The 72,089-nt window shown below is 34.8% G+C and overlaps 5 protein-coding genes and 1 pseudogene across 6 annotated transcripts in view; 2 read left to right on the forward strand and 4 right to left on the reverse strand.

Annotated features, from left to right (window-relative positions):
- Window positions 1–6,376: 6,376 nt before the first annotated feature.
- Window positions 6,377–8,651, reverse strand: LOC116146467 (thioredoxin-like protein CXXS1). 2 transcript variants are annotated; one of them, XM_031431877.1, is made up of 3 exons: window positions 8,459–8,642; window positions 8,197–8,319; window positions 6,377–6,723 (listed from the first exon to the last, which is right to left on the reverse strand). In XM_031431877.1, exons 1-3 carry the CDS (start codon window positions 8,558–8,560, stop codon window positions 6,571–6,573), a joined length of 378 nt encoding a protein of 125 aa, XP_031287737.1. In that variant the 5' UTR covers window positions 8,561–8,642; the 3' UTR covers window positions 6,377–6,570. The 2 variants fall into 2 exon arrangements, with proteins under 2 accessions (XP_031287737.1, XP_031287738.1); XM_031431878.1 differs by lacking the exon at window positions 6,377–6,723 and adding an exon at window positions 7,789–8,010 and having other exon boundaries at window positions 8,459–8,651.
- A 513-nt stretch (window positions 8,652–9,164) lies between these two features.
- On the reverse strand, window positions 9,165–14,385 carry LOC116146468 (kinesin-like protein KIN-14C). Its single transcript, XM_031431879.1, has 17 exons — window positions 14,148–14,385; window positions 13,780–14,016; window positions 13,546–13,690; window positions 13,340–13,449; window positions 13,123–13,242; window positions 12,819–13,022; window positions 12,038–12,247; window positions 11,887–11,961; window positions 11,613–11,759; window positions 11,403–11,541; window positions 11,176–11,285; window positions 10,683–10,844; window positions 10,384–10,604; window positions 10,083–10,164; window positions 9,893–9,997; window positions 9,694–9,798; window positions 9,165–9,614 (listed from the first exon to the last, which is right to left on the reverse strand). The coding sequence occupies exons 1-17, from the start codon at window positions 14,190–14,192 to the stop codon at window positions 9,432–9,434; spliced, it is 2,400 nt and encodes a 799-aa protein (XP_031287739.1). The 5' UTR covers window positions 14,193–14,385; the 3' UTR covers window positions 9,165–9,431.
- A 5,470-nt stretch (window positions 14,386–19,855) lies between these two features.
- LOC116146476 (GLABROUS1 enhancer-binding protein-like) lies at window positions 19,856–21,211 on the forward strand. Its single transcript, XM_031431888.1, has one exon. The coding sequence runs from the start codon at window positions 19,989–19,991 to the stop codon at window positions 21,123–21,125; it is 1,137 nt and encodes a 378-aa protein (XP_031287748.1). The 5' UTR covers window positions 19,856–19,988; the 3' UTR covers window positions 21,126–21,211.
- Window positions 21,212–22,716: 1,505 nt separating this feature from the next.
- On the reverse strand, window positions 22,717–23,652 carry LOC116146513. Its single transcript, XM_031431929.1, has 3 exons — window positions 23,481–23,652; window positions 23,197–23,402; window positions 22,717–23,117 (listed from the first exon to the last, which is right to left on the reverse strand). The coding sequence occupies exons 1-3, from the start codon at window positions 23,586–23,588 to the stop codon at window positions 22,931–22,933; spliced, it is 501 nt and encodes a 166-aa protein (XP_031287789.1). The 5' UTR covers window positions 23,589–23,652; the 3' UTR covers window positions 22,717–22,930.
- Window positions 23,653–24,724: 1,072 nt separating this feature from the next.
- Window positions 24,725–31,023, forward strand: LOC116146416 (annotated as a pseudogene).
- A 32,749-nt stretch (window positions 31,024–63,772) lies between these two features.
- The window catches only part of LOC116146417 (ABC transporter B family member 25, mitochondrial-like), a 10,194-nt gene continuing 1,877 nt past the window's right edge, over window positions 63,773–72,089 (reverse strand). Inside the window, 9 exon segments of the mRNA XM_031431815.1 lie at window positions 63,773–64,192; window positions 64,629–64,764; window positions 66,057–66,121; window positions 67,766–67,858; window positions 67,964–68,029; window positions 68,107–68,187; window positions 68,864–68,919; window positions 70,537–70,632; window positions 71,191–71,218. Of these exon segments, the coding sequence (XP_031287675.1) occupies window positions 64,049–64,192; window positions 64,629–64,764; window positions 66,057–66,121; window positions 67,766–67,858; window positions 67,964–68,029; window positions 68,107–68,187; window positions 68,864–68,919; window positions 70,537–70,632; window positions 71,191–71,218 (765 nt within the window). The 3' untranslated portion in view covers window positions 63,773–64,048.

Below are 72,089 nucleotides of genomic sequence, written 5' to 3' on the forward strand. Positions count from 1 at the left end.
TTGTGAGGCGTGTGTCTTTTGAAGACAAATTCTTCTTCTCTTTATTTGTGATTCTACCTGAAAAGCTTGTTTGAGGACGTCAAGCAATGTATAGTCAAGTTGTAAATCAATTTGAGCTCGTATGTTTGCATTCAAGCCATCAAAGAATCTCAAAGCTACTATATATGGACATTCATTATAGTCAATGCAGAGTAACAATAGTTGATTTTCACCAATATATCTTCGGACATATGTCACATATCTATTACCTTGACAACAACTCAGGTATTGACATAACAACTAGGAGTGTTCAAAACCGGTTAACCGATTTTGTAAACCGAACCGGCTTCTCGGTTTAGGAATTTTCTTGAACCAAAACCAAACCGGTTAAAGGGAAAATCAGTTTTTCGGTTAACCAGTTTGTAAAAACTAGTTAACAAGTTTTGAACCGGTTTTAATTTTATATTTTATATTTTATATATTTATTAATTTAATATTTTTATAATAAACTGGATTTTTTATTTTTTATTTTAATTATATAGTTTTATAATAAATCAGTTAGTAAAACCTGCTTCAGTTAACCAATTTCCAAGTTCTCTCAAGCTAATAACCTAACCAAAATTCAGTTTTTTATTTTCTTTGAACCGAAACTAAACTGGTTCTTTGGATAACCAAAAATTCGGTTTGGTTTTTACATTTTTTTTAACACCCCTAATAACAACTCCTAAACATGCTCACGAGAAAGAAGTTGTTCCCTCAAGCACGTTTTATCCCATACCATGATATTTGATGTTGCTTATCAAACCTAAATTTTGCACACTTCCAATTATTTCACCATTCTAGAGCATACTATTTTAATAGTTAACCAACAACCTTGATATGTTTCTATGCCGGAATATCCAGATCAATTAAGAAATCTTCAATAGCTTCAATCCAATCAGAAAAAGCTTTAGCATGAGAATCCTTGTCGTAAATTGGAAGATGGCAACATTGTTGGCGTAGTTCTTCTATTTACATATTGAAGGGTTCTTGAATTCATTTTTTTTTTTTTTTTCAAAAGCACAAACTGAAAGGAACTGAAACTAAGTAAGATTTAATGGAAATAGAAAACTGGCAAAGGACTGAATTTTAAAAAGACAGAATGCGAGGGGCAATCTATAATTTTTTTTAATGTGTTCTTCAGTTATCTGCGTGAAGCGTGAGGATTACAGGATTTTTTTTTTTTTTTTTTCTTTTTTTGTAGGGGTGGATAATTTGGTGTAGGTTGTTTGAGGTATGTGATGCCAAAACAACCAAGAGAGATATGACTGAACGTAAGAAAACAGGGATACGATAAACCACCACTGAATTATATCAAGATTCGGATACTTAATTCAATAAATCAACCAACGTAAGATAACCACAAAAGGTTCTTAATAATTCATCCAAATAATATAATCAACTCCCTTTTTCAAGGTAATAAAGACTCTTATTTATACTAAGAATTACCATTAACTAACTAAGAAAGGAATAAACTATTAACTGAAATAAATCTTATTCTAATATAGAAAATACCTAAAAAAAGAAATTTAATTTAATTAGGACTACTATAATAAAATAAGAAAACTTAAATATAAGGAAATAATCAAAATTCTTTCCTAAAGAATTTTAATAATATATTCTCTGCATCAGTATGTGTATGAATTAACTGTATAGGATGATTTTGTGCAAGGCTTTGATACCAATCGATGCAACGGAAATTGAATAGGCACTAGATACGTTCTACCGTAGCGGCTCGAATCCACGAACAACGAATCTCAAATCCATGACGAAACAATTCATGAAGAAACCCTTTGAGAAATTTTATGATAAATCTATTCATTATTGTTTGTAGGATAACAAGTTTATTTATACTAAACTAATCTTAATGTTACTAGAACAAGAAATAAGAAAATCCTAACACTATTAGAAGAAAGAATTATAAAATAAGAATGTGAAGTTTAACAAAATTAACCTTCCTAATTTAACTAGAATTCTGACATAACTATACTTCCAAATATAAAGTCTTAATCAAAATAAAAACTAATAACAAAAAGGAAAATAAAAAACTAATCCTAATTTATGAAAATCTGTCCTACATCATAATGGACGAACAAGTTCAGCAATTAAAGTGCAGTACAAACTCTCTTTCTAAATGGCAATAACAAATTTTGGAAAGAATCAGATAATTACTTCAATGCATTGTTATAAGAAGTCCTAATACAACTCATGAAATTGGAGCAGCTTCCAATGCGCCAAATCGAGCTAGAGAAAATCATGGCAGCAATAGAAACCACCATTTTCAGAATTCTTATACCCCCAAAACTAGTTAAAATTGAATTTTTCACTTTTTAACGGAGAGCATCCTACGAGTTGGATATGCGAAGCAGAGCAATTCTTTCAATTCCATGGCAGTCTAGAGTAGGAAAATGTGGTGTTGGCTTCATTTCACTTGGAAGGTGGAGCTCAAGTATGTTACCAAGTGCTACGACAAGTGGCAAGAGAAGTAACATAGGAAGAATTCAAAGAGAGTCATTATGGTCCAAGGTGGTTTATTGATCCATTCAGTGAACTCACGAAGTTGTAGCAAACTAGAAATGCACAAGATTGTCAAACCCAATTCAAAAAAGTTCTCACGAAAGGCGGATCTTTTTCACCAAATAGACAAGTTAATTATTTTATTAGCAAGTTAATTGAAAAGATCAAGGAAGAAGATCTTGATAGACAACCAACAATGTTTCTATAACTAGTTGACTGGCAGGATTATACGAAGCTAGAAATGCATCATTATGTGAAGCGGCGGCTTCACCCTTAAAACCAAAACAGGGGGTTGTAGCCAACAAGGGAAACCAGGTGCAATGACTGATAAGTTCCATAATTTTAGTATTTTTAGGTTTATTTTGATATCAGTTTAGTTAATTTCTCATTTGTTTTATTTGTTTTGGTGTTCGTTTTTATTAAGCTTGAGATGTGAATGGTCAGCTATTGATTTGAATAGTTTTTGTGTGTTTTCAGACTTTGATTGAGTAGATTTGAGCATTCGAATGAAATTGAAACTTAAACTTAAAGAAATTGAGATTACTTGACATTTTTTAAGGTCACGACCATGTCTTGGTAGTTTACCATGGTCATGGTGGTGGAATTGAGATAAAACAAAAACACCAGAAAACACCATGACCTAGGCTGTGGTGACTTAAATTTGGCCACGATCAGGGTCGTGGTGGAAACCATTAGGCCGTTTTTCACTTAGGACTCTTTTTGGTATTTAAATATAATTGAGATTAGTTGTCAAGTAACGAATTTTGCATATTTTGGAGAGGAGAAGACGCATTCTTGGGGCTTGAAGACTGAATATCAGATTTAAGAGTTTGACTACTGTTTATTTTCAAGTCTGAATATGTTTTCTTTCTTCATTGTTTATTTATTTGTTCTTATGATAGAGTAAATCTCTTTTGTTAGGGGAGGATAAAACCTTAATTATTTTTTGAACAATTTTTATTCTTAATACCAAATTTATGTTTATGAATTTGTACAAGAGTTTAGGTTTAATGCTTTATGAGTGTTAGATTGATTCAATTACCTTGATGATGTTTCGGTTTATCGCTTAATTCATATTCATAATTGTTTTACTGGAATAGCATTGTTACAGCATATTAAAACTAGAAATAATCAAATAGAGATTCTAGGATTAATTTGTGATTCACCTAATTCATAACCGAATAGGGTGAATTAGTCGTAAGGGACTGGTAATTTTATGCTTGTTAATTTTAGAGTAAACGAATAGGAATCTGTATTAAGTTGAATATTATGTCTAAATAAAAATAATTGGCCTTAGAAGAATCCTACTAATTCATAGCACAAACGAGTCTTGAGAGAGTTGTCAAGCATAATTAGCAAGAAATATGTACCCTAACTTCATTAATATTGCAAAGTTCTTCACATTATTTATTTGTTTAATTTAGTTATTTTTAGTCCGTTAGTTTTAAACTCTAAAATTTTGTTTTCTCAAATAACGTGTAAGCAGTTTTAGATAATTACGAATAATTGCTTTGATCTCTATGGGATGATACTCAAACTCATCACTTTATTACTTGAACACAACTAGTGCAGTTGCTATGGTTGATTTAGTCACACCAAAGGCCTCCACTGTTAGTAAAACCTTAGATTCGAGAAGAGCTCAAAAAAAATAAAAATAAAAATAAAAATAATAAAAAGACAAGTGAAATGGTTTCTCTTATGCTATTACGAGTATTAGCGTAACATCTTGGCCCACCGTCAAGATATTATGAATTTATCTCTTACCTACCCATCAAATAGTGGGGCTTAGAGCATATCGCTTTTGATTCAAACCCAAGATTTCATCTTTGGAAACAAATCAAGAACTATTGAGTGAAGTATTTGATAGGTGAGTGAGATATACTTTTGATTTGTTTCCAATAATGAAGTATTTGATAGGTGAGTGAGATATCAATTTACAATATCTTGATAATGGATCGAGATATTGCAATTAAAGCTCCTGAAACTATTAAGTGAGCATGGTAAAATGGTCATATTGCACCAATAGATTCAGGTAACACCCAGATTCTTGAGTGAGAAATCAGCAAAAAATGCAGCAAATTTGAGGTGATGGTTAGTAAGATTAGGACAAGTTGAATTAATGTTGCATGGAGTTCCAATTCATGCTGCCTTTGAAAGGATATGGGATTATTTTAGGCACGCAATGGCTATGAACTTTAGGACCTATCATATAGGATTTTTCTAAGCTAAAAATCAAACTCCAAATGAATTATATATTAAAAAAGATATTAGATTTCTTTTTCCTTTTTTCATAACACCTAATATTATATTATATTTCACATTTTGTTACAGATTAAAACCTAATATTATACCACTTACACTTTTCAACCATAAAAATAACTATATAAGAGTATATTAGAATCTGTTAAATTATGTAACAATTGTTTGTTCATATCTTTCTATGATATAATAATTAAACATATAAATGTAAATACTAATATATAACTCTATAATTTATACAAGACTTATATAATAAGTTTCTTAATTTCATAAGTTCCTCTGCTATTGACCTAAATTTAATCAGAAAAATGCGTCTATTGAAAAAAAAAAAAAAAAAAATTTAATAATAATAATAATATGTAACTGCTCAATCATATTTTTTATATTGTTAAAATATGTTAAGATTATGTTAATGTATAATAGTGGGTGTAAAAGTGCTTTGAAAATAATATTAACCATATAAGATATCGAAATTGTCATTATTTTAAGATATTATATCAAATGTGTTTTTTAAAAATTTTAAACTCAAAAACAAAATTTAAATATTATGTCAAACATATTTAAAAATACATAATATTAAGAATAAAATTCAAATTCTTAGTTATATCCTTATTTTTAAAAATATTTTTTTAATTATTAAGAGTAACCAAGGGGTGGTCCGCTTTTGAATTCCTCTTGTATTTATTAAGAATGTACTTCAGTATTTAGAAATGGGTAAATAATTAATTTTAAAATGGGTTAGAATTGTCCACTTTTCTTTCTTGTCCGTCACAAATAAGAGTGTATACAAGCCGAGTATCTTGACACTTGAGCTCGGTTTGTAATAAACAGTATCGAATTCGAGTTCAAGCCGAACTCATTCGAGCTTGAATACTTGGGCTCGAGCTTGAGCTTGCAAGTATGGGTGGGTACTTGAACTCGAGCTTCAAGTTTATTACGAGAAGGGGATTGTTTGTCATTTTAAAAACTTTAAAATAAAATAAAAAGTTACAAATCTTGCAATTTAACCCTCCAAGCTCGATGAAGCTCACGAACCTATCGAGCCGAGCTTATGCGGGTTTGTTTTGTCCCATTTAATGCGCTCTTTCATGCTGCTTTAATTCAGTCCCATCAGCCAATGAGTCGAACATGACACAAATGAAAATTGTTCCCTGGTGAAATAGCACAATTCAGTACCGGGAAACAAACACACCCTTTAATATTTTACATACAAGTATTTTCTTTCTTGAGTAAAACTATTTATACAAACTCCCATATAAAGAGGTCGAGTTTGTACAAACTTATGTAACACGTTACATAGCATGTCACGTGGCATTAAAAACTACATAATTTAATATCACATCAATATCATTTGAGCCCTCATGTCACATGACACTCACATGATATGTTACGTCAATTTATACAAACTCTCTTTATATAAGAGTTTGTACAAATAGTTTTACCCTTTCTTTCCCTCCTCCCTCTCTTCGACTACTTTCTCTTTCACTTAAAAACCATAACTTACCCTGCTTTTGGCGAACTATTACAAGTTTACAACCATTTCACATTCAATCAGTAACGAGAACAATCAGATATTCAGATATCAAACACAGCTACTTATAATCAACTTTTATACACAAAAGGTGTAAGCATCAAAATTCAAAAGTAAAAGAGCTGTTTATTACACAATTCACCACTGCAATAAAACAAACACTTGCAGGCAACCATCAAAGACACTTAATCACATAATCAAGATGTTGCGAAACTGTACACCAACACAAATGTTACCACCAACAACTAGGCTACATATACCCGAATGGACTGAACAAAACTATCAATCCTTTTCCTTATCTCTTCTGGATTTGCACCCACCAGCTTGTCAACTACAGCACCTCCCCTCATCAGCACAAATGTCGGCATCGCCTTTACCTCCATTTTAGATGCCACATCCTGAACACCACCAAAAAAATTACATAATAATATCTAACTTAGGAGGGAAGACAGCAAAAGATCAATTTATATGCTCTCTTTATCGTATATGATTATAATGACCCGATGAAACACGGATTCTCTATAAGTTAAAACATAAACTTAATACCCAGGAGAAGATGGTCAATAAGGAGGTTATAATCACCTTACTACTGAAACACTTATTATTGACAGACCTAGACTAATGGAAAAGAACATGTTTCGATTACCGTGCTTCAAGACCCCAAATTAGGAACTATAGTTGTTCCCTCCAGTAACTGGATATTAACTTAAAATGTGAATAAAGTCAAGTACTGAAAGTATCGTTTTCGTTTTTCATTTTCATGGTGCAATTGAAAAAGATAATAAATAACGTATCAGTTGCATATCCTCTGAAAACCATATTAGATTGGTAGCACCTGCACATTAAAAGACACAGTGATGCAAATATTGCTGTATTTACAGCCAATCAAAGTAATTGAAGAGATAAAAGAAATTTTAATGCCAATAGCATAATGTCTTGAGAATAATTTAGCAACATTTTCAGCAAAACCACAAAAGTAGCCAGAAATTATGCAACAAAACCAATATTCTGCAAGAGCATCTTGAGGCACCAAGAATTGTCAGAAAAGTACTTTGAGGAAGGAACGCTGAACTCCTAAGTCTATTTTGAACTAAGTCGTCACTTTGAAATGAAGCATACAGCATATAGACGCATGTAAAACATACAAACATAGTCAAAAAACTTCAGCCCCAATTCAATAATGGTTAGAAGATGTAACAACAGTGGATCACAAAGATGCATGCTTGCAACACATACAAACATCACAATTTTTTGCATCAACGTTCTGTACAAGTCAAGCACAAAAAACTTGAATTATACCAGTGATTTAATATACCATATGGATATACCAAGTTATAACAATCATAACACCAAAATTCCCCTCACTATTATGAGAAACAACTATAATTCTAACAAGGTCCGGAAATGGATCGCGATCCGTGTGATATCCTAGTTAGCTTATGTTATGCAATATTATCTTGGATATCAAAATATAAAATTAGTAACCGAATAATCAACATAATTCCTTAAATACCCTTAATTAATTGGTCAAATACCCAAACCGGTGACACTAAGCAACCCCCATCGAATCAGTGTAGTTGTTTGCAGAACCTAAATACCCCTCAGAAAAAGTTGGTGTCCTTATCTTCAACTATATATGTTGTTGTCATCAAGCTGGCAACCCACATCTCCATATAGAGAAAAGTCTGCTATAAGTAAACTTCAGAATTCAAATTTGCATCATGTCGAATAAAAAAGCTTATATTTACCAGTACACAACAATTATTCTGCATTTAATTTGTATTGAGTGTTAATATGTTAGATCTGCATCAACATTCAAAGGACAGTAATATCAAACACAGCAACTGAAATACAAAACAATTTGTTTATACCTTAACTTCATCAACATCAATACAGAGAAACAGAACATCAGGATTAGCTGCCGCGACTTCTTCAAAAAACGAATTCATAGCCACAGAAGGCATGCACCATGAAGCTGTAAAGTGCACAACAATCTACAACAACACCACCAAAATATCAAACAAAAGCTTCATATCAAAACCCCTTCAATTCTTAACAAAATTTCAGAAACAAAAATCATATTGAAAAAATTCCTTTCGAAAATTCTGAAAACAAAAACAGAATGAAACTTACAGGGCAGCCTTGATTGTTGGCTTGGGAAACAAACAAATCCCAAGACTCAGCTGAATCAACTTTCACAACTCTAGACTTGTTTTGTTCATCCTGTCCTTCCATATCTTTCTTCTTTTTCTTGTTGGATTCTTGGTGGGTTTGGCTGTTCTATATATATATATACAAACTTACAAAGTTTCTTTCAAGTTTACCTTGTAGAAGAAGACGTCTAGATTTAGATTAGACGAAAGACGAGTGGATATGTAATGGACCCACTACTTTTTATTTTTATTAATTTATACTTATCTGTCTGGGTATACATTTAGACATTATGTTTCAGTTTGTTAAGAATAAGAAAATAGATAATACATATACAATCTCGACTCTGCCTAATTTCTAATTATAAAATAATTCAGTTGTCCTTGTTGTTTTCACTTTAGAAATTCCTTAAAAAAATTGATAAATTAAATAAATACTAAGCACCTTTATCCTTCACGGAAATTAAAGAGTATAAAAATTCTAGATCATTCCAGCCTTCCATAAAACAGCTGGAAAATTATTCCAGCATAATTAACTGTGGGCACCCACTGAATCGTGGAAGGTCTCAGCTGCTTTCAAAAAAATATTCCTTTCAATGAAACCAAAATAGAAATACCCCTCACCAAAACAATCATATGACAAGATCACTACACACTACACAGTTTCATAAAGCAATTATCACTACCAGATTGGCTGTTATCTATATCAATTCAATAATGTCTCCAACATTTCTACTTTCAAATTGGGTTCATCACCAGATGAACTTTATCATACAACATTCAATTGTACATGTTAATAACTGCTACCAAATTTACTAAGTAACTCAAACCAGATCACATTGGTTCAAATTAATGACATCAACCCAATGCCTAACATACACTCATCACAACCGTCAACCTCCCTTGTAAATAACAGTTAATAAACTACAAATGTAGCAAACACAAATACGTTACATTCAACTGCAACTCAACCGAGAATCAGTAGCCGGTCGCAAAGCTGTTTGGCGCCGAGGAACCCCAATTTCACATGCATTCACTCTAGCAGCAAACCGCAGAGAACAAAGCGATTCACCCATTGACGAGGGATCGGGTGAAATATTAACAAACATTAAGGTTTTTGAGTCCCCACCTAGACAAGGCTGTTCATAATTCCATTATAAGTTAACAAATTTATTCTGTTTATTCAAATATCTAAGCCATTATTCAAAATGTAAATACCTGAAGAAGGTATGTCAACTTGGAGTTCCTAAATGGAACATGATCCTCCTTCCTCGCCAATGCAAATATAACATCGCTCAAAGACGATAAACTTTTATTTATAGCCTAAAGAACATTGAAAATCAAAACAAAATTAGATCAAATGCTTAGTTAGGCTTCTAAACAAATGATAAATTTAACAAGAGAAAACTTTAGATACCTGAGTCTCCTTTAACCGGTCTCCAGTAGCTCCACTTCTTGATAGTCGCTCACTTCCAGCAAGATCAATGAGGTTTAAGACACCCTGAACCTGTTGTTCAGTTGTCTAACGAAACAAGAAATATGTCAACACAAAAATATATTTAAGTGTAATAAAAACATAAATCATTATAGCATAACCAGAAATGTACCTCATTTATCCCAAATATCCTTAATGTAAATACAAAATGACTTCTGGATGAGTACTCATTCATTTGTGTCTTGCCCACAGACCTAAAATACAAACAATGAGGGATAAAGTAACTGTTTAAGAGAAGTTTCAACACTCTGCATCTCTTAGAATTTTAAATCTAACTTATTAACAAAAGTCACGCTATAACTTAACTTCTGCAACTTTATACCAGCAAAATTTAACAATTAAATCATGAAAATATAAAATGAAAAATGACATTACAGTTCAAAGACTAAATAAAAATTTGCAAGAGCATATACCTGCTCTGTGCAGCCTGCCGTAAAAGCGAGGAAATCTCTGAAATACTGCCAACATCAACAATGGTAAGGTCACTGACATGTGTGTTTCCGTTCGCATCATGTTTAATTGTGTATTGCTTTCCAGGAACACCATTGTCAACACGTGCCAAATCTAAACCATTAGTTTTGTTCACTGCCAATAGATCTCGGATAGTCTCATTGTAGATTTCCAACATTGAGGCCTATAATTTGTAAAAGATACGGTTAGCATTCAATTACTGCATGTAAACAAGATAATCTTTACTTAGGAGAGCGATTACCTGCATTTTATATTTCCAACCTTGCGCTGAAAGTGCCTGACTGGTCTGGAATATCTGTTCCAATGAACGCGGTATCAATCCTTTTTGTTCAGAAGCTTCCGGCCTACCCATCATGGTATATGTTTTACCTGAACCTGTCTGACCATAAGCAAATATGCAGACCTGCCAAAATTCAACACCAGTACTTTTAATAATTTATTTATTGACATCAAAACAAACAACAAAAAGGACCCTTCAATTTCCAAACTCATATTTAGTCTTTAAAACTAAGAAATGAAAACGAAGTTCTTGTTCATTAAAACACAACAAATGCACATGCTATATTTGTTGTTTAACCAAAGAAACTAATAACAAAACTGAACCTCCTCAGCAATGAATGAACATTTAATATTTAGAAAAATAAAGTTCTAAATTTATGTTAGATGCTTCAATCCAACCTAGGCCATGCTACTTATATTCCCAAAAAAAAAAAAGGTAAATATAACATAATTACCTTATAACCGTCGAGGGCACTCTGTACCAACTGTGATATTTCAACAAAAACATCTTGCTGAGAAGCATCATGACTAAATACTTTGTCAAATGTGAAAGGAATCTTCTGCCCTGTTGACAGTAAAATAAGCATTGATTAAGAGAAAAAATGAATACTTTAGAAGAACTCTCCTATTCAGGTTAAACTCAATTAAACTTAGAGGCAAAAGAGAAATAACACATCCATACCATTTTGTATCATGTCAATGCCCCGACCAAGACCTTCCACTGATGTAGGATAAGAAATGACTGAGGCATCTGTTCCAACACCATCTTCAGGCAGCAAAGGACGAACTCGACAGAACACCCGAATATTCCCTTTAAGTTCCTACAAGAATATATAATTCTGTATTATTTTAGCAACAAACAAATGAAATTAATGGTGGAAGAAAGTACTACCAGAATTGTGTTGTGCAATTTTTTTCTTAATTTCTCTGCTTCAATAAGTTGATATTCAGCATCTGCCAACCGGTCTTGTAGTTCATGTACAGTTCTCTTTTGTTCTTCAAATTGTGTTTGTGTTTCCGAAGCTGACATATCAGCCCTCTAATGAAAACATACAAGTTTTCTAAAGTTAACAACTTCATATATGTAATGAACTAATAATCAACTAGCAAAAAATAAATTTTGAGAGATTAGTGCACTTCCTATACACAAATATTACTAGTGTTACCTTCAGTTTTTCATTCGCAGCAGATAGCTGAAGCTCCAAAATTCGTATCTGTTCCCTCTGGGAAGAACATGTCTCCTGCAATCAAAAACCATTACATTATAAAAGTGACAACACAAAATTATGTTTTAGGTAAGAGAAAAATTTAACCAACCTCTAGGGATTTTGACTTTGTTGTCAAGCAGTCCAACTCTGTTAAAGATTTTCCAGTACTTTCTTGATACTTCACTATTTCAGCAGTTAAGGCCTGCACCTGCAGTACCTGGCGATCACGATCCTCTCTTACTTGTTGTAATTCTCCTCGAAGGCATTTGACTTCATTAATTAATGATTCTTTCTGATTTACAGCCTCATCTTGAGAAGTCTAGAACAGTGAAAACAATGAGATAAGTCCAAAAAGATTGCCAACAACCCAACCATTCAGACGAATTCCAAGACCACTTTATTTTCTCACGTATCACTTAACCAAACAATATCAATATTAATTATTTAAACTTCACTTCATATCATAAGCATCCTTGAACATATTGCATACTTCTAGAAAGTTCAGTATGCATGCTGATAAAAAATAAGTATACAGAAACTATAAAGACAGAAAAGTATCAAGGTGAACATTTCTCCTAGTTGAAACATGCAGGTAAAACTTTCAACAGGTACATTGATCCAAATCAGGCTACACTATGAGTGCACTAAAAGACTGTCAGGAACAAATTCCCTTCCTTTACACAGAAAAATTAATCATATTAGAACTTCCACAGAGTAAAACCATTAATTAATCTCTCCTATACCCCTCATTATTGCACAAATCTAGGCCCGCCATGAACAGTAAGAAATCCATATGACTCTAACATAAGAAATTCAATAAAACAATAAACCAGTTCAAGGAACTTCATAGGCTACAGAAATAAAGGAATATCACACCGTAAAATACTTACTCTGGACAAAGTCAGTTGATCTTGCAATGAATTATAGTGACCCCTCAAAGCACTTAGGTTTTCCACAATGGTCAACTTCTCCTTTTCTACTTTTTTGAGTGATTCATTGGCCGTTTCAAGATCTTTTTGCAGTTTAGCATTGTAAAGCTGTAGACTCTGGTTGTACTCCTGCAAGCGCTTGTACATATCATCAAGGGAGGAAGCCTGCAGAATTAGAATAAAGTATGCATCATATATATGTTCAGTAATAGCAGCAAAATTGAAAAGACTAAATATGAGATATGGAATACTAAATTTGTGTTACCCTCTGGTTGGCCGCTGCGATATCTTGCTGAGCTTTTTCAAGCTGCTCCGAGAGGGAAGCTTGCAACTTTTCAACAGCAACCCTAGCTTCATTTTCTCTTCTATGATTTTCAATTGCATCCTAATTATTAACCAAAATAGCAAAAATTAAATTAAAACCTTGTAAAGAATAGAAAAAGGAATACATAATAATTCAAATCTATGAATAAAGATCTTACTAGCTTTTCAGATTCTTCTTTTGCAACTCTCTCCTGTAGAGAGGCATTTTCTTTCCTCAACTCTAAAATGGTTGCATTGAACTCGGCCTCCCTATTTTTCATCTCCATTTCTGATAATCCAAAGAAAAACATACATTCAAAACTCTGTCTCAGTCTAGTAAAAAACAGCAATATGACGGTTAATACAAATTAAAAAACAAATATACCAGTATCAGAGCATTTTTTCTCCGCAGATTCAAGTTCTTTTCGAATATTTTCCTTCTCGAGGACATGATTTTCATCAACTTTCAAAAACCATCTGACACAAAGCCTGAGCCTTTTGTTGTGCTCTGTCATTTGCTCCATTTTGGCCTACCAATTCATCACAACAAAAATAAAAATAAATAAAAATAAAATCCAAAAACACAATTAAACCTACCAACAAATGGTTTTAAACAAACCTTAAGATCAAACTTTTTTGCTTTGGACTTCTCATTCAACAGGGCTTCAGCTTCTTCTTTTGTAAACTCTACATTTCCGCTCTCTGAACCCTCAGTGCTGCCCATATCACTTGCAGCTGAAACATCTTGTTTATTAACCACTGAAAACGCCTGTCGCGTGCGTCCAGTATTCGTGGGCGCCATTCTTCCGGTTCCTATTCTCCTTCTCTTATCCAACGGAATATCTCCCTCTTTTTTCTATCAAACAAATCCAAAAATAAAAAAACACTTTAAATGGAAATTTAATATAAACTGTCAATTTTGGACTCGAAATCAAATTAACCAAACAATCCATTAGAAAATTGAAATTATAATGGTAGAATTCTTACAACAGATGGACTCCGTGGAGGTCTGTTCTGGTTCCGAGACGCCATAACAGAACAAATCGATCAAAAACTCGGAATCTGAGGCTTATATGGGTTGTTGAAAATGGTGCTTCGATCAGCGCCGTTGATGTGGAGAACCCACTGTAGATAATGCAACAGAAGAAGTAAGAATATTCAAATCAGAGGAGCTTCGTTTTTTGAAAATGTTTAGAACGTTAGGGTTTGGGGTTGAAAGAGAGAATGTGGGGTTTGGTTTGGGACAAGAAGCGCGAGTAACAATTTTGAATTCATTTGAAATCAGATCTGGCGGCCCCTCTCAAAACTCAAGACGCTCCCACTCTTTTGAGCCTCATTGGATGGGGTTTCAAGCCCAAAATCTTTTAGCCCAACCAACTTGCCCAGCCCAAACATATTCATGAGCAGTTTTTTGTTTTTTTATTTTATTTAGTATGAAATTTGATTTCATAATTATCAAATATAACACTATGCCCTTAGCCTTAGGTCTTTGGTATTTAGAATAAATTCTTCTTGGACAATTTCTCTATGAGAAAACTACTTAAAAGACTCTACTTGTCAAAGACAAGTTAATATATGACATTTTTTTAATCGGTTTAGTAGATAAGAGACATTTCAATTAATTTTGTTCTATTTTTACCCATCCATAACCTTCATTCTAGCAACTTTAACATTAAAGTGATTAGTGTTAGAGTCCACATGAGTCTAGCACTAGAGTCATCAGAATTTTTTTTTTTTCTAATTATTTTCCAAATTAGAATTAGAAATTAAGTATCAAAATTTCTTTAAGCTAACAAATAAATTACCTAAATTATATTTTATTAAGAAATAAAATATAGGATTAAATCCATTAAGTACCCTGGACTTATTCAAATTTATTATCCAAATTACCCAACCACCTACCCTCCCCCTGCCATTTAATTTAATTGAGTGAAGGGCATAAAAGTCATTTCGTATAGAGCCAATGGTAGAATCGAAGAATTTGTGTTGGGAACTGAACGAAATTCGAGTCAAATTAGATTAGAAAGAAAATAAATTAATAATTTGAACCCAAACACAACATATTTTTAGCGGAAAAGAGCGAAGGGTTCCATTAGACATAAGAAATAAAGTAGAGCAACCCAAACGTCAGACCAAGCAAATGGCATCGTCTAAACAATATTTTAATAACCGGCCTGGTCAATGACCCGGTCAGGAGACCAGGTCCTAGGTTGACCAATTTAATTAGTCTAACAGATAGATCGAATCGATGACATCTTCACGTTGATATCAGCATAAATTTTTTTTCAAAATTACTGTTGTGATGCACGTTAGCATGGTTGCTGTTTCAGATGCACATTAGCACGTGTTACTACCAACCTTTTTTCCCTTTTTTTCGATTGTTTTCTCGCTTAAAATCATCCCTGTCACCACCATTGGAACCCTCATCCTCTCCTCTTCAAAACCATACCCTTTATCACATCTCATCACTTGCCAATCGTCAGCCACGACAACTACATCGAGCAACTGTCCTTTGTTGGTTTTCGACCATTTTAAGCAATGACGACCCCAACCACCACCACCCTTAGACTCATTGGCTACTCCCTTAAAAAACCTCCAAAGTTCCCAAGTCATTCCACCCACCGATCACAGGCAATCACAAGCTAGGATTTCGCCGAATCTTGGCCAAATTCTGACCATTGGAGCCCCCACNTAAATTATATTTTATTAAGAAATAAAATATAGGATTAAATCCATTAAGTACCCTGGACTTATTCAAATTTATTATCCAAATTACCCAACCACCTACCCTCCCCCTGCCATTTAATTTAATTGAGTGAAGGGCATAAAAGTCATTTCGTATAGAGCCAAAGATAGAATCGAAGAATTTGTGCTAGGAACTGAACAAAATTCGAGTCAAACTAGATTAGAAAGAAAATAAATTAATAATTTGAACCCAAACACAACATATTTTTAGCGGAAAAGAGCGAAGGGTTCCAATTAGACATAAGAAATAAAGTAGAGCAACCCAAACGTCAGACCAAGCAAATGGCATCTTCTAAACAATGTTCTAATAACCGGCCTAGTCAATGAACCGGTCCAATTTAATTAGTCTGACCAATAGATTGAACCATGACATCAGCATGTTGATATTAGCATAATTCTTTTTTCAAAATTACTGTTGTGGTGCACGTTAGCATGTTTAATGTTTCAGACGCACATTAGCACGTATTACTACCAACATTTTTTCCCCTTTTTTTGATTGTTTTCTCGCCCAAAATCACCCCTGTCACCACCATTGGAAACACCCCCCCCCCCCCCCCCCCCCCCCCCCCCCCCCCCCCCCCCCCCCCCCCCCCCCCCCCTCTTCAAAACCATACCATTCATCACATCTCATCACTTGCCAATCGTCGGCCATGATAACTGCATCGAGCAACTGTCATTTGCTAGTTTTCGACCATTTTGAGCAATGATAACCCCAACCACCACCACCCTTAGATTCACTGGCTACTCCCCTACAAAACCCCCAAAGTTCCCAAGTCATTGCACCCACTGATCACAGGCAATCAAGAGCTAGGATTTCGCCTAATCTTGGCCAAATTCTGATGATTCTGGCAACCAAAACTCAATCCAACACCACCTCTCGACTCATCGTGATCGACCCTTCAAAACCCCCTAAACCTGATTCCTGTTTGCCCAGCGAACGTTAGCCAAAAGCCACCTCTTGAGTTAACCTGGTTTTGGCAGAAAACTGATTGGACTGGTGGTTTGCTACAATAATACCGATCCAACTACAGGTCAAACCGAGTTAACTCTTATTTCCCCTTTTTTACCTTGACCGGCCCGACTTAGCCGTCGATTCCCTATTTAATCGGTTAAACCGACTAGGTCGGTTGGGTTTTAAAACACAGCTTCTAAAACTCTAAACACACAATGAAACCCATTGAAGAAGTCAAAGAATCCACTGTTGTTGTTGACACAAGCGGATAGCTCAAAAGTGGATTTCTTCAACCTTGTTGCGGTTGAGACTGTTTCAATGAAGGTACGTTGTGAAGTTAGTTTATTTACGCCATATGACTGGTTGTCATGCGCTATATATACAATTAATCTGCATAAGGGAAATTTTTATTATGCCTTAGTAATCAGTTTGTTGTGACTAGCTCCTCACATACCTTTATTAACGAGTTGCTTTAACTAATTAATATTTAGTTTCTGTTTTTAGACAATCAGTATTGAATTGAATATGTTACAAATGAAAGAAATGGTGTGAAAAGCAAGGTTTTAAAACCCGGCCTAGATCGGCTGGTTCAACCAGCTGAACCGGGAACGGGTGATCGAGTTAGGTCGGTTCGACTAAAAAACCAAAAATATTAAATGACCAAGTTTGAACCGCGATTGTACTGGATTTTTTGTTACGAATCGTCGATCCAATCAGTTCAACTAGGCGGTTGAACCGTATTTTTTATTATTTTTTATATTTCATACTGAAGTTAGAATGACGTTATCACGCTAACATCAGCATGATGACATCACGGTTCGACCGGCCAAACCCCGAGACCCGGTGACCTGACCGTGTCACTCCTTGGATCAGGTTTTAAAACCTTTGTGAAAGGTTAAAACTTGTTTATTTTTCTTTTTTTGTTTTAGGCCATATTTAATTAGTTTATGCTTAGGTTAATGGCTATCTTAATCCGATTACTTTTTGAAAATTTAAAAACAAAAAACATTTTGTTGTAACTGTGGGTTGAATGTTACTTGTTGAAGATATATTATGCAATTTTAGTTTATATCATCATTGGTTGAAAACTAAATAGTCCGTATAAAATGAAAATTTTCAAATTTTAAAGATATTGTAATATTATATATTATTGTTATGATATATGTCAATTAATGTACTATTAGCATACTAATTTCATTTTTTATTAGTAAGAGTTGGTTGGTTGAGATAAGAACACCTTAAACTTCTGGCTATAGAATATATATGAACATATAGTTATTTTGACTTATTAAATGGTTTTGGTACTTTTGTTTGTGTTTAATAACGTATTTGTAAACTTGTGGCTACTTTTTTACAGAAGGTAGAACATTGCAAACTTCCTTGGGGAGGAGAGAAATCTGGGGCTTGTTCAGGTCGACGAATTCAGCTTGATTTGTCTAATCAATGATATGTTTGTTCAGCATTCGTTCAAGAGCAATAAATACCTAAATGAGAATTTCTTTGGTCAGATGAAATGAGGCCAATTGAAACAAATCTAATTCTTTAGCTTGTGTTCAGAGAAGGATTGCTCAGATTTAACTTTCAATGTTGACTACCTTCCTTTGGATACCATGCCACTTCTAGACCAACGTCCACCACTAAAAAGAAACTTATTTAATGAAAATGAAACCTTTCCAAAATGGCAAACACCATCTTCCGAAATCCCAGTGTCACAAATTGACTAAGAAACACAAACAGAACAACAAATACCAGCCTAATACCTGTCATCTAATCATGATGAAAACCTATATTACAATTGTTGTGACTAAAAAAGTTATGTTGATATAAGCTCAACAAGTACTTAAAAGATAAAGTATACTAGCTGTCAAGCTTATACTGCCTCAGAGATATTTTATACCAACCCTATCTCATTTTAAGAGATGAACGGATGTGAGCTCTCCATGTGTCAAGGTAACTTGCAAAACACTTATTATATTGACCTCAAATGTGTATAAATAGACACCTCTCTTCATGAAAAAGAGAGGTTGGGCAGATGAGAGCTAGACAAACATTTGACCTTCATTATTTCTCTCTGTAAGCAAAGTATTTCTTCATCTTTATATGTCTTATGGACAATATCATAGAAATAGTTAGAGAATAATATAATAACAGTGGATATAGGATTTGCTATAAGTATCCGAACTACTATAAAAACATTTATTGTCTATCTATTATTTATGTTTTCTGCAAACATATATAATCTCAACTTCATATTCAAATCTCATGAATCCATCACATGTAATTTTTAAGACTCTCTTAGCACTTTACACGCATGAGTCGTTGGTGTCAAAATCAAATATCAACAACAATGAAACCCATTTGTCTCAAGTTTATAATGAATCCCAACCGCAATCATATGATAATAAAAAATAGGGGTAGGATTGACGATCCGGTCGGGCCGGAGATTTTTTAGAGGACCATCCCTAATCCCATCCTTGACATTTTTAAGGATTCCTTGCCTCATTCGGGTCGGATCCCTGTGGGGCTAGGGCAAATGCCCATCTCTAGTTTTGATTAAGAAAAGCAAATTATTTTCCCTCACTTTCTTAGTATTTTCTCTATATTTATTATTAAATTTATCTTTAATCTTGAATTAAACTAATTCATGGTTTAGATTTGGAGGTCTACCCAATAGCTAACACCTCAAATTCAAAATTAGATATTTTATCACACCTCATATGAGACTTTTTCTCTCAGAACCAGATGTACCCTATGTTTGGGTTGTTAACTTTTTTAAAATAAATAAATTATATAATATTTAGAAAAAAGAGAAAATATTTTTTTTAAATAAAAAAAAGTGCTTAACAGCTTAAAATTTAAAAATTGTAATATCTAATAATTGTAAAATTTTTATAATTTGATAAGAATGAAAAGACAAAGGAATTGATACATGGGCCAAGTTTGGCAAGTATGGGTCTAATAACGCGTGATATGGAGAGGCGAGAATCTAATCCAACTGTTGTAAAATTTTGCTGTACTTCGACTTCACCGCTTGGGCTTTTGTATTCCTTATAAACCACCGCACAAACCCTAGCCCTTCACCTTGTGTTCTCAATTCGAATCATCTCAAATCTCCTAATCTCCGTTTCATAATGGCACCTAAGAAGCCAAACCCCATGGAAGAACCACCAGCCGCTTCCTCCTCCGAAGATGAAGAGAGTTCTTCTGATGAAGTTACTTCCTCTGATGAAGAAGAAGCTGAAGAACCCACAAAACCTTCTTCCCCTCCTCAACAAACCCAGAAATCAACCCACTCTGTTGCTTCTACCCCTCAATCCAAATCCTATAGCTCTGAAGAAGATTCTGAATCTGAGTCCGACTCCGACCCGGAATCAACTCCTAAGCCTATTGCCACAAAACCCATGGAAGAAACCCCAAAAGCCGCCACCACAAAACCAAGGTCGAAAGCTCCGGCAAAACGCCCCAATGAGCCGGAGGAGTCTCTGAAGGACTCGAAACGGGCGAAGAAGAAGGAAACGCATGCGGATCCGGATCTGGATGATGAGGATCAGAAGAAGCCGGGAGAGGATATGAAGAAGCAGCTTTTTCAAAGGCTATGGAGCGAGGAGGATGAAATTGCTGTATTGAAGGGGTTGATTGACTTCACCACGAAAAAAGGGATGGACCCGTATCAGGATACGAATGCTTTTCATGATTTTATCAAGAAATTGCTTCATGTGGATGTTACAAAAACTCAAGTGATGGACAAGATTAGGAGATTGAAGAAGAAGTATGAGAACAATCTTGGCAGAGGGAAGAAAGGTGAAGATAGGACTTTTTCGAAACTCCATGAACGACAAGCTTATGATTTGTCTAAAAAGCTATGGGGCAATGAAAGCACTAGTGGTGTCCTTGAATCGGCTGCAAAGTCTAATGGAAAATCAAAAAAGAATCAAAACCAGAAAGGGAGTAGTAAGTCTCTGTTCAAAGCTGAGTTGAATGATGGAGCTAAGGAAGGGGAGAAGATGGATATTGATAATGATAAGAAAGGGAGCCTAAGCAGTGCAAAAGAGATGCTTTTGTTTGATAAGTGTGTTGGGATGGCTGGTTTGGAGGAGTTTGTAATCAACCAGGGTTTAGATATAATTGGAGGAGCCAAAAAAGCGGAATTGGAGGAAAGGTGGAAGAAGCTGCAGATTGCTCAGTTGCAGTTGTTTGTGGAGCGGAATGATTTGATTAAGGAGCAGACTAAGTTTTTTTTGGAGGCCATGAAATCATCCGGTCATTAGGTTGTTGGTTGTTTCGAGGTATAGTTTATGTTTTGTGTGGTCGTTGTTTTGAGAATAACTAATAAGCTATTAATGTTTTGTGCTTAGTGTTGGCTAATTGTGGAATCCTGTGGTATTTGTGATTATATCATTCTAGTTTAAACTTCTTATAGCCTCATAAATATGGTTAATGTTTATGATTTTTATTTGGGTTTAATCATCTGCAACTTACTCACGTTTAAGTAGTGATACCTTCTTAATGTTTTGTTGGTTCTTAGCTGATATAATTGCTTATTCCTTTATGTGTTGCTAGTGAATCTTCTTAGCAGGGCTAGCATATGCTTAATATCATCTTCTGATAGTTTTTAATCTATGTTGAGGCTATTTAATCCCCATTCGTGTAAAGTATACATATGTATTTATTGTTTTAGTTAAGTGCTCTGCAAATGCTCTAGTAAGTAATATTTGATAGATGTTTGATTTTTGTATTAGTTGTGTTGTGGAGGTACTTGCAAATTTTTGGAATTGCTTTGTTTGTCACTCTGTCATCCTTTTTCTTGTATCTCATGTCCAATTGTTCATACAGTGCTGCTGGTTCTTCTGCATGAGAAAATATGATTTCACGATTCTCATTTCACTGGTTTTTTAGTGCCTTTTTTATCATGTTAATTGAGAAATAACTTGTATACATGTTCAAGGTATTAATTAATAACCGAGAATCACAAAGGAAGAAGAACTTCAATTTACTTTTATTGTGCTTGTGTTTAGGTTAGTCATTTCTGTTCCCTGGGTGTATTAGTGGTGGTTTTCGTCCGTGCATTAGACCAAACTCATAACTTCTTAAAGCTTCTGATACCATGTTGGAAGAAGTTACATATCTTTTCCAATATCTTTATATTCATTCTAGATATTAAATAGGTCATCAACTTTGATGTTTGTTTTTGTGATTCATGCTTGTATTGTTCTTTGTATACCTAATGTTTGAAATCAATGTGGGTTGGTCAATAGGAAGGTTGGTCTAGCATGTTTGAGAGAGCCTCTAGTTGGACGAGAAGGTAAACATTTTTAGCATATTCTAGATAGAGATGCCTTGCAGTTAGACCAATATGAAATATGCAAATTAGCTTGATATAATATTCTCAGAGAAAGCAACAATTTTCTACTGTTATATTCTCACATGCCCTAGTATATTGTTTATCTCTCTTGTTATGTGTTTATGTTTCTAACACAAGCCAAATGCATCTTCCTAATGCTTTTGGAACTTGCTTTCGTTGAATACTTGAAGTTAAATGGTGATATTTGCATTGCATAAGCGGCATAGGTCTCTTCAATTTAATTGTCTGTGTTTATTTTATTTGATTCATTCTAATTGGAGTCTATAGAAGTAAATAAAGGTACCCATCTGAAAAATAAAATAATGTCTTGAGATTATTGATAATTTGGCCATGAAGTTAATACATGTAGAGTTAGAAATCTTAGAAATAATTTGGTCATTTCTAGTCTCCTTGTTGGTTGTTATTAAAATTTAATTCTTATAAATATATAAAAATGAAATTTGTAACCAGTTAAATAATAAGGATATTGATACAGTGCTAAAACCAAAAAACTACCTTCTCCTTTAATGAATTATATTTAGCATTGAAACAATGTTTTCAGACATAAATCAAATCCAACACAACGACCAAATCAGGTTTCAACAAATCATATAAGAAATTTTTAAATCTAAATATTGTTCCTCGTAAGATTCTTTTGACAATAAACAGAATATGGAAATCTGAAGGGCAAAGAAAGATGCAATAGTTTTAAGTAGGTCCTGCAGACCTTGGTTACTTATGTTCTCGAGCTGAGGCTGTAGCAGATACATAATAAGCAACTGTGAAGAGTGCATGGATGAAACACACAATGCCTCCTATGGAGAATAGGTGATGGTGTGACAATCCGCAAGATTTCCTTGGTCTCGCATTCGTCAAAGTTGCTATGATCAGCATTGAGAATGCAAGTGCTAGTGTAATCCTGATATTAAACAATCTTGCTATAATCAGCGTTGGGAATCATTTGTTTTGAGAAAGCAAGGAAACAAGACATTACATACCAGGAAAAGATGAGAGAAGCCACAGCTAATTGCTTGTTGGGAGTTGCATTATTCATATCAGCTTTAGACCAAACGCAAACGCACCCACCAAGTAAAATAGCGATAACATGTGCAAGGCTTAGAAGCACAACCGCAGCCAATCCTAGCTTGAATGCTTGGTGGCTTGATTCTCTACACTCAAAGATCAACACCCTCACATGTTTCACCTGTCCAACCAAATATTATTAAAGTTACCATTTCAATTTACAATACAAACATAAATTTCATTTAAACTTGTTACTTGCCTTGTTTTCGGCTATTTCAGCTTCAATCCCAAGAATCCCAGCTGTGACATCCAAAGCCAAGATCAATAAACAAACCAAGAAGCCCAAGTTTTTTGTCACCAACGCCATTGGTGTGGAGATGATTGTGAAGCGGGAGAAAAAACTTATAGAGAGGAGAACAGGAATAAAGTAGAAACCAAATTAACAACAAATGTGGAATGAAAAAAGCTGATTATGTCTTTATATTTTTCTTTATTCTTATTCTTTTTCTCTTTAAAGTTGGATTCCTTTCATGGGGTACAAGGAAAGTAGAGTATCAACAACATAAACAAAAATGTTGAACATCTAAGCCATAAATGACCAATCTCCATTGAACATGTCTTGTGCAATTAAAGACAATCAATATCCTAAATAAAGTTTATAAATTTTCAAGTGGTACTTAAAATTAGAGTACATAGAGAATCATCTAAGTCACATGGAAGAACCAGACAGATTGGCTAATGTTTCTATATATTAAGAATGAATTATAAGACACTCCTTTTAAATTAATTTAAATACAAAATATATATGGAATTAGATTTGATTGGACAGTCCATTAAGTGTGATGGGTCAAACATAAGTATGGACACAAATGTTAGGCCCATCAAGAGTGATAAGCCCCATTTGACAAATTATATGTTGGTAGGAATTGAGATGTAGCATTCATTTACTTATTAAATGTAGTGGTGGTCCGGTGGACATTTGGGACTGGGTTCAAAAACCCGGTCAACAGTTTTTTATTTCTCTGATGTTTTTTTTTTTTTATAAGTTTAAGCTCTGATATTCTTTACAGTAATAATGTTAGGTTCAGAATGTAAATTCATAATCTTCTCTTACATTCTTAACCTAATACTTCATAATTAATCAACTCATAAATAAGTCTTATTTACTTGTTATGGGTCTTATCTGTCTATTTGTGAACTGATCAATTATAAATTATCACATTGAAGATTATGAAAAAAAGGTTATAACTACTTATCGAAGGTTATGTGAAAAGGGTGTGGTCTGTGAGCCTAGCATTACTTTATTTACAAATGGTAGATCTAGTTCGCTCAATTTTAGCACTATTATATTAAAATTTACTATAGAAATTAAGGTAATAAAAGAATTATCATCATTAATTAACAAAAAAATCTTAATTAAATATAATCATAAATATAAGTAAATAAAAACTAAATAATAAATATCAATTATAAGTCGTATCCACGTTAAGACACATCAAGTGAGGCCATGTTAAAGTAGAAGAAAACATTTCTAGAAGCAGCTAAACATTTCTTTAGAAAACACGTAATTGAACAGAGGAGAAGACAAGATAAGAAGGAAAGGAAGGAATTGAATGAGCAATTCCTCTGATTTGTGTGTTACTTCAAAACAAAAGTTAAAATGTCGCTGTATTACCGATGGAAGAACTTCGAAGAAGAGGAAGACAGACCCGACAAACCNTATTTTTAGCTCTCAAGCATGTTTAGAGCTTCTTGGCATGAAATTTTTAGTATTTCCATACTATCATCCTCATGATTATCTCGTTCCTCTTCTTGTCTTACTCTAGTAATGATTTCTTCTATAGTTAAAACATACACGACTTATTTCTCATTTGGATGATTGAGGAAGAAATTAGTATCCATTTAACTAGTATAGTGAAGTTGTTAAATTTGATCACTCAATTTTACATTGACTCTTTCATATCCATTTTCATACTATCCTAATGCTAGTAAAACAATGAATTGAAATCTTAACACTACTAAAACATGAAAAATAAGAAATCAAAACAATAATTATTGTAACTATACCTCTATTAAATTATAACCTCTTTATAGTGATAAATTTAATTGATCCCAACATTATGACTATAGAGAGGTTCTACTATATAAGTTCTTATTTGTCATATCCATGTTAAGACACGTCAAGTAAGGCCCATGTTAAATTAGAAGAAAACATTTCTGAAAGCAGCTAAACATTTCTAGAAAACACGTCGTCATTAAACAGAGGAGAACACAAGATAATAAGGAATTGAGCGAGGAATTCCTTTGATATGTGTGTTAATGCAAAACAAAGGTTAATATGTTGCTGCATTACTGATGGAAGAACTTCGAAGAAGAGGAAGACAGAAGCTCGGAGATTCGATGTTACAGAGATGGAAACCCCCCATTACACTCTCCCCACACAAAACGTCCTTGAGGTTTTCCTTTTCTTTTTCTTTTTAATTATAATTTCCTCCAATTGAATTCATTATTTGGTACAGATTGTATAGTTAGGGAATTTATGACATGGAGTTGAAAATGGAAGATTATATGATACCAAGAAATTTTATTAATTGCAGGATATTTTTGAGTCGATGGGGCACTTTGTTGATGGGTTGAAGTTGAGATGGCCTACAAATATGATGTGTAAGTGAGGACTGGTGATTGGGCTGAACATTTGTTTCATAGTGGTCTGTCAGCTTTTCAGCCCCGACCTAGCCTCAATCCGGCCTCGACCTGGCCCTGATCATCCCTAGTCATTTGTGTTCCATGGGTGTATTAGTGGTGGTTTTGGTCCCTACATTGGACCAAACTCATAACTTCTTAAAGCTTCTGATACCATGTTGGAAGAAGCTACATATCCCTTCCAATGTCTTACTATTCATCCTAGATATTAAATAAGTCATCAACTTTGATGTTTGTTTTGTGATTCATGCTTGTATTGTGCTTTGTATACCTAATGTTCACATAGTCTCATGTCAAAATCTGTAATCAAATAAGTGATTGAGATGGCTAACAAACATGATGTGTAGGCTAAACCTTTGTTTTGTAGTGGTATGTCAGCTTTCAAACAATACGTTGAGGTACACTCTGCATTAATTAAGAATCGTTTATCCAATTGTTTTAATATTTTATTGTAATGCTAATACTTATGTGAATGTGATATTATACAGGATTGTAAGCTGGTGGGGTTCGACACGATCGAGCTTAATGTGGGATCCCTTGAAGTTCCAGAGGAAACTCTTCTGAGATATGTGCGCTTAATTAAGAGTGCAGGCCTCAAAGTCAAGCCTCAGTTTGTAGTAAAATTTAACAAGTCTAACATTCCCATTGGTCGTGATAGAGCTTTTGGGGCTTATGTTGTCCCTACACCTCGATCGAATGGTATGGTTCTAGATTTCTATAGATACGCTACAATTCATAAATCAATTTTAAATTCATCATATTATGTTATGTCCGCTTTTCTTAGGGTGATTTGTTAATCTAAAAGAAGGTAAAATTTGTCATGATGGTAGATAAACATTAGTCATGAACAAGGGACCATTTAAAATCTGGTGTCTTCATGGCCAAGCTCTAGGACATGGATTTATCAAAATATTCATGACATAATTGGATGATGTGACTAAGGATTAGCACTAAATAAAACATGACAATAGGGGTGTTAGGTGAGCCAAGCTGCTCGCGAGTAGCTTAGGCTTAGCTTGAGCTTGAGCGGCTTGCGTGTGAGTTGAGTTCAATTTGAGCTTTCCAATATTTGGCTCGAGCGGCTTGCGAGCTTAGTCAAGCTCGACAAGGGATATCTACAAGTTTTGCAAATATTAGGGGGTCTCTATAATTTACCATTTTGTTTTTACAACCCCTTCAAATTTGAGTATTGAACCTTAACACTTCTAATTCTCTCTGCGACCGCAATCCTCTCTACGATTCGCAATTTTCTAGCACCCAACTGCGACCATCGTCTTTCCAGCGTTGATCCCACTAGTTTTGTAGCCCTACCCTCCAAAACTACACAGACGGTGTGAATCGTACCACCACCGTTGTTCATGCGTTCGATCGATCATGTGCACATGGCCGTGCATTGTGTCCTTTATTAACTTCTGTTGCCACTCTTGCAGTTGCGCTGAGTGGACCATAGATGCCCAATCGTAGTGCCTGTCCTCACCAGATTTTTAGATCACTCACGTTGTTTGATTCTTGAAATTAGTTGCTAAATTAAGCTAGATAGGGCGTGCGAAGGGGATGGCTCTAGTTCAAAATCCCTACCATCATATGTAAGATAAAGAGAGAAATGTTCAATATTGCTCTCCTCTGCTTACTTTCTTTTAGTGCGCTTTGATGGTTTTGCTGCTGCATTTTGATAGCTGCATTGTGACAACTCCATATCTATCTAGTCTCAAGGGATGCATCTAATTGAATGTTTTCATAATTGAAACAGGTAATCCAGTCGAGCCTAAGCCAAGCTCGAGCCCCATATTTTGTCGAGCTCAAGCTCAAGCTTAACATTTGAAGCTTGGTTGAGCCGAGTAGGTATTGTTCAAGTGAGCCGAGGTCAAGCTATCCAATGCTTGGCTCAATACATCTTATGATGACACTTGATAAATAAATTTTCACCATAGCAATAAAATGTTATTTTATTGCCTTTTAAACCATTTGACAGATTATATGATGGTAGGAATTAGATTTAACATTGATTTACTTATTAAATGTCAACGTGCGTGTTCTATGATGTTTTTTTCTTTGTAAGTTTATGCTTGATTGTAATACCCAAGATACAAAGGTATGTTCCTAACTCAAAATAGTCCTTTAGATGTTAATTTATGTTAAAAAGCATAAAATCTAACTAAGGGCAAAAATGTCATTCATTTGGAACGGTATGAATCAATTATCCACAAAGAGGCAGGGGCAAAGGTTATTTTGCCTATGGTAAGCGTGAGAAAGTCAAGGATGAGTAGGCTTCATGCTTTAATGGCAATTAAGTAATAATTATGTCTAGTGTGAAATGACCAAAATGCCCTTATATGAAGAATTAAGGACTTATGAGTTATACAATTAAAATAATTTGGCCAATTGCATAATTTGGGAAAAGAAATGAATATTTTCTTATAAATGAGATGAATTTCGTTCAAGCCAAAGGAGAGAGCATTTCTTCAACATTTCTTCCATTTTCTCTCAATCTTCATGAAACAAGCTTTCTTTCTCTAGGTTTTCAAGGAGTTTTGCATAATTTTTCAAGGAGAACAAGATAGGAGCCTGGGATCTTCAATTTGAAGGGTTTAAGGTAAGGATTAAAAACTTTAGTTTTGATGTGATTTGAAGATTTGAAGTAGATATTGAGGTATAATGTTATATATGAAGGATAGGTGTAAAAAGTCAGGCAAGGATTTGTTGGAGAAAGTCTTTAAAAAGGTAAGGAAGAACTCCATGAATTATGGGTTTATGTTAGGGTTTGTAGATTTTTATGAAACCTTAAATTAAATTAAGGCATAGAAAGTAGTGATGGCAAGTGTAGTTGAACTCATTTATTCTACTTATTGCTTGAATTCATTATACAGAAGTTATGGCTATTTATGTTTATGAGTGTGTTATGTTTGATGAAGAAAAGGAAGTGTAGATGCTGATTGTGGCAAAACTTGTAGTATGGAGGCCACATGGTGTTGAATGGTTGCTATTAGAGTGTTGTGTGTTGTTTGCATTAGCTTACAATGTTATAGCAATAATGGATGGTTATGGGAATGAGATTTTACACTTCTTTAAGATGTTAAAGACTATTAAGGGGAGGTTATTGATCCATAAGTTAACCTATGGTTAATGCATAGGAATTGATGTGGCCTAGTTAATATGAAAATTCGGATTTAGTGAGTTAGGGGTTTTGTTAACCCTGCTCAGTATTCGACCATAACTTGAGTTATAAAAATCGAAATGAGATGATTCTTAAAGCATTAGAAAGATAAGACAAAGACCTATAAACTTTTATGTTTATGCCAAGAGCCATTCGTTTGAGAAAAGGATGGAAAATGGCCTGAAGCATAAACTGGTTATTAAAGTTAAGATTTAACATAATCAATCTTTGATTATGAATTGATTATTAATGTATTATTGTAATTATGCCATGTACTAATGTTTACCATTAGTTAGATGATCTTTGAAAGAATACATGGTCATGATGTCAATGCATGATTAATGTTATGAAATGGCATGAAGATGCAATGTAATACATGTTTTAAGATGATGTATGTGAGCAAGAGGTAATGTAAATGGGTTGATACTCATAGATGAATTAAAAGGATTAAGCTCACCAAAATATGTATTACATGCCATAAGAGTTAGAGATGCAAATAGACATGACAGAGATGCAATAGACATGATGGAAAACGCGTAAGCATATCCTGTATACCGGTTGAGGAAAGATGAATATATGCTTTAGATGCTAAAAACGCGTAAGCACGCCTCTGATGATATGAGCTTAGATGAAATTTGAGGCTAGATGATATGAAGTGTTAAGATGCTAAGAAAAGTCCGATCGGCTAGACGTTAAATGTTTCATATGCATTTAGTTGCATTACATGAGTTATGATGTTACATCATGAGATGATTTATACTCATGTTAGATGATTTTAGATGTTATGTCATGACATGTGATGTGTGTGTACTATGTTTACATACTATTTGTAGTGTACACATTGATGTTTATCTAGCCATGGGATAAAATGATGAAAAGCATAGACTTAGTAATAAAAGGGGAAGTATCCCTAGATGTAAAGATAAGTGATTGTTAACAGATATGTTAAATAAAGATCAAATAGTACATTCAGAATGAAATAGATCATTCCTTATGAGCATTAGCGCTCACCCTTCATGTGATTGCTTTGCAGGTAGACTAGAAGCGAGGGATGCTAGAGACAGCGGGACTACACGTGAGGGGAGATGATTATTGTCATCTCGATGTTTTTATCTTGATGTAAATAATGTAAATGATAAATATTTGAGAAATACCTTGGAAGCTTCCACCCTATAATATGTTTTGATGTGTAATTTCTAAGTTTGTAAATTATAAGTTTGGATCCTGCGTGACATTATATGCATGTTTTGGATATATTATTAATCCTTATATAGATTTTTTCTAAATACAACTCGTTTCCAGACATGTATCCTCGGGATTCTCATTGAGGGATATTCAGAGGATACCTGAATGGAGGGGGGTTTTACATTTGGTATCAGAGCAAGTAGTTTTTTTTTTTATTAAAAAGGGGTGTTTTAAGATGGTTTCTATTTCGGAGTCAGGCATTTATGAGAGTTGATGACAGTATCCCTCATGTAAAGTTCGCTGCTCAAGTTGTCCGATCGCTGTAAGTATGTTTACCTAATTTTAGTAAGGATTGATTAGATGATTAACATTATATGTGTGACTGTGAAAGGGAATAATATGAGGAAACAACAAGAATAGATCCAGGTCGCAGTGATGTTTCAAATGCACAAGATGTTCCAACTGCACCTGAAGCTCCTAACCTAGCAGCTGCTACTTCAAGCACTCGGGTTTAGATGTTGCAACATTGGAGCGTATGATTCAAGAGGCTGTTAATAGAGCTTTAAGGAGAACCCCATCAGAAAGTACAAGTGCTCCGGTGACAATAGTGGACAACCAATGTGGTACCAAGTCAAGCAGCGGGACGAGTACTCTAGAAGCAATTGTTGCCCCAAAGCAGATTGAACCAATTTATGGCCTCTCAAGTAAACATCAGCCTCCAGAATTTAGTGGCACTAATGATTCAGTAGTAGCCGAATAATGGATCAAGTTGGTGGAGAAAGCTTACTGCTCTATTTCTATGACAGATCAAGAAAAGATCCGGTATGCTACGTACCTATTGAGAGGAGATGCTTGACATGGTGGGAGTTATGGAGTAGACTCAAGATACCACCACTCTCACTGGTCAGGGTTTAAGGAATTGTTTGAGGAGCAGTACCGGACAGCAGACATGATATCCTCAAAACTACAAGAATTATTAGTCTGCAACAAGGAAATATGACAGTCAAAGAGTATTCAATCAAGTTCAACTCCTTGGCTAAGTTTGCACCCACACTGGTTAGTACACCACAAGACCCGATTGGGGAGATTTTTGGGGGACTTCATCCCACTATTCCAGAGATGTATGTCAGGTCATCAACCTCCCAAACAATAGTGAAGCCATCACTAGAGCCATTAGAGCAGAGGTGTACTTACAGAAGGAGACCAAATTAGCTCTTTCCCCAACAGTGGCAAGTAGTCCTCTCCAGCTTGGCCAACAGTAGTGCAGAACAAGTTTTGGTAAAGACGATAAGGGTAAAGGCAAGAAAGGAGTTACCTAAAGCCAACAGGAAGGACATGAAGAAAAAAGGGCCAACAAAGGAAAGGTGAGGTCAGTTACTGTAAGAAATGTCAGAGAAGACACCGGGGTGAATGTCTAGTGGGGACCAATATTGTTAGGTGCCGCCAGCCAGGTCATTGCTTCAGGTGCCGCCAGCCAGGTTATATTGCTAGAGATTGTCCATTGGTTCTGCAACTTTAGGACCTGTAGTTGGAGGCACGGCCAACCAGGGTATATAATGTGGCCCTAGCTGAGCTCCAAGAATTGAAGAAGCAGTTACAAGATGTTAGGCAAGGGCTTTTCAGGCCGAGTCTTCTCCATGGGGTGCTCCAATTCATTTGTGAAAAAGAAGGATAGGTCTATAAGGAGGTGTATAGATTACCGTGAATGGTTTTCAAAAATTGATCTAAGGTCAGGATACCATCAGGTTAGAGTGGCTAAGGAAGATATACCGAAAACGGCTTTCTGAACAAGGTAGGGCATTATGAATTTGTTGTGATGCCATTCGGATTGACTAATGCACCTGCAATTTTTTAGGACTTGATGAACAGAGTTTTTCATGATGTCCTTGACAAGTTCATAGTGGTGTTTATTGATGAATCCTAGTTATTCCAAGACTTAGAAGAACATGCCGGGCACTTGAGATTTGTGTTACAAAGATTGCGAGAGAAACAGCTGTATGCTAAATTTTCAAAATGTGAGTTTGGTTGGATCGGGTTACCTTTTTGGGTCATGTGATCTCTAAAGATGGTGTATCAGTGGATCCTAGTAAAGTAGAAGCGGGTGTTCGAGTGGCAGAGGCCAAAGACAGTGAAAGAGGTTAGAAGTTTTCTGGGCTTAGCAGGGGATTATAGGAAGTTCGTGGAAGGCTTTGCAAAGATAGCCAGACCACTTACAACTCTTACCAAGAAAAAGTACCATTTCAATGGACAGAGGCATGCGAGCAAAGCTTTAGGAGTTGAAGAAAGATTAACTACAGCTCTAATTCTTACATTGCCAAAAGAAGGCATTGATTATGATATTACATTGATGCCTCCACAATGGTTTAGGAGCAGTGTTGATGCAGCAAGAGGAAAGTCATTGCTTATGCCTTAGACAATTGAAAGACTATGAGAGCAGATATTCTACCCATGACTTGGAATTAGCAGCAGTGGTTTTTGCTTTAAAGTATGGCGAAATCTTGTATGGAGTGAAATGCAACATATAACTGACCATAAGAGTTTGAAGTATTTCTTCACTCAAAAAGAGTTGAATATGAGACAGAGAGATGGTTAGAATTGGTGACAGACTATGACTGTGACATCAGATACCATCTAGGGAAAGCTAATGCAGTAGCAGATGCCCTTAGTAGAAAAGTCTCTTTATCTTAAATCACTGTACAGGGACAATTACAGCAGGAGTCCTCCAAGAATGAATTGAAATTGTGATCAAATGAGGATTGGCCTAAATGGAGATCAAAACCACTTTGGTGGAGGAGATCAAGATGAAACAGGGTAAAGAGATACCTGCAAGATAATCTGCCAACGGATAATAGAGGGTAAAGACACAGAATTTAAAATAGTCAATGGGGCACTGATGTTTAGAGATAGAATATGTGTACTCAAGATGATGAACTAAGGAATAAAACCTTAGTGAGGCACACAATACCTTTATACAGCCCACCCTGGGAGGTGTAAAGATGTATCAAGATGTGAAGAAAAGTTATTGGTGGTCAGGTAGAAAAACGACATTGCCGATTATGTTGCCAGATGTTTAACAGGTCAACAAGTAAAGGCAGAGCATCAGAGACCATCAGGATTACTCCAACCCTTAGAGATTCCTAAATGGGAATGGAGGATATCTCAATGGACTTCATTATGGGACTTCTTAAAGTTCAGCAAGGATATAATGCAATCTGGGTGGTGGTTGATAGATTGACCAAGACAGCTCATTTCCTACCTATGACGGATAAGATAGATGCATTTCGATTGGGGCAATTATATGTCAAAGAGATGTGAGATTACATGGAGTACCCAAGATGATCGTATCAGATAGAGATACCAGGTTCATATCAGCTTTCTGAGTTGGAATGCAGAAAGCATTGGGTACCAAGTTAGCCTTCAGTACGGCTTATCATCCTCAAACTGATGGTCAAACTGAAAGGACCAACCAGGTGATTGAAGACATGCTGAGAGCTTGTGTATGGATCACAAGGCAAAATGGAGTGATGTACTTCCACTAATAGAATTTGCCTATAACAACAGCTACTATCACTATCAGATGGCCCCATATGAAGCATTATATGGAAGAAGGTACAGATCCCCTTTGTATTGGGATGATATTGGAGAAAAAGACTCCTTGATTCAAGCAGTTGGACCAGAGATGACCCAGAAAATGATTGTAGATGTTAAGCTTATTAGAGAAAGAATGAAGCAAGCTCAAGATCGACAAAGAGCTATGCCGACCTAAAAAGAAAAGAAGTGGAATTCCAAGTAGGCGACAAAGTTTTGTAAAAGTTGCGCCTTATAAACATATTATGAGATTTGAAAGAAAGGCAAGCTCGCTCCACGTTCATTGGACCCTTTGAAGTATTGGAAAGGGTAGGCAAAGTAGTTTATAGACTTGCGTGCCAATGAGCATGGAAAGAGTCCATAATGTTTTCAAGTCTCTTTGTTGCGTAAGTATGTTAGTGATCCTTCACATGTGCTTCAGATGGAGGAAGTGGAATTACAGGATAATTGGCTTATGAGGAACGCCAGTTCAAATCCTTGACAGAAAGGTAAAAGAGCTCAGAAAACAAGCAAATTCCAAGTTAAAGTACTTTGGAGGAATCACAACATAGAAGAAGCTACTTGGGAAATGGAACAAGATATGAGAAGTCGATCGGAGCTGTTTCATAATTTCGAGGACGAAATTATGTAAGGGGGGAGGAAAGTAATACCCAAGATATCAAAGGGATGTCCTAACTCAAAATAGTCCTTAGATGTTAATTTTTGTTAAAAAGCAAAAATCTAACTAAGGGCAAATAGTCAATTCATTTGGAACGGTATGAATCAATTATCACAAAGAGGCTTAGGGGCAAAATGGTTATTTTGCCTATGGATAAGCGTTGAAAAAGTCAAGTGAGTAGGCTTCATTGCATTTAATGGCATTAATTAAGTAATAATTATGTCTAGTGTGAAATGACCAAAATGCCCTTATATGAAGAATTAAGGACTTATGAGTTATACAATTAAAATAATGGGCCAATTGCATAATTTGGGAAAAGAAATGAATATTTTCTTATAAATGGATGAATTTCGTTCAAGCCAAGGAGGAGAGCATTTCTTCAACATTTTCCATTTTCTCTCAAATCTTCCATGAAACAAGCTTTCTTTCTCTAGGTTTTCAAGGAGTTTTGCATAATTTTCAAGGAGAACAAGATAGGAGCCTTGGATCTTCATTGAAGGGTTTAAGGTAAGGATTAAAAACTTAGTTTGATGTGATTTGAAGATTTGAAGGAGATATGAGGTATAATGTTATATATGAAGGGTTAGGTGTAAAGAAGTCAAAGGCAAAGGATTGTTGGAGAAAGTCTTTAAAAAGGTAAGGAAGAACCTCCCAGACTTTAGGGTTTATGTTAGGGTTTGTAGATTTTATGAAACCTTAAATTAAAGCTTTAAGGCTAGAATTAGTTGATGGCAAGTGTAGTTGAATCATTTATTCTTATTGCCTTGAATTCATTATACATGAAGTTATGGCTATTTATGTTTTATGAGTGTTATGTTTGATTGAAGAAAAGGAAGTGTAGAGTGATTGTGGCAAACTTGTAGTATGGAGGGCACATGGTGTTGAATGGTTGCTATTAGAAGTGTTGATGTGTTGTTTGCATTAGCTTACAATGTTATAGCAATAATGGATGGTTATGGGAATGAGATTTTACACTTTCTTTAAGATGTTAAAGACTAAAGGGGAGGTTTTTTGATCCATAAGTTAACCTATTGGTTAATGTCAATAGGAATTGATGTGGCATAGTTAATATGAAAATTCGGATTTAGTGAGCTTAGGGGTTTTGTTAACCCTGCTTCAGTATTTCGACCATAACTTGAGTTATAAAAATCGAAATGAGATGATTCTTAAAGCATTAGAAAGATAAGACACAGACCTATAACTTTTATGTTTTGCCAAGAGCCAATTCGTTTGAGAAAAGGATGGAAAATGGCCTGAAGCATAAACTGGTTATTAAGTTTAAGATTTAACATAATCAATTCTATGATTATGAATTGATTATTAATGATTATTGTAATTATGCCATGTACTAATGTTTACCCATAGTTAGATGATCTTTGAAAGATATACATGGTCATGATGTCAATGCTGATTAATGTTATGAAATGGCATGAAGATGCAATGTAATACATTTTAAGATGATGTATGTGAGCAAGAGGTAATGTAAATGGGTTGATAATCCATAGATGAATTAAAAGTATTAAGCTCACCAAAATAGTATTTACATGCCATAAGATGTTAGAGATGCAAATAGACATGACAGAGATGCATATAGACATGATGGAAAACGCGTAAGCATATCCTCTATACCGGTTGAGGAAAGATGAATATATGCTTTAGATGCTAAATAACGCGTAAGCACGCCTCCTGATGATATGAGCTCTAGATGAAATTTGAGGCTAGATGATATGAAGTGCTTAAGATGCTAAGAAAAGTCCGATCGGCTAGACGTTAAATGTTTCATATGCATTTGTTGCATTACATGAGTTATGATGTTATTTACATCATGAGATGATTATACTCATGTTGATGATTTTAGATGTTATGTCATGACATGTGATGTGTGTGTACTGTTTACCTACTTATTTGTATGTGTACACATTGATGTTATCTAGCCATGGGATAAAATGATGAAAAGCATATGACTTAGTAATAAAAGGGGAAGTATCCCTAGATGTAAAAGAAAGTGAGTGGTTAACCGATATGTTTAAATAAAGATCAAATAGTACATTCAGAATGAAATAGATCATTCCTTACTGAGCGATTAGCGCTCACCCTTTCATTGTTGATTGCTTTGCAGGTAGACTAGAAGCGAGGGATGCTAGAGACAGCGGGACTACGCTGAGGGGAGATGATTTATTGTCATCGATGTGTTTATCTTGATGTAAATAATGTAAATGATAAATATTTGAGAAATACCTTGGAAGCTTCCACCCTATAAATAGTGTTTGATGGGTAATTTCTTAAAGTTTGTAAATTATAAGTTTGGTCTGCGTGACATTTATATGCATGTGTTTGGATATTATTATTATCCTTATATAGATTTTTTCTAAATACAACTCGTTTCTCAGACATGTATCCTGGGATCTCATTGAGGGATATTCAGAGGATACCTGACTGGAGGGGGGTTACATGAATCCATTAAAAGTAAGCATATTCAAAAATTGTTGGCAGATAATAAATTTGGTGTTTAATTTTAATCAATAATCCTTCCAAGGGCCCTGACAATATTTTATTTGTTTAGCATTTTAATGGGTCAATTTACTGAAAATTGTTTATAGAGATGGTTTAGGGGAAGATTGAGGGGGAAAAAAAAATCAAAACTTATAATCTCTTTGACAATTTTTTAAAATGTATGAGGTAACTAATGATTTTTACCCCCTTTGCACTAAAACAATATAAATTTATTCTAAACATACTAAATATTATATTAAAACATTAGAAACTAAAATTATAAAACATATATAATTTGGGAAAAAAGAAAAAGAAAAGACTATTAATAAACTTTGTTTCCCTATTCAAAATACTATCATATCCAATCCTATCAAAATACATATAATTGGTTTCAATATTCTAAAATCTAATTCTATTCTATTCAACTAAAAAATATTTAGATTTTTTTAACTCTCTAGGTTTGTTAATTTAACTAAATACTTTCAACAATAAAAGTTTATAAATTGACAAAAACATCCACACTGACCCACATATTCCCGGCACCGACCACCATAGCCGGAAGATGGTCGAAATCTGCCAGAATGGCACACGACCGGTTGGATATGGCCGGTCGTGCATTGATCTGGCCTTTTCTAGATAGATCCACCATGGATCTGGCTTTCCGGCCAGATCCACGGCCAAATTTGGTCATCAACGACAGCCAAGATATGGCCGTCGTCAATGGCCAAATCTTTGGCCGTAGATCTAGCTGTTTCCGGCCAGATCGGCACACTACTAGCCAGATCCAACCGATCGTACGCCATTTCAATGACTTCCAGCCACCATCTGGCGGTGGTGGCCAGTTGTCGACATTTAATGGATGGGTGGTGGTGTTTTTTTTAATTTTAAAACTTTTATAATAGGAGGTGTTTAGCTAAATTAACATATGTAGGGGATTAAAAAATAATCAAAGGGTGTGTTTGTGTGAGAGCCTCCTCATCTTGGACCATGGGCTATCCTAGTCTTGGCCTACTGCAGCCTCATGGGCTTTCCACATGCGTCCCCTGATCTTGGGCCTCACTCATCCGGATATCCCCACCCCTGCAAGTGGGTTTCTTTCGCCTTCCCCATCTCTCGAACACAAGACCTGCAGGCTAAGTACTTGTGACAAGAGAGATGAGTACCATCAGACTTGCAGGGGTGGGGATCTCCGGATGAGTGAGGCCTAAGATGAGGGGATGCATGTGGAAAGCCCATGAGGCCGCAGTAGGCCAAGACTGGGATAGCCCATGGTCCAAGATGAAGGGGCTCTCACACTTAAGCGATACCCAATATCACTTAAACGACCAACCAAGGTAGTGCAACCTCCATCCTCTAGTGCATAATCGCTTAAGCGATGTCAGATCTCACTTAAGTCTTCCTGAACTCTGATTAGTACTCAATGACATCAACTTATGTCAACCCTGATTTTTAGGCATAACATAAGGAAACAAGAGTAAATTAGACATAACATGAAAATATGAGAGAAGCTACAGCTAATTGCTTGTTGGGAGTTGCATTATTCATATTAGCTTTATACCAAAAGCAAACGCAGCCACCAAGTAAATTAGCAATAACATGTGCAAGGCTTAGAAGCATAACTACAGCCAATCCTAGCTTGAATGCATGGGGCTTACTAAAAAATCAACACCCTTATATGTTTCAACTATCCAACCAAATATTATTAAAGTTACAATACAACCCAAATGCCAAAATCATAAATTTCATTTAAACTTGTAACTTGCCTTGTTTTCAGCTGTTTCAGCTTCAATCCCAAGAATCCAAGTTATAACATCCAAAGCCATGATCAATAAACAAACTGAGAAGCCTAAGTTTTTTTGTCACCAACACCATTGTTTTGGAGATGATTGTGAAGCGGGAGAAGGTAGGAGAAAAAACTTATAGTGGAACTTGTTTCTTTATGAAGAGGAGGATAGGAATAAAGTAGAAACCAAATTAACAACAAATGGCAGAGAGATTAGGAATGAAAAAAAGCTGATTATCTCTTTACATTTTTCTTTATTCTTTTTCTTCTTCTCTTTAAAGTTGGATTCCTTTCATAGGGCATAAGGAAAGTAGAGTATCAACTACATAAACAAAAAGGTTGAACATCTAAGCCTAAATGAACAACAAATGACCAATTTCCATTGAAAAAGTCTTGTGCAATTAAAGACAATCAATATCCTAAATAAAGTTTAAAAATTTTCAAGTGGTACTAAAAATTAGAGTACATAGAGAATCATCTAGGTCACATGAGTAACTTTCCAAGAAGAACCAGACAGATTGGCTACCGTTTTTATATATTAAGTATGAATTATGAGACACTCTTCTAAATTAATTTAAATACAAAGTTTATATGGAATTAGATTTGATTAGACAGTCCATTGAGTATGACGGGTCAAATATAAGTATGGACACAAATGTTAGGCCCATCAAGTGTGATAAGGCTTAGCACTAAATAAAACATGACACTAGGGGTGTTAGGTGAGCCAAGCTGCTCGCGAGTAGCTTAGGCTTAGCTTGAGCTTGAGCGGCTTGCGTGCTGAGTTGAGTTCAATTTGAGCTTTCCAATATTTGGCTCGAGCGGCTTGCGAGCTTAGTCAAGCTCGACAAGGGATATCTACAAGTTTTGCAAATATTAGGGGGTCTCTATAATTTACCATTTTGTTTTTACAACCCCTTCAAAATTTGAGTATTGAACCTTAACACTTCTAATTCTCTCTGCGACCGCAATCCTCTCTACGATTCGTCAATTTTCTAGCACCCAACTGCGACCATCGTCTTTCCCAGCGTTGATCCCACCTAGTTTTGTCAGCCCTACCCTCCAACAACTACACAGACGGTTGAATCGTACCACCACCGTTGTCTCATGCGTTCGATCGATCATGTGCACATGGCCGTGCATCTGTCGTCCTTTATTAACTTCTGTTGCCACTCTTGCAGTTGCGCTGAGTGACCATAGATGCCCAATCGTAGTGCCTTGTCCTCACCAGATTTGTTAGATCACTCACGTTTGTTTGATTCTTGAAATTAGTTGCCTAAATTAAGCTAGATAGGGCGTGCGAAGGGGATGGCTTCTAGTTCAAACTCCCTACCATCATATGTAAGATAAAGAGAGAAATGTTCAATATTGCTTCTCCTCTGCTTACTTTCTTTTAGTGCGCTTTGATGGTTTTGCTGCTTGCATTTTGATAGCTGCATTGTGACAACTCCATATCTATCTAGTCTCAAGGGATGCATCTAATTGAATGTTTTCATAATTGAAACAGGTAATCCAGTCGAGCCTAAGCCAAGCTCGAGCCCCATATTTTTGTCGAGCTCAAGCTCAAGCTTAACATTTGAAGCTTGGTTGAGCTCGAGCTCGAGTATTGTTCAAGTCGAGCCGAGGTCAAGCTATCCAATGCTTGGCTCAATTACATCTCTATGATGACACTTGATAAATAAATTTTCACCATAGCAATAAAATGTTATTTTTATTGCCTTTTTAAACCATTTGACAGATTATATGATGGTTAGGAATTAAATTTAACATTGATTACTTATTAAATGTCAACGTGCTTTTCTATGATGTTTTTTTCTTGTAGTTTATGCTGGATTGTAATACCCAAGATATCAAAGGTATGTTCCTAACTCAAAATAGTCCTTTAGATGTTAATTTTATGTTAAAAAGCATAAAATCTAACTAAGGCAAAATAGTCAATTCATTTGGAACGGTATGAATCAATTATCCACAAAGAGGCTTAGGGCAAATGGTTATTTTGCCTATATAAGCGTTAAAAAGTCAAGGATGAGTAGGCTTCATTCATTTAATGGCATTATTAAGTATAATTATGTCTAGTGTGAAATGACCAAAATGCCCTTATATGAAGAATTAGGACTTATGATTATACATAATTAAATTTGGGACATGAATTTGAAAAAATAATTTCTTATAAATGAATGAATTTCGTTCAAGCCAAAGGAGAGAGCATTTCTTCAACATTTCTTCCATTTTCTCTCAAATCTTCCATGAACAAGCTTTCTTTCTCTAGGTTTTCAAGGATTTTGCATAATTTTCAAGGAGAACAAGATAGGAGCCTTGGATCTTCAATTTGAGGGTTTAAGGTAAGGATTAAAAACTTTAGTTTTGTGTGATTTGAGATTTGAATAGATTTGAGGTATATGTTATATATGAAGGATTAAGTGTAAAAGAAGTCAAAGCGAAGGATTTGTTGGAGAAAGTCTTAAAAAGGTAAGGAAGACCTCCCTGACTTTAGGGTTTATGTTAGGGTTTGTAGATTTTTATGAAACCTTAAATTAAAGCTTTAAGGCATAGAATTAGTTGATGGCAAGTGTAGTTGAACTCATTTATTCTACTTATTGCCTTGAATTCATTATACATGAAGTTATGGCATTTATGTTTTTAGAGTTGTTATGTTTGATTGAGAAAAGAATGTAGATCTGATGTGGCAAAACTTGTAGTATGGAGGCCACATGGTGTTGAATGGTTGCTATTAGAATGTTGGTGTTGTTTGCATTAGCTTACAATGTTATAGCAATAATGAATGGTTATGGGAATGAGATTTTAACTTTCTTTAAGATGTTAAAGACTATTAAGGGGAGGTTTATTTGATCCATAAGTTAACCTATTGGTTAATGTCAATAGGAATGATGTGGCATAGTTAATATGAAAATTCGGATTTAGGGACTTAGGGGTTTTGTTAACCCTGCTTCAGTATTTCGACCATAACTTGAGTTATAAAATCGAAATGAGATGATCTAAAGCATTAGAAAGATAAGACACAGACCTAAACTTTTATGTTTATGCCAAGAGCCAATTCGTTTGAGAAAAGATGGAAAATGGCCTGAAGCATAAACTGGTTATTAAAGTTTAAGATTTCATAATCAATTCTTATGATTATGAATTGATTATTAATGTATTATTGTAATTATCATGTACTAATGTTTACCCATTAGTTAGATGATCTTTGAAAATATACATGGTCTGATGTCAATGCATGATTAATGTTATGAAATGGCATGAAGATGCAATGTAATACATGTTTTAAGATGATGTATGTGAGCAAGAGGTAATGTAATGGGTTATAATCCATAGATGAATTAAAAGTTTAAGCTCCACAAAATATGTATTTACATGCCATAAGATGTTAGAGATGCAAATAGACATGACAGAGATGCATATAGACATGATGGAAAACGCGTAAGCATATCCTCGTATACCTTGAGGAAAGATGATATTATGCTTTAGATGCTAAATAACGCGTAAGCACGCCTCCTGATGATATGAGCTCTAGAATAATTTGAGGCTAGATGATATGAAGTGCTTAAGATGCTAAGAAAAGTCCGATCGGCTAGACGTTAAATGTTCATATGCATTTAGTTGCATTACATGAGTTATGATGTTATTTACATCATGAGATGATTTATACTCATGTTAGATGATTTTAGATGTTATGTCATGACATGTGATGGTGTGTACTATGTTTACATACTATTTGATGTGTACCATTGATGTTTATCTAGCCATGGGATAAAATGATGAAAAGCATATGACTTAGTATAAAAGGGGAAGTATCCCTAGATGTAAGATAAGTGATGTGTAACAGATATGTTTAAATAAAGATCAAATAGTACATTCAGAATGAAATAGATCATTCCTTACTGAGCGATTAGCGCTCACCCTTTCATTGTTGATTGCTTTGCAGGTAGACTAGAAGCGAGGGATGCTAGAGACAGCGGGACTACACGTGAGGGGAGATGATTTTTGTCACCTCGATGTTTTTATCTTGATGTAATAATGTAAATGATAAATATTTGAGAAAACCTTTGGAAGCTTCCACCCTATAATATGTTTTGATTGTGTAATTTCTTAAAGTTTTAAATTATAAGTTTGGATCCTGCGTGACATTTATATGCATGTTTTGGATATTATATTATTATCCTTATATAGATTTTTTTAAATACAACTCGTTTCTCCAGACATGTATCCGGGATTCTCATTGAGGGATATTCAGAGGATACCTGACTGGAGGGGGGTTTTACATTGGTATCAGAGCAGTAGTTTTTTTTTTACTTTAAAAAGGGGTGTTTTAAGATGGTTCTATTTCGGAGTCAGGCATTTATGAGAGTTGATGACAGTATCCCTCATGTAAAGTTCCGCTGCTCAAGTTGTCCGATCGCTGTAAGTATGTTTACCTATTTTATGTAAGGATTGATTAGATGATTAACATTATATGTGTGACTGTGAAAGGGAATAAAATGAGGAAAACCAAGAATAGATCCAGGTCGCAGTGATGTTTCAAATGCACAAGATGTTCCAACTGCACCTGAAGCTCCTAACCTAGCAGCTGCTACTTCAAGCACTCCGGGTTTAGATGTTGCAACATTGGAGCGTATGATTCAAGAGGCTGTTAATAGAGCTTTAAGGAGAACCCCATCAGAAAGTACAAGTGCTCCGGTGACAAAGGTGACAACCAATGTGGTACCAAGTCAAGCAGCAGGGACGAGTACTCTAGAAGCAATTGTTGCCCCAAAGCAGATTGAACCATTTATGGCCTCTCAAGTAAACATCCCTCCAGAATTTAGTGGCCTAATGATTCAGTAGTAGCCGAATAATGATCAGTTGGTGGAGAAAGCTACTGCTCTATTTCCTATGACAGATCAAAAAGATCCGGTATGCTACGTACCTATTGAGAGGAGATGCTAGACATGGTGGGAGCTTATGGAGTAGACTCAAGATACCACCACTCTCACTGGTCAGGGTTTAGGAATTGTTTGAGGGCAGTACCGGACAGCAGACATGATATCCTCAAAACTACAAGAATTTATTAGTCTGCAACAAGGAAATATGACAGTCAAAGAGTATTCAATCAAGTTCAACTCCTTGGCTAAGTTTGCACCCACACTGGTTAGTACACCACAGACCCGATTGGGGAGATTTGTGGGGGGACTTCATCCCACTATTGCCAGAGATGTTATGTCAGGTCATCAACCCTCCAAACATATAGTGAAGCACTCACTAGAGCCATTAGAGCAGGTGTACTTACAGAAGAGACCAAATTAGCTCTTCCCCAACAGTGGCAAGTAGTCCTCTCCGCTTGGCCAATCCAGTAGTGCAGAACAAGTTTTTGGTAAAGACGATAAGGGTAAAGGCAAGAAAGGAGTCTTACCTAAAGCCAACAGGAAGGACATGAAAAAAAGGGCCAAAAAGGAAAGGTGAGGTCAGTTACTGTAAAAATGTCAGAGAAGACACCGGGGTGAATGTCTAGTGGGGACCATATTTGTTTCAGGTGCCGCCAGCCAGGTCATATGCTTCAGGTGCCGCAGCCAGGTTATATTGCTAGAGATTGTCCCATTGGTTCTGCAACTTTAGTACCTGTAGTTGGAGGCACGACAACCAGGGTATATAATGTGGCCCTAGCTGAGCTCCAAGAATTGAAGAAGCAGTTACAAGAGTGTTAGGCAAGGGCTTATCAGGCCGAGTCTCTCCATGGGGTGCTCCAATTCTATTTGTGAAAAAGAAGGATAGGTCATAAGGATGTGTATAGATTACCGTGAATTTTTCAAAAATTGATCTAAGGTCAGGATACCATCAGGTTAGAGTGGCTAAGGAAGATATACCGAAAACGGCTTTCTGAACAAGGTATGGCATTATGAATTTGTTGTGATGCCATTCGGATTGACTAATGCACCTGCAATTTTTATGGACTTGATGAACAGAGTTTTTCATGATGTCCTTGACAAGTTCATAGTGGTGTTTATTGATGATATCCTAGTTTATTCCAAGACTTTAGAAGAACATGCCGGGCACTTGAGATTTGTGTTACAAAGATTGCGAGAGAAACAGCTGTATGCTAAATTTTCAAAATGTGAGTTTTGGTTGGATCGGGTTACCTTTTGGGTCAGTGATCTCTAAAGATGGTGTATCAGTGGATCCTAGTAAAGTAGAAGCGTTGTTCGAGTGGCAGAGGCCAAGACAGTGAAAGAGGTTAGAAGTTTTCTGGGCTTAGCAGGGTATTATAGGAAGTTCGTGGAAGGCTTTGCAAGATAGCCAGACCACTTACAACTCTTACCAAGAAAGAAGTACCATTTCAATGGACAGAGGCATGCGAGCAAAGCTTTTAGGAGTTGAAGAAAAGATTAACTACAGCTCTAATTCTTACATTGCCAAAAGAAGGCATTGATTATGATATTTACATTGATCCTCCCACAATGGTTTAGGAGCAGTGTTGATGCAGCAAGGGAAAGTCATTGCTTATGCCTCTAGACAATTGAAAGACTATGAGAGCAGATACTACCCTGACTTGGAATTAGCAGCAGTGGTTTTTGCTTTAAAGATATGGCGACAAATCTTGTATGGAGTGAAATGCAACAATACACTGACCATAAGAGTTTGAAGTATTTCTTCACTCAAAAGAGTTGAATATGAGACAAGAGGAGATGGTTAGAATTGGTGACAGACTATGACTGTGACATCAGATACCATCTAGGGAAAGCTAATGCAGTAGCATGCCCTTAGTAGAAAAGTCTCTTTATCTAAATCACTGTACAGGGACAATTACGCAGGAGATCCTCCAAGAATGAATTGAAATTGTGATCAAATGAGGATTGGCCTAAAGGAGATCAAACCCACTTTGGTGGAGGAGATCAAGATGAAACGGTAAAGAGTATACCTGCAAGATAATCTGCCAACGGATAATAGAGGGTAAAGACACAGAATTTAAAATAGTCAATGGGGCACTGATGTTTAGAGAAGAATATGTGTACCTCAAGATGATGAACTAAGGAATAAATCCTTAGTGAGGCACACAATACACTTTATCAGCCCACCCTGGAGTGTAAAGATGTATCAAGTGTGAAGAAAAGTTATTGGTGGTCAGGTTGAAAAACGACATTGCCATTATGTTGCCAGTATTTAACAGGTCAACAAGTAAAGGCAGAGCACAGAGACCATCAGGATTACTCCAACCCTTAGAGATTCCTAAATGGAAATGGGAGGATATCTCAATGGACTTCATTATGGGACTTCTTAAAGTTCAGCAAGGATATAATGCAATCTGGGTGGTGGTTGATAATTGACCAAGACAGCTCATTTCCTACCTATGACGGATAGATAGAGCATTTCGATTGGGGCAATTATATGTCAAAGAGATTGTGAGATTACATGGAGTACCCAAGATGATCGTATCAGATAGAGATACCAGGTTCATATCAGCTTTCTGAGTTGGAATGCAGAAAGCATTGGGTCAAAGTTAGCCTTCAGTACGGCTTATCATCCTCAAACTGATGGTCAAACTGAAAGGACCAACCAGGTGATTGAAGACATGCTGAGACTTGTTGTATGGATCACAAGGCAAAATGGAGTGATGTACTTCCACTAATAGAATTTGCCTTAACACAGCTACTAATCCACTATCCAGATGGCCCCATATGAAGCATTATATGGAGAAGGTACAGATCCCCTTTGTATTGGGATGATATTGGAGAAAAAGACTCCTTGATTCAAGCAGTTGGACCAGAGATGACCCAGAAATGATTGTAGATGTTAAGCTTATTAGAGAAAGAATGAAGCAAGCTCAAGATCGACAAAAGAGCTATGCCGACCTAAAAAGAAAAGAAGTGGAATTCCAAGTAGGCGACAAAGTTTTGTAAAGTTGCGCCTTATAAACTATTATGAGATTTGGAAAGAAAGGCAAGCTCGCTCCACGTTACATTGGACCCTTTGAAGTATTGGAAAGGGTAGGCAAAGTAGTTTATAGACTTGCGCTGCCAATGAGCATGGAAAGAGTCCATAATGTTTCCAAGTCTCTTTGTTGCGTAAGTATGTTAGTGATCCTTCACATGGCTTCAGATGGAGGAAGTGGAATTACAGGATATATTGGCTTTAGAGACGCCCGTTCAAATCCTTGACAGAAGGTAAAAGAGCTCAGAAACAAGCAAATCCACTAGTTAAAGTACTTTGGAGGAATCACACTAGAAGAAGCTACTTGGGAAATGAAAGATATGAGAAGTCGATACCGGAGCTGTTCTATAATTTCGAGGACGAAATTATTGTAAGGGGGGAGGAAATGTGATACCCAAGATATCAAAGGTATGTTCCTAACTCAAAATAGTCCTTTAGATGTTAATTTATGTTAAAAGCATAAAATCTAACTAAGGCAAAATAGTCAATTCATTTGGAACGGTATGAATCAATTATCCAAGAGGCTTGGGCAAAATGGTTATTTTGCCTATGGATAAGCGTTGAAAAAGTCAAGGATGAGTAGGCTTCATTGCATTTAATGGCATAATTAAGTAATAATATGTCTAGTGTGAAATGACCAAAATGCCCTTATATGAAGAATTAAGGACTTATGAGTTATACAATTAAAAAATGGGCCAATTGCATAATTTGGGAAAGAAATGAAATATTTTCTTATAATGAGATGAATTTCGTTCAAGCCAAAGGAGAGAGCATTTCTTCAACATTTCTTCCATTTTCTCTCAATCTTCCATGAAACAAGCTTTCTTTCTCTAGGTTTTCAAGGAGTTTTGCATAATTTTCAAGGAGAACAAGATAGGAGCCTTGGATCTTCAATTTGAAGGGTTTAAGGTAAGGATTAAAAACTTTAGTTTTGATGTGATTTGAAGATTTGAAGTAGATATGAGGTATAATGTTATTATGAAGGATTAAGGTGTAAAGAAGTCAAGGCAAAGGATTTGTTGGAGAAAGTCTTTAAAAAGGTAAGGAAGAACCTCCCATGACTTTAGGTTTATGTTAGGGTTTGTAGATTTTTATGAAACCTTAAATTAGCTTTAAGGCATAGAATTAGTTGATGGCAAGTGTAGTTGAACTCATTTTATCACTTATTGCCTTGAATTCATTATACATGAAGTTATGGCTATTTATGTTTTATGTTGTTATGTTTGATTGAAAAAAGGAAGTGTAGATGCTGATTGTGGCAAAACTTGTAGTATGGAGGCCACATGGTGTTGAATGGTTGCTATTAGAAGTGTTGAGGTGTTGTTTGCATTAGCTTACAAGTTATAGCAATAATGGATGGTTAGGGAATGAGATTTTCACTTTCTTTAAGATGTTAAAGACTATTAAGGGAGGTTTATTTGATCCATAATTAACCTATTGGTTAATGTCAATAGGAATTGATGTGCATAGTTAATATGAAAATTCGGATTTAGTGAGCTTAGGGGTTTTGTTAACCCTGCTTCAGTATTTCGACCATAACTTGAGTTATAAAAATCGAAATGAGATGATTCTTAAAGCATTAGAAAGATAAGACACGACCTATAACTTTTATGTTTATGCCAAGAGCCAATTCGTTTGAGAAAAGGATGGAAAATGGCCTGAAGCATAAACTGGTTATTAAAGTTTAAGATTTAACATAATCAATTCTTATGATTATGAATTGATTATTAATGTTATTGTAATTATGCCATGTACTAATGTTTACCCTTAGTTAGATATCTTGAAAGATATACATGGTCATGATGTCAATGCAGATTAATGTTATGAAATGGCATGAAGATGCATGTAATACGTTTTAAGATGATGTATGTGAGCAAGAGGTAATGTAAATGGGTTATAATCCATAGATGAATTAAAAGTATTAAGCTCACCAAAATATGTATTTACATGCCATAAGATGTTAGAGATGCAAATAGACATGACAGAGATGCATATAGACTGATGGAAAACGCGTAAGCATATCCTCGTATACCGGTTGAGGAAGATGAATATATGCTTTAGATGCTAAATAACGCTAGCACGCCTCCTGATGATATGAGCTCTAGATGAAATTTGAGGCTAGATGATATGAAGTCTTAAGATGCTAAGAAAAGTCCGATCGGCTAGACGTTAAATGTTTCATAGCATTTAGTTGCATTACATGAGTTATGATGTTATTTACATCATGAGATGATTTATACTCATGTTAGATGATTTTAGATGTTATGTCATGACATGTGATGTGTTGTGTACTATGTTTACATACTTATTTGTATGTGTACACATTGATGTTTATCTAGCCATGGGATAAAATGATGAAAAGCTATGACTTAGTAAAAAAGGGGAAGTACCCTAGATGTAAAAGATAAGTGATGTGTTAACAGATATGTTTAAATAAAGATCAAATAGTACATTCAGAATGAAATAGATCATTCCTTACTGAGCGATTAGCGCTCACCCTTTCATTGTTTGCTTTGCAGGTAGACTAGAAGCGAGGGATGCTAGAGACAGCGGGACTACACTGAGGGGAGATGATTTATTGTCATCTCGATGTTTTTATCTTGATGTAATAATGTAAATGATAAATATTTGAGAAATACCTTTGGAAGCTTCCACCCTATAAATATGTTTTGATGTGTAATTTCTTAAAGTTTGTAAATTATAAGTTTGGATCCTGGTGACATTTATATGCATGTTTTGGATATATTTTATTATCCTTATATAGATTTTTTCTAAATACAACTCGTTCTCCAGACATGTATCCTCGGATCTCATTGAGGGATATTCAGAGGATACCTGACTGGAGGGGGGTTTTACATTGATTTCTTTCAAGGGTAGTTCTAGTTTGCCCAATGTGAGTACGACTATATTAACATTTACTATAGAAATTAAGGTAATAGAAGAATTGTCATCATTAATTACAAAAAATTCTTAATTAAATTTAATCAATATAAGTAGATAAAAGAATAAAAATTAAATAATAATATCAAATACAGTAGAAACTCTCTATAGTGATACTCTATATATGAATAACCTCCATGTAGTCATAAAAAATTTTAGTCTCAATTTGGGCCAGTTATAAATAAGAATAATTTTCACATTGTAATAAATTATAATTTTTCTAGGTTTCGTCTTAAGGAACTTATCTTTACATAGTAATATTATTGTATATGTCAAAAAAATATGTTATGTTCTTTAAAGTTTAAGATGAAATAAAATTTTATCTAAATTGTTTGAGACAATGATTTATGTTTTGAGTTGTTACCACATCTTTTATTTTGCGGGTATGAATAAGCTGCCAGTTGGACACTTTCTTGTTGAAACCAAAATATTTTTAGCTCTCAAGCATTTTAGAGCTTCTTGGCATGAAATTTTTAGTATTTCCATACTATCATCCTCATGATTATCTCGTTCCTCTTCTTGTCTTACTCTAGTAATGATTTCTTCTATAGTTAAAACTACACGACTTATTTCTCATTTGGATGATTGAGGAGAAAGTAGTTCCATTAACTAGTATAGTGAAGTTGTTAAATTTGATCACTCAATTTTCATTGACTCTTTCATATCCATTTTCATACTATCCTAATGCTAGTAAAACAATATTGAAATCTTAACACTACTAAAACATGAAAAATAAGAAATCAAAACAATAATTATTGTAACTATACCTCTATTAAATATAACCTTTATAGTGATAAATTTAATTGATCCCAACATTAGGACTATAGAGAGGTTCTACTATATGTTCTTATTTGTCATATCCATGTTAAGACACGTCAAGTAAGGCCCATGTTAAATTAGAAGAAAACATTTCTGAAAGCAGCTAAACATTTCTAGAAAAACTCGTCATTAAACAGAGGAGAACACAAGATAATAAGGAATTGAGCGAGGATTCCTTTGATATGTGTGTTAATGCAAAACAAGGTTAATATGTTCTGCATTACTGATGGAGAACTTCGAAGAAGAGGAAGACAGAAGCTCGGAGTTCGATGTTACAGAGATGGAAACCCCCCATTACACTCTCCCCACAAAAACGTCCTTGAGGTTTTCCTTTTCTTTTTCTTTTTAATTATAATTTCCTCAATTGAATTCATTATTTGGTCAGATTGTATAGTTAGGAATTTATGACATGGAGTTGAAAATGGAATTATATAATACCAAGAAATATTATTAATGGTAGGATATTTTGAGTCGATGGGGCACTTTTGTGATGGGTTGAAGTTAGATGGCCTACAAATATGATGTGTAAGTGAGGACTGGTGATTGGGCTGAACATTTGTTTCATAGTGGTCTGTCAGCTTTTCAGCCCACGACTAGCCTCAATCCGGCCTCGACCTGGCCCTGATCATCCCTAGTCATTTGTGTTCCATGGGTGTATTAGTGGTGGTTTTGGTCCCTACATTGGACCAAACTCATAACTTCTTAAAGCTTCTGATACCATGTTGGAAGAACTACTATCCCTTCCAATGTCTTACTATTCATCCTAGATATTAAATAAGTCATCAACTTTGATGTTTGTTTTGTATTCATGCTTGTATTGTGCTTTGTATACCTAATGTTCACATAGTCTCATGTCAAATCTGTAATCAAATAATGATTGAGATGGCTAACAAACATGATGTGTAGGCTAAACCTTTGTTTTGTAGTGGTATGTCAGCTTTCAAACAATACGTTGAGGTACACTCTGCATTAATTAAGAATCGTTTATCCAATTGTTTTAATATTTTATTGTAATGCTAATACTTATGTGAATGTGATATTATACAGGATTGTAAGCTGGTGGGTGTTCGACCGATCGAGCTTAATGTGGGATCCCTTGAAGTTCCAGAGGAAACTCTTCTGAGATATGTGCGCTTAATTAAGAGTGCAGGCCTCAAAGTCAAGCCTCAGTTTAGTAAAATTTAAACAGTCTAACATTCCCATTGGTCGTGATAGAGCTTTTGGGGCTTATGTTGTCCTACACCTCGTCGAATGGTATGGTCTAGATTTCTATAGATACGCTACAATTCATAAATCAATTTTAAATTCTCATATTTGTTATGTCCCTTTTCTTAGGTGATTTGTTAATCTAAAAGAAGATAAATTTGTCATGATGGCAGATAAACATAGTCATGAACAAGGGACCATTTAAAATCGGGTGTCTTCATGGCCAAGCTCTAGGACATGGATTTATCAAAATATCATGACATAATTGGATGATAAGGTTTAGTTACGGTTGGGGGAAGCATGTTTAGTATTTCATGTGGGGTAGTCAGGTGTTCACCCATTAAGGGCATTGCGTTTCACATCTCACCCTTGTGTAAGCATAAAGGCATTCTCACCTGCATGATTAGATATTCAAGCAGAGGTCTTTAGATGAAACATCTTAAGATTTAAATTTTGTTGGCGTTGAAGACAAAGAGCTTAATTTATGCTTCCAAATATGTATTTGTATCTAAAGTTTGATTCTTCTTCTATACTTTTTGAAATTTAAACATTATTATGGTTAACATCAAATAGCTATATATAATACTGGGCAATGCCGAGAATGTCTATTAACGGGTCCAAAGTTGGGCCAATTTTAGTTGAAACATTTCAATTTCTATTTAGTGAGCATTTATAGCAGTTTCAATATTGATACCTCTACACATTCAGAGACTTGCTTTGATTGCTCTATTAACTATAATCTGTGGGTTACTTTGTAACATAAATGATTCTCAAGTTCCAGACTTTACTCAAAATTCTTAAGACAATGATTCCTTAGACAACTTTCTTTCGGATGATTTCAAGATTCCAAAGTGAAAATTATTAAGCATGACTCAGCACCAGCATCGACCGCCTTGATAGGAAATTCGCAAAGAAGCAAGGGTCTGATTTTAGGTTGCATTTATAAGATGCACCACAAACGTGAAGAAATCTAAGTCTTACCCCCACACCACGTGCACTCCATCAATCGGATAGCGTACTCGCTAAAAAAGAAACAAAGTGTCATACACTGCCCTCAGATACACCGCCGTACGACTGACACACACATTCAATGTAAATTCAAATCCTAAGCGGGAATATTACATTTTTACCCTACACACCTAAATCGTATGATACCCAAGGCACTTATCCCAAACAAAAAATGGGGGGAAAATGCAAAAGAACAAAGAATTCTCACAAAAGATATTAACTATTATTTCATATTCTTCGTGGCATGGATTCATTGTGTGTTAAAAAAAAAAAAAAAAAAAAAAAAAAAAAAAAAGGGACAATGCTCCACCAATAACATCTAAAGCCAACTTTAACCCTCGCTTGGAACCGATGACTTTTGATTCCGCAACTCCAAGTGCCTCCACTTGCTGTCGTGCCTTATCTCACTGCTCCGCATGGTAGCAATGGTCTGTTGATCCCACAGTGCGCCCGTTCTTGAAAGGCCACCCTCTTTAACCGCAATTCAGCCACCGCCTAGTCCCTTTTCGTGAGGAGACCGTGATATGCTACTACCTTTTCCTCATGGTTAGTATGGGCAACATTTGCCAACATCTCTGATTCAGCCAGCCTCACCTCGACTAATTGAAGACTATCCGCATTTTCAACAAGCCTCACCAGGTCACCATACACTTCTTGGAACATTAGCGTCAACGACGAAAATAGCTACATGAATGGAATGTTAGCAAGCAATGATGTCAAAAAAAAAAAAAAAATCACACATAAAGATAAACGACACAAAATACCCGGGCTTGGTCAGTTTCCACTTTCTTCAACAAGTCAACCTTGCTACAGAGTTTGTCTACCTCCCACTCCATTGATGTGCCACAGTCTATTAGAGCACTCATAGGCACATAAGTGCTTTGGAAAAGACACCATTGCTTCTTTCGAGGTGGTCGATGCAACATCCACACAGACGGAGGATGACCCACAAGCGACATGTGCAACAGAGTGCATCCACTCCCTATTGTTCCTAATCCACCTACTGGAATATGGTGCCACAATCTTGCGACTGCCACTCCCTACACTGGCTCATGTCGCCGAAGTGTCCCATCCAGCCTCACGCCGCATTGGGGTAAAGCTTGCTTCATCTTCTTCCCCAAGGTGCGAGGAAGGAAACAGTAAGCATCCATTGGAACTCTTGCATTTGTTCTAGCCACCCAGGCTTGCTATCATTACCACCAGTCCCACATGAAACCATCTTTGCCAACCCTAATTCTCAAAGCAACACTACACCAAAGCAAAGAGAATGCAAGACGCATATGATACAAGTATACGGAATGAGCTATTTTTATACATGCCTGCGGACACTGAAACGACTCATCACGGTAACTGTTCAACTCTTTAACATTCTATGATGACTCGAAATAGAAACGACGCACCCCTGCCCAAGGCGCCATCAATTCCCAAAGTTCAAAAGACTCAACCCAAGATTTGACAAGTCATTGAACAGTAATGACGTGATAACTCCCAATTTGCATCCAATGAGCAGTCGAGCTTGTAAAAAAAGTATTGCACTAATTATAATAACTAAGTTTTCAAAGCCCAATACGCCCTCCAAAAACTGGGGGGTTAATGATCAAAAGACGTCGTTGTGTGAGTATTTAGCAACCTGGATAAAAGTGCAAACATTTAGCGAGATGCATGGAATGATCAACAAGTTCAACCAGAGGACAACATAATGAAGCAATCAACAAGTTCGAGCAAATGAAAATATTCAGAAAAAGATATACAGAACACGTGAAAGTACAAAAGTCGCATAAAAAGTGAATGGTGAATAAACATATATGCATAAAAGTAGGAGTCACTAGGCCAATGCTTACAAAATAGTTTGCACAAAGAAAGAAGTACGAGTGCTAGAACAAGTTACAGCAAATATTTACAAGCTACAGATTCACCCTCACACCCTCAGAATTTGCAATAGTCTCCAAGGCCTTCATGTATGATGCATCTCAACGAAGAGAATCTACCAAAACCTTCGGATGTGCTTCGACTCTACAAGAAAAATCTCCGCAAAAATCTCCCAAAAAGGTGATAGTCAGCTAGACCTGCCAGGAGTTCTAAGTAAGCACATTACCTCCTAAGACGCCTATTTGTAGCAAAGCCAAGAGAGGTAGTAGAGCTGGCGCATTAGAGTCTCCACAGACATTACCATCGAGCATGTCGTTGAAAAAATCTCTTGAGGTTCTAAATAAGATATAGAACCTTCCAAGATTTCTATAGAACGTGAACTGATAGGACTAGAGATCGAGATGGGGAAAGGGGAACGGAAAAAGAAAGCCACACGTCTCATTAGAAGAGCCTCCTCGAAAAAGGAACATAGCAATTCCCGCTTGACAAAGGGCACGCCCACGTAATCGGTTGAAAATCTTGCAATTGCGAACATACCAACTGCCGTTTGGGCAGATACTAACACTCATTCATGGAGGAAAAGTACGGGTAGCTACCTTTCTGGGTGGACACTAATCCTCATGGGAAGGGACGGAGACTTGAGACTCCACATCTTGACGTGTTGCGACAAGTCGAGCCAGTTGCCCCCAAAGGAAATCCCTCCGCTAACTCTTATCACAAAGAATATTGCGCAAGCTATCCAATTCCTTCTGATGGCTGGCACGAGCTACAACAGTAGCATCCTTCAACTGCGACAATTCATGCTTCGTCCTTTGGAGCCGTTCTAGAAGCATGACCTTCTCCTGAGAATTGAAGGCTGCGCCCGGAGGAGTAGCCCGACTTGGACGATTTGAAAGATTTGTAGCCCCAATGCCACGGTCTAGAACGTGACAAGAAGGGACCCCTTCGTTGCTTCTTTCCCTCTCGTCATGAGCACGAAAGTTATCAACAGAAGACATTTGGACAAGAAAGCAACCACAGTTAGAAAAATGAGAGAAACGCAAGTAGAACAATGAAACTAAATAAGAACGACATATCAGATCTTTTCTTTTTGAAAAAAAAAGAAAGCTGGAGTGGCGATGGTGGCAAACTCAATTGTAACAACTGTATTTATAGGCAAATGGGAATACAAATTATTTGTTGTCATCATTATCGCCATTTCCCAATGATTGGAGAAGAGATATGGATGCCGTTTTGTTCCTCTCAAACTTCGTCATTTCCAATACGCCTGTACACATTGAAAAAAGAGACAGACACACAATTAGACAAAAAGACTGTTGATGTGACCTATCAAGCGGCTAAGGAATAATGGTTCGCAAAGATGGCAAGCATCGAGACTCGTGCTTCATCTGATGCATACGATTGGCAATGGAGAAGTTTTCAAAGCACGAGACGCCTTCAAAATTTTGGGGGTTAATGGAGAACCACGTGTTCCTAAAGTGCACAATAATCTAACGTCCAAGGTCTTCCCACATGTCATCTTCTGAGTATTTGACTTCTTTTACAAGGTGATTACTACCATAAGTACATGATAAGCTGCCATTAGCTTGGCCTGACCTACAACAAGCATGAGATTACTGACCTAGGTCCTGATTAAGGGGATTATGCATGTAAGGAACCTTGTAATATCCACTCTCACCCACTGTCAGAAGGGACAAGTATAAAAGATTATTGCCAATGGAGAACCACGTGTTCCTAAAGTGCACAATAATCTAACGTCCAAGGTCTTCCCACATGTCATCTTCTGAGTATTTGACTTCTTTTACAAGGTGATTACTACCATAAGTACATGATAAGCTGCCATTAGCTTGGCCTGACCTACAACAAGCATGAGATTACTGACCTAGGTCCTGATTAAGGGGATTATGCATGTAAGGAACCTTGTAATATCCACTCTCACCCACTGTCAGAAGGGACAAGTATAAAAGGAGCCCGCAACCTCCATTCCAAGGGATTCTAGTACTAGTAAAGCTCAAGAGCAAAATACACTAATTTTTTAGAGAGAGTTAAGAGTGGATAGGTTGTGAGGATTGAAATATCATTGATTCATACTCGCAGACTTCCTTTTCCGTAACCTCATTTCAATCTTGTAAACACCTCAAAATAATAATATGACTATGGATGTAGGCTTGGTTTTCATAACTACCGAACCGCTATAAAACCTCTTGTGCCTATTACTTTGTTAATTGCGCTAGCAACCTTGCTTTACCAGTAACCACGCGTACATCTTGCCCGACCCCTCATGAGATCGATCAGGTATCTCTGGTTGGTATGATTTATCACATCAACAATTAGAATAGTATGGAAGTGGATATCAAAGAGTCGTTGTAAAATTAAGTGATCAGATTCAACAACTTCACTACATTAATTAAATAGATATTAATGTTTTTCTCAATCATCCAAATGAGTAATAAGTCGGGTATGTTTTAACTAAAGAAGAAATCATTACTTAAATTAGATAAAAAAGATGAACGAGATAATCCTGAGGATAATAGTAAGGAAATACCAAAAGTTTTGTGTCAATAAGCTCTAAACATGCTTAAAAAACTAGAAATATTTTGGCTTCAACAAGAAGATGCCCATGCTGGCGACTTATTATGTACCCGCAAGTAAAAAATGTTGTAACAACTCTAAAGCATAAATTGTTGTCCCAAACAATTTTAGATAAATATTTTATTTCTTTTTAAACCTTTAATTAACGTAGCATATATTTTTTGCAATATATATATAATTATTGCTATGTAGAGGCAAGTTTTTTAAGACGGGACCTAGAAAAATTATAACTTATTACAATATAAAATTTATTCTTATTTATATCTGGCCCTGGTTCGGGTCATAATTTTTTATGACTATATGGAGGTTATTCCTATGTGGAGAGATTCTATTGTATATTAAAATTTCCTAATTGCAAGTATACCAATATAAGTTTGGTAATTTGAGATAAGACAAATCAACACAACACAAAATTGGCAAGTTAAAGTTGACATTAAATGATAAGAGTTATTATTCCTCACCTCACTTTAGGTTTGCATTTTTTTAGCGACACTCCATAAGTTTTAAATAGCACCTCATGTCGCCTCAGATTTCAAAAATTCTCTCAAACCCCTCCTCCAACACTGTTGGCTAATAGGAATTGCTTACAGAATATTTCTTCACCAAATAGGCAGTAGAATCTTTTAAAAAGCTTCCAGAATTTTCCTCCATCAAGTAGGCAACAAAATAGTACTAGTAGTTTTATGCTTGTATGATGAATCCTAGCCGTCCATCTTAATAGATATGCATAGATCTAGATCGTCGAATCTACTTGTAGTCTTGCAGTTGTTCTGTTTCATTCATTCCAAGCATTGTACTCTTTTGAGAGCAATACAAAGAGTTTTCTCTTCATCTCTGTCTTTCTTTGTTCTTATTGTTTCTTTGGAAGTTTGTGGGTTACTTTAGGCTTTACTCAGTGCCAACGTCCCTTGCTTATGTACTAAGGTCTCACTATTCTTCTAGGATCGTGATAGTTGGTATCAAAGCGAAAGTTTACAGATCAAATCTCAAAGAAGAGAACAATGACAAACACCAAGGCAACTTGAGTGATGTTAGTGTGGGGCAAGATGAGACCCACAAGTAAGGGAAGAAATCATTTGGTTGTTTTTAATCTTGTGATGCCTTGAGATCCATTGAAACCAAGTTGGTTAAAATGGAGTTGGCTGTGAAAAAAGCTATTGAAAAGCTAAATCGGCTAGAGCAGTGAGCTTAAGCATTCTATAATTGTTGCTTTTGACCAAAGTATCATAGAACAAGGTGAGGCAAACAACGAGTTCATCAAAGCTTTCGAAACGAAAGTGTTTGAAGCATTGGCCAAACATTAGAATCAAGCTAAGGAGGTGAAGTTGGGCCTGAAAGAGAAGAAAACAGACTAGGCTATTTAAGAGAAGGTCAAAGTAGTGATACTAGTCATCTCTTCGTTTACAGTTGCAACACCACATGTTGAAACTCCTAGACCCAAGGAGTGTAATGGGAAGAGAGATGCAACGAAGCTAGACAAATTTGAGTATTTGTATTTAATTTTGTTAAGTTAATTTGAGTATTAAATTTTACATCAAAAATCACACCAAATTTGAGTATTTGTATTTAATTTAATTTAATTATTATTTATAATACTGATATAATTTAAAAAATGATGAAAAATTAAAAATAGAACTTTATTCAATGCAAATATTAAATTACAATAACTCAAAATAAAAATTAACACTAATTTAAAAACACTAAAATTAAAAAAAAAATACAACATAAACTCAAATAACAATTTAGTATTCCGGTAGATTAGTTCCGGATAAGATCATCAAAATATTGAAAAGAACTAGAGTTATTACAATAAAAGAAATAGATTAATTGTTATTTAATATTGAAAAGAACTAGAGTGATCAAAATAATTATTATTTAATAAAAATATCATTCCTAATATTTAATTAATATATACAAAAATAATGAGTGAAATAGATTAATTGTTTATTATTACAATAAAATAAATAAAAAAAGAATATTTTAAATAATATTCTAAAAAATATTCTTTTTGGTGTGGTGGGTTGGAAATAGAATAGTGTTTTGCACCAAAATTTGCACCAATTTGGTGCAATGGGTTGGAGATGGTCTAAGTAATTTGAGCTAACAAACATTTAAAATTTAAGTAATTATTTATTTTGTTAAAGTACTTATAAGTGGTTGATAAATAACTTATGTGTTTAAAAAATTATGACTTATAAGTATATTTTATTATTAAAATGATTAAAAATATATTATATTATTTTATATGATAGAATTTTAAAATTAAATAGGAGTAAGTGATAATATAGTTGGTCAAAGTAATTAATAAATAAAGTGCTTATAAGAAAAAAAATAATAATTAAAAAAACAAAAGTAGGTTCCCTCCAACCTATTTTTTTGGTTTATAAACCAAAAAAAGTTATAAACAAACATGTCAACTTGATTTTAAAACTTATAAGTTAGTTTTGATCTCCGTTCTCATTTTCACCGCCCACTCTAAACCCTTTAACACCATTCTTCCGTCTTCCCTAAATTTCGAGCTATCCATAATCTAGGTTTTTTTTTTTTTTAAAAATTTTGTCTTCGTTCTTCTCGACTAGGTAAGAGCTTTCTTGTAGTGAAATTAGTTGATTAGACGGCTACCATCTATAATAATATAATCGATGATACTAGGCCTTCGAGCTATTCGATGAACAGGAAAGGGTAAATAATGCTACTTTTTATGTTTCCAACATTGATGTTAATTGGCGGCATAAGAAGTATGTTGAAATAAAGAGTGGAACTTGTACAATTGAGACATAGTAGGATATGAAGAAGGAGCTGAAACCCAATTCTATCTTGAGAATGTGGCTCATGATACAAGGAAGAGAAAAGAGTTGAAACACACTCGTTTGTTGTAGATTAATGACATGGGGGAGCAAGATTTGCTTTTCAACCCCATTGCTGGGGGGAATGCTCGAAAGAGAAGAGCAACAATTGTAAGTCTATGTATTTATATGAACATAAATGATAAATGATGATGCCATTGTCTACTTCTAACATGCTTTGTTTATTGTTATATTATGTAGAGAAATAAAGGTCAATGTTCTAATGCAGGCGCAACAACTGAAGCAGACTATGAAAGTGCACCTGGACATATGCTTCTGTCTCTCAGCAAAGTCCAATTGTTCCAAAAGATAATATACCACAGTCCACTGAATCTGCATTCGATGATAACCTTGATGTATGTTGTCTATCTAAATTCATTTTAGTTTCTCTGATATAATTAGAATAAAGGTACTGTGGAATTCAAATTCATTGCAGGACTTGTATATTATGATGTGGGAAGAAATTGATAGGCAAACGCAAGAAGCAAAATCTCAGCTGGTTGTTGGACCTTTACAGGTCCAAATCTGTGATCAAAATTTGATCTTAATATGAATAAGCTAAATATATATATTGATGCAGCGAGATCGATCAGTGGCAACATTGGCTTTTTCGGTATAATCAATTGGTGTCCACAGTTGATAGGTTCATTGGAAATATGGTATGTTCAATGAACAAATCAGCTGTTTCTTTGATGTCATATAGTTGGTTCAGCATTTGTTATTGTTTTTGGTAGAACACCATTCTATTTTTACTATTGTGGTTTTGTTGTTAACGTAGATTTCAGACAATTGATGCATTTCCACTGTACAATGTGCTTGTGAAATCGAGTGCCCATAGATGAGGTATACATGGTTGATGAAATGAGTATCAAGCGTGATGTCATTTGGCCAGATTTTTTTTTTTTTTTTTTTGGTGATTAGGAGTGTCGGCGTATAGGGATATAGTCAAGAACTAATAAGTTGTATAAATTTAGTGTTTCCAGCTTACGCATAAGAATGTAGTCAGGAACTAATAAGTTGTATAAATTTAGTGTTTCCAACTTACGCATAAGGATGTAGTCAGGAACTAATAAGTTGTATAAATTTAGTGTTTCTAGCTTACGCATAGGGATGTAGTCAAGAACTAATAAGTTGTATAAATTTAGTGTTTCTAGGTTTGTTTTTATAGTCTTCTAGTTAATTTCTTATTTTTTTCTTTGTTTTGATGTTAGTTTTTGTTAAGTTTGAGATGTGAATGATCAGCTATTTTCAAGCTTTAATTGAGTATATTGGAGGATTTGAATGAAATTGAGATTCAAAACTCGAAGAAATTGAAATTAGTTGACAATTTTGAAGGTCATAGCCATGCCTTGGTGGTTCACCATGGCCATGGTGGTGGAATGTGAATAAAATATCGAGGACAGGAAGCACCATGGCTTAGGCTGTGGTGATGTACATTTGGCCATGGCTAGGGCCGTGTTGGGCACTTTTAGGGTTTTTTTTTTTTTAGTTTTTTTTTTTCCTTGTTTGCTTAGGACTCTTTTAGATATTTAAGTGTGATTGAGATTACTTGTTGGAGGGTCGAATTTTGTATATTTTTGGAAAGAGATTATTGTGTAACAAAAGAAAAAGGAGAATCAAGAACAAAATTCATCGTAGAATTTGTCTTTACTTTTTCAATATGATTTATTTCTTAAATTCTACTTTTTTTTCTTTTATTATGAACTAATTTTCTCAAGTTAAGACTAGAGTTAGTCTATTTATGAATCTGTGATCAATCCTTTGCTCTATGGTCATTGAATTATTTTTCTAATAATGAGCTTATATTATGTGCTTAATTCTATTAAGAACCTGATCAATTTCTAATAGAATTGTTTTGTGTGATTGAGACCGAAAGGAGATATCACATGAGTGCTTTAGTAATATAGGTAATGGATTAATTGGATATAGAGATATACGAATTGATAACATGCAATAGTCATATGTAGGATTAACTTGTGCTGAAAGCTAGAGGATTTCATAAAACTTAATGCTTGTCTATTTTATTAAATCTACATAGAGATATCTAGGTTGTGAGATAGAAGTAGAATTAATATTGCTTGAGAAAGAATATGGTTAACCTAAGAAATTTCGTTATCACATTAATCAAATAAATTCATTGACCATAGTAAATTGAGAGGTGCAAAGAAGTTATAGATGAGCCTGAAGTCTTAAGCCGTTTTCTCTTATTGAATTCTTAAGTTTAGTTTTTTTGCAATTGTTCGTTTCTAATATTTTAGCTTTTAATATTTTTAGTTTTAAAGATGACCATTCTAAATTTTGATTATCTAGATAAAGTATTAACATTTCAGTACTTGTTTATGCAATCCCTTTGGTATAATAACTTGTAGTTTGTTATACTATATTACTTAAAATCAGTGCACTTGTTTGTAGAAACATCAAAACGTTAATTAAACTTTACAAATATAATTGTAAATAAACTTATAATAAAATTATAAATAATATATTGGATATAAGTTATACAAAAATATAAGTATTTATTTATAATGCTCTTTATAATTAATCTATTTATGATTGCCTTTGACAATGTGGAATAAATTTATAATACTTTAACTAGTGTAAAACAAAACAAATTTTTTTTTACTAATGAACAAGTTATTAAGTCAACACAAATAATACCACCTCCAAATTAAACTATAATAAAATTTCTATCAATAAATATTCAAAGATTTATCTAGCTTTTATAAAAAAATATTATAACTTTTGTTGTAGTTTCACTTTTATGTTTTGACTCTTTAAAATAATGCATCAAAATACAAAATTTTGATATTTATCTTTTTTTTTTTTTTTTTGTTTAACTTCAATATTTTGATATGATCCATCTGTAAGTAGTCTAGATGATTAGAACAAATTGGGGATAATGTGAATAGACACGCCGTCTTAGGTTCGATTCTCTATTTGAACATCTGTATCTTAAGTGGGGTCCATGGCGGTGGGTTGTAAGCTAGTCCTTATAAATATATACATATTTTGATATGATTTTTTTAAGTAAGAAGTATTGAATTAAAAAACAATTGACAATAGTTTAATTTGACAAACAAATTTTAGAAAAAATATTTATTTTATAAAATATTTGAAAAGATATACAAACTTTCTTCATTTTGTTCTTTGTAGAAATATATAATAGATATAAAATTCATTAAATATTTTATTAAATGTGTTTGTGGGATTGTTTTGTAACAACTAAGAATTTAATTTGATATATTTGATAAATTTAAAAGTTAATTTCATATATGTATTGGACAATTTTTCAAAGTCAAGGAGGGTCAACTCTTAGCTTGGGTTCCTTTATGTATGCATACCGTAACTAATCTCTCAGAACTATGAAGTTAACAACCGGATAAATCCTTATTTAGCCAAATTTTGTATACCAAGACCTGCAAACTTCATTCATTTAATTTAACAAAAAAGAACAAAAAGAAAAAAAAAAGAGTAATGATATTGGAAAGTTTTTTATACCCTTATTAATTACCTTTTACGATGTTAATTATTATGATATGGTTTCAGAATATACAAAATCACTATTTAACCCTTTTCAATTAACAAAATTCCAAAAATTAAAATTAAAAACTATTTTAGTTAATTGATTTGGATTACTTTTAACAAAGGTAATTATGTTGTATTCTAGCAAGTCCAATACCAATAGCTCTCCCTGTTTCATTTTTTCAACTATCATACTTAAATCAACAGAACCATCAATACCACAACATCTAGAATAGATCTCAAGACGAAACAAAAAATTTAACTACAAATATCCAAATAAAGAGCAGATTAAGGTCTCTTAGGCTTCAGCAACCTTTTATTTTAATTATTCTTCAATTGTGCATTGCATTTCCTTGCAATACCATATAACTTACAATAAATCATGCCACAAGTTCACCTCTATATATGTCAGGATTTAAATCTCATCCAAGAAATATAGGCCGTGAAACTAAAAGAATGGGGGAAGGTTACATCTGCAGATTTTTGCATACATTGTTATGTAAATATATGGACAATATTGATTATATTTATGAGAATTTTAGTTTCAAGGAGACGATATTACGTCGGTATCAAGGGCATCCACGCTACTGTTTTGCTGTCCCCATAGCTGAGCATATCTCCCTGCCTTTGTCAATAGAACTTCATGGGATCCCTGTTCGACTACCTTCCCGTTCTCCAAAACTATTATCTGAAAACCAATTTAAATTTCAGATGAATATGAGAAAGAATACGAGAAAATAACGGTTGAGAAGATTAATACTCGATTACATCAAGAGTGAACTAGAAGCTTTCAAAACAATTAATTCACATTGCAAAAAAGGTCACCACTATAATACCAGCTCAGTAACTTTACCAGACCGGTAATTATCATTGGATTAGAATCTTGTATAGTATGCAGTCACTCAAGATTTCAATCCAAAAATAATAAACGCCCTGGTAATGTGGCCATCCCTTGCAAGTATGTAATATTGCAAAGCATGTTTCTGACTCATTATTGACCACTAGTAGGTATGTCCTTCAGAACAATAAGACACTGCTTGTTATTTTCTTGACAAATATTTACTAGATAAATTGTCAACGATTCTGTTCCATGAGAGAGATAAATCGTCAATAAGAACGATTACCTCATCACATTGCATTGCCGTTGTGAGCCTGTGTGCTATAAAGACTGACGTTCTATTAGTTGCTAGTGATTTTAGTGCATTTAATATCTCTGCTTCGGTTGTGCTATCAAGTGCACTAGTAGCTTCATCACATAACCTGAGAAAATCATATGACAAGAAGTCACACTGCATGAGACCCAAAAAAAAAAAAAAAAAAAAAAGTATCATGGACATAACGTGTCACATACATTATCAACTTGATGGATGAAACATCTTACATAGCTACAGCTTAGCTTTAACATGCTAATTCTAAACTTAATGGCCCAGATGCAAAGTATTGAGAAATATGAAAAAAGTAAAAACATATAAAACAATACGACATATGGATTGTCTTTATGGATTCATTCTCATTGTGCAAATTCTACATATCATTTAATATCGTCCTCACAACAGCAATATACGAAAAACCCCCGTAAATCTACAATCGATTCACCTTTTTTAGTTCTACTATCTATCATGGACATAATATACAAATATACTAAGCAAGTTCAACCAAATATCTTGTAGAGCTTGCAAGTTTAAATACCATTCTAATTCTTAACTTTATAGTTTACTCTCATGCAACAACTACACAGATAAACATGACATAACAAAAATACATATGAATAATGTAACAGACATTATAATTCTCAATTTCCTAGTCCTTGTTGAAATTCTACTTATCTCTTCCAGTCAAGGAAAAAATGGAAAACTCTCATAACTTGCAACACTAAAATTTTACATTTTAGTTTTTTTCTCCACAATGGTTTAGGGTTTAACACGCCAATTGTCAACTTTTTGTCCATCTCAGGCAACAAGAACACGTAAAAGGAAAACTTTATTTCTTGGAAAATTAATCAGTGTAAAAATCCGAAACTGTATCCTCATTACAAAGCATACACCAAATGATAACAAATACGCTGTGGTCTTAAGATTTACTTAAAAGCTCCAACCTTGTCATCAGCCCTGTATATATAATAATGGTAAGCAAAGAAACTCCAGAAATACAACCCCAAGCCAGAAACTATAACCAAATGAATTTGAACAAATTACAAAGCATACACCAAATGATAACAAATACGTTGTGGTCTTATGATTTACTTAAAAAGCTCCAATCTTGTCATCAGCCCTGTATATATAATAATGGTAACCAAAGAAACTCCAAAAATACAACCACAGGCCTGAAACTATAACCAAACGAATTTGAACAAAATATTTTTCTCTCAGTTTGTTATCAATAATTTCCTATATATTCTGGAACATGGAATATGCATATGTATATGGATATTCATTGATACGAATACAAGTTAAACTAAGAAGAATGAATTCTTACATAACATGCAATAAGCTTATGTATATAGAGATTCATTCATACAAATTCATGTCAAACTAAGAAGAATGAATGCTTACATAATAGCAGGTGCTTTTAAAAATGCACGAGCTAAGGCAACACGCTGCTTCTCACCACCACTTAACTGGACAGAAAAGTCAAGTAATCATAGAAAAATTCATATCTAACAAAGTATAATCTATAGCAAGCTCATTTTCTTTTGCCATTAGAAATATTTTTCAACACAACAGTGGTCATGATTAACAGATTACAATGGATTAGATTAGATAGCAACGAGCTGACAACAGCAAACTCTTAAACCACTTGACTGAAATACTTAATTTGATAGGTAAGTACCATAGCATTTAAGCTTTAAAAGGCTACCTTACTTGCACTTGCATATAGACCGAACACAACCACAACAACAAATGAAATCATAAATCCCATTTTATAATTTAATTGATACAAAAAGATTCTAACTACTTGCTCTATCTGACTTGGATACCATGTTAAGTTAGCACTTTTCTCTAAAACTTAAGTTATAGTTGAGCACCCAAAAATAATAGTTAAGCTACAACACAGACAAACAAGTTGAAGGCTAAGCTTTAGAGTTCAACAAAAAGAAACAATTGAGGAACATTTGATTGGACTTTATTACAGAGGAGATGTATTGATGGATATAGAACAGTATACTTCTTTAATTGATAAAAAAAAGTTTTCCCCATACAACACCCAGGTAGATCATGCAGCATTTGCTTTTTCTTTTCTTTCAGGCATCTTAGCAGGTGGTTGCACCTCCCAAGGAAGGACACAACCAAAGCCCCACCCCCTCAATCTTTGAAAGTATGATATGAAAAAGTATTACAGAGTGTTTGCACTGGAATATATCTTAATCTATTAAGATGTAATTTCATTGTTTTTATATATTATCATATCTTGACACAAGTTTTCATTTGTAAGATTTGACGTCTTTGTCCTATTTAAGAATTTAACATTATTTATATTATATGAAAAATATAAAACAAGTATCTTTAAATAAATAATTAGAAAATTAAAAAAGATGAATAAATAGTTTATTTAAATATATATAATCAATTTAATTAGTTAAATGCATATTTTATCTTAAAAAATTTAAAATATGGTCACTTGCAATGTCGTTAGATGTAACATCTACTGATTGTTGTCCTTAAAGCACATCCGACAACTTTGATTACAAAGTGATCATTTGAGGACTATGTATCCAACCATGTCAATGTTTTTGTTGGAAAAAGGGCTGTTTGGTTGCAAAATGTGGAAAAAGATTCAATCTTTGAATCTGTATCCTCATTTTACTGCCAAAATCATCCTCATTATAGTGAAACTTACATTATTAGAGAAACCATCAGTTGAAGATTATTTTAATGCAAGCATTGTCTCCATAAACAATTTGTGCTATTGTCAGTGACCAGCAAACGATGATGGTCACTGTCTGGCGATGGCCAGTACCAGATATTTAATAAAATCAAAAGTACCAAGGTGAAATGGTTGGTGGCTAGGTTAAACTTGAATAAGGATATAAAAGATAAAGGATATTCGTGGTAATTATAACTAATATGCTTATTAATCTTTTTCTGATTCTGAAACTACAATTTTTTAACTTCTTTAATTCAGATTTTTCTATCTGACTTTAAAAGGTCAAAACAAAAAATGAAAACCAAAAAATTTTAGACCTATCTCTTAAATCTATTAAGATTAAGATGTAAGTGAAAAAAAAAAACACACCCTATGTTTTTAGTTGTAAGCCTCTCACCTTGAGCCCTCGTTCCCCTACCACAGTAGAATATTTATCAGGGAAGTTCATGATCGTTTCATGAATAGCAGCACGACGGGCAGCATCGTAAACCTGAAGGGAAAAATGTTGTAGGCTAAAAATATAAAAGATATTGATGCATACTTTACAGAGTGAAAAAGAGAAAATATAATTAACAATAAAAAGTTCATCACACACCTCTTCCTCTGTTGCTGAAAGACATCCATATCGGATATTGTGAAATATTGTATCATTGAAAAGCACCTGCCAATTAACAAAATTTAGTCAGAGAGAGAATGAGAGGGAGAGAAATTAGAAATAAATTGTAAAGATAAACTTACTGTATCCTGTGGCACAACACCAACAGATTTCCGTAAGCTTTCCAATGTTACATCTCGTATATCTTGACCATCAATCCTTATCTGTCGAGGAAATTGCCACAAATTCAGAAACTGAAAAGACTATCACCACAGAATAAATGTAGAAGCTGCCATCTTGGAGCAAAAGAGTATAAACATTATATATCATACTATCTGAAGAAGAAAACTTATATCATTTTTCTATCATGTTTGGCAGCATATTAGAGAAAGAAAGGGCAAGAGCAAGAGCGAGAGAATAGTATTAGGCTGCCAGCTGACCCAAAAGCTTAAACTAATAGATTAAAACCCAAATAGGTTATAAAATTCCAATGAGAGTACTTAAGTGCAATGCATGCATATCAAACAAATCACAACAACTAATATAACCATAAAACGAATGCAATTTTAGTCTACAATGTCATTATTCAAACACAAGATAAATCTAGTCAACTTGGCAGTGATAACTTAAAAGGTATTGAAGATTTCAGATATTTCATTTAGAACTATTGTATAGCTTTAAATAAAAAATAATCTTTAGTGTTTTGATTTCTTTTCTAGATTAGGATAACAGCACTGATCTATGGCATTATTAGAGGTTGTAAATGTTTCCAAACTTTCCAAGAATAGAGTAGACTGACCTAGATAAACATGAGCTATACAGTAAAATGAACATACTTTTCCAGATCATCTGTGACATGTATTCAAACATATAAAAAATAAGACAAGTGTCAAGTCTTACACTCCCGGAATGGGTGTCAAAAAACCTGAAGAGCAATCTAAGAATGGTGGACTTGCCTGCAAGGTTTAGTAATTCAGATAAATCAGTAGTGCTGTAAAGAAATTTGAGCAAAAATATCTTATGAACCAAATGATGATTATTACAAGCTTATGAAGTACACAGTACATAAACTTCATTCCTTTAATCTATGAGAAAAATAACAATATTTTACAAGGAAAATACTAGCTTTTGCTCTACAGAAAAAAAAAAAAAAAAAAAAAAAAAATTCGCAACCAAGCAAGCAGAAAGGATTTTTTTCAAAAAATAGGTTGTCCATAACCTTTCATAGATCACATGCCAAGATTTAAGAAATGAAAAGCAAGGTAATTGTTGGAGATAAGAGAATCTTATAAAATTGAAGTCACTAATGAATTAGTCGGGTAGTGATTAGACAGATTTATTGTAATTAAGCAAATGTATTCTTTCCCTTTTCCGACAAATTTGTTATCTGATTTATAGGGCTTATCATTAGATCCCGGCTTTTCAGCTTTTTTTCTTTATATGTGTATGTGTGTGTGTATGTATATATATATTACACTATGTAATATAATATTTTTACTAAATTTTTTACATCATTTAATATTCTTTCATCTAGTTTAATCTAATGATTGAGAAAAGAAAATTAAAAGCTAGTTACTCTTATTCTAATACAGACTCTGCATCTGCAACTCTTTCAACCATTTGAATGGATTAGATAGAGGACTATTATACAATGTTATATATATACACTTAGGGTGCGTTTGGCTTATTATTTCTGCCCATATTCTCAATCCTATTCTCTAACTAATGTTTGGCACATTATTCCAGAAATATTAGCCTATTTTTTTTAATTACTTTTAGACCCCATAAGGTTATTAATTTCATTAAATACCCCCTGAAAAAAAAAAAAGTTTAAAAATTAACAAAAACACCCCCGCGACCTATACTTGTCAGATTCTGGCAACCACCGTCGGTGGTAGCCGGAATCTGTACAACGGCCTACTTGCCGACCAGAAATGGCCGAAAGTTCACCAATCTGACCGTCGCAAAGAAATGGCCATCGTTGACCGAAACGACGACCATATCTTTGGCTGTCGTTGACGGCCAAAGATGGACTTCTTTTGGCGTTTTTCGGCCGTCGACGGCAATATTTAGCGGTAGATCTGGCCTTTTCCGACCAGATCCACCCGTTACGACACAGATCCGACCGGTCTGTGTCGTAACGAAATTTTTCGGCTAGATTCCGACGGTGGTGGCCGGAATCTGGCACTGCAGGTGGTGGGGGTGTTTTTGTCATTTTATATATTAAGGTGTTTAATTAAATTAGCAAACCTAGAGGCTTTTTCATAAATTTTTAAATTTTACCTCGTAATACTCTCCTATCCAACTACCCAATATTATTCTCAAAATCCTATCCAAAATAATAAACCAAACGCACCCTTAGTTTCTTAACATTGTATAATACAAAGAAATAAAAGAAGGGAATTATTTGCTCATACTTATAATAGCTACAAAAGTAACCATTGATATTAGGAAAGAATTCTATTGGAGTGAAAATACTAAACTCATTGTTCATAAGAGAGGTAAAACATCTAAATAATAAGTAATTAGATTCTAATGCTGACAGCCAGTAAGAGTACATACTGAAGCCTTACCACTGCCACTGGTTCCAACAATAGCAACACTTTTTCCAGCCGGGACAACAAAAGATACCCCATCAAGAATCTTTCTTTCTGTCTGGTNGTACGTGGCTTTGTTACACCAGTAGTTGCCAAATACTGTTAGGCAGTTTTTAAGGTGGTCACTGGTATTCCAGCCTATATACCCTTAAACCAAGAAAACCCCTAAATCTGGACAAAAAACCCTAATATTGATTTTGCCCTATTTTCGTCGATCCCTTGTGTATGTGACCTAATCTCACGAATTAACCCTAAGACTCAACAAGATTTGACAGCCTAATGATCTAGGGACCTTTAAATCGAAAAACCCCCAAAATCTGACAAACCCTAATTTTGGAGTTCGTCAATAGTTTGAACGATTTCTAACCCTAGACCCGATTTAGACCTAAAAAAGGCTCTGATACCACTATTGTAAATCAATACCAATCCTTCAACCTGCAAGATTAGTCACAATACAAAACAGAAACTGCAAGAACAACACACAATCACACAACACAAGATATACCGTGGTTCGCTTGTTCAATATAGAACAAGTTATATCCACGTTGAACTCCAGAATATGGAGCTCGCTGCACTAGTGTTGATTTCCTCAAAGATTACATTTTACAGAAGAATCTTCTTCACTGTCACTCACAGAATCAAACACTCATTCACTTCCCTGTATCCCGCAAATCCTAATAAACCCTAGAGTAATCTATACCCTTCAAGGAACCCTTGCCCTCAAACATTACTCTAGAAAGATTCACACAAAGAAGAAACCCAGAATGAGCGTGAAACCCTAACCCAGACCAAACGAATTTTACAGAGAAACGAAACGAATACCTAAAACTCGATCGCCCTCAAATGCGTGAATAGTCCCCTTTTATACTGTTGACTTCTGATTGCATTTGAGTCGTTGGATTCTCTTTATCTTTGATGGCTGTGATTTCATTTGGAATAATGGAAAAAACGACAGCGTTTTGTTTCCTGGTTTAAACGACGTCGTATGCTTCACTTATTTAACATAGGTCAATACCCAATGCTGACAGATTCTATCCTACCCAACCCTGCCTCTCTTTTCCTTCTCCTTTTTTGACCTTTAATATAGTTGATAATAGCTTCAATAGGTCCCCATAGTTTCAGACGGGTTTTTTTCCTGTCCATCCTGCTAAATTTCCATCCTCTTGCTGCCCCTAATATAATATGTAGTGGGTAAAATATTGAACAACATGGATCTTATAATAATTAGAAAACTCCTGAAATCAAGTATGAGCTTGAAATTTTAAGCCTTGAAAAGGGTTATTAGCCTTGGATACCATTGATGAAGGTATTGAATATGGCAAAAGGAGCTTGTAGGCTTGCAACTCAGCACACTAGTCTTTAGGGGTGTTTGGTTTCGGGTACCCTGCATTTTTAGAAGGAACCGGAACCAGAACCAGAACCGACGGTTCCTTGAAATTTGGAACCAGAACTGGAACCGATGGTTCCGGTTCCTAGGTACCCAGAACCAGAACCTGTAACAACGGTTCTGGTCCTGGTTCTGGGTACCC

This window comes from Pistacia vera, unplaced genomic scaffold (genome assembly GCF_008641045.1).
Source record: "Pistacia vera cultivar Batoury unplaced genomic scaffold, PisVer_v2 Contig478, whole genome shotgun sequence".
NCBI lineage: Eukaryota > Viridiplantae > Streptophyta > Magnoliopsida > Sapindales > Anacardiaceae > Pistacia > Pistacia vera.

Coding starts and splice junctions, on each gene's coding strand:
- LOC116146467 (XM_031431877.1), bottom strand. CDS start 8,560: ATGGAAGGACAGGATGAACAAAACAAGTCTAGAGTTGTGAAAGTTGAT. Junction 8,320..8,458: donor CCAACAATCAAGGCTGCCCT/GTAAGTTTCATT, acceptor GTGTTGTTGTAG/ATTGTTGTGCACTTTACAGC. Junction 6,724..8,196: donor TTGATGTTGATGAAGTTAAG/GTATAAACAAAT, acceptor GGTGGTGTTCAG/GATGTGGCATCTAAAATGGA.
- LOC116146468 (XM_031431879.1), bottom strand. CDS start 14,192: ATGGCGTCTCGGAACCAGAACAGACCTCCACGGAGTCCATCTGTT. Junction 14,017..14,147: donor CTCCACGGAGTCCATCTGTT/GTAAGAATTCTA, acceptor TTTGTTTGATAG/AAAAAAGAGGGAGATATTCC. Junction 11,286..11,402: donor CATTGACATGATACAAAATG/GTATGGATGTGT, acceptor TACTGTCAACAG/GGCAGAAGATTCCTTTCACA.
- LOC116146476 (XM_031431888.1), top strand. CDS start 19,989: ATGGCACCTAAGAAGCCAAACCCCATGGAAGAACCACCAGCCGCTTCC.
- LOC116146513 (XM_031431929.1), bottom strand. CDS start 23,588: ATGGCGTTGGTGACAAAAAACTTGGGCTTCTTGGTTTGTTTATTGATC. Junction 23,403..23,480: donor CTGAAATAGCCGAAAACAAG/GCAAGTAACAAG, acceptor TTGGTTGGACAG/GTGAAACATGTGAGGGTGTT. Junction 23,118..23,196: donor GCTTCTCTCATCTTTTCCTG/GTATGTAATGTC, acceptor GTTTAATATCAG/GATTACACTAGCACTTGCAT.